Genomic DNA, 70,581 nt, shown 5'->3' with positions numbered 1-70,581 from the left:
GTCGGATGGCGTTGGCTTTGGCTCCCACCTCCACCAACCACACAAGGGCAAGAAGCAGCGGGACAAGCCAGGAACAGTGAGCCCACGCCGTGATGGGCATGGCAAGCGAGCGGAAAGCGAGGCAGAAAGCGGCGGGGAGCTTATGGGGGTAGGTGTCTTCGCACCGCGGAGGATCTGTGCGACTTTCTGGTTTATGTCTTATTTAATCGAATTAGAAATTGGGACCAAAATGCGGTCCTCTGCATGCGACCGGTGTGTGCGCAGCTCATTTATAGTTCCCTAATGGGTCCGCTTCCTCCGCCCCATTCTGAGCCGACAAAGAGTGAAACTGATCCCGCAGTCTGATTCTTACAGACAGCGACACCCGAGACCCTCCGGGGGGAAAAAAACCATATAAAGCTATATACTGTATACATAACAACCACTTAAATAATACGCTTTGGATATGATGGGATGGAGAAAAGCCCTTATAAACGCTATTGTCTTTTATTATTGTTTTGTCTTTTACACTATGCTCGAACTCAGACTGACAGCCAGTGTAATTACAATAGGACAGCAGTTATATTATAGCTGCTATATAGTATATCACTGGCAAAAGTAGACTATAAAAACAACGCTAGACAGCCGGGAGCCGAGCGGCGCGCTGCTCCTTCTAAGCGCGCGATCGCTATACACTGGCACAGGGCCCCCGGTCACCGCTGGCGTGCGGCGTGCAGGCGCTTGCATTACGGCACGAAGATGAACAGTCGATACGGAGGGTAACGTGGTGCTGCACTGTTCCAGGAAACAAGGGACAGAAAGCAGGAGACACCTTGGATGGGGGCGCGCACACACACACACGCACACACACGCATTCAGGGATTTTTTTTACAGTAAATGTTATGTAAATAGTATCGACTCCCAGTGTGACAGGCATCTGCGCATTGCGTCCTCATGGTCCTCAGCCATGTGAATTATAAATAAAGTAAAACTGGAAAAAGCAGCCATGATGTTTGCAGGTTCTGAGAACCTTTGGTTCTCACTTTAACTGCCACTGTGTCTGTAAGCCCTCCTCATACATGCCTGATAAAATAACTTACGGATTTATGAACAATCAGACTTCCTGAGCCAATTGTGGGAAACCCCAAGTACACATGCTATTTGAACAGACATCTGACACATAGATTCTGACTGTGCTGGATTTGACTGTGAAGTAAGATGATTGTGAATGGGCTCACTGTGCTCACAGTGGGGCAGAGGGTGTGTGCCGGCTCTCGCTCACACTTAGATTATTTTAAATTACACTCCAGTTGGCTGCGTACCTCACAAGGCGTGCCTACATCTTGCATAGGCCACTGTGGTGTCATGGGCCAGGCTCACATATAACAGGTCACCTGGCCTTTTAAGAATGAATGTAGCTCCGAAGAACCAAAATGCACTACATTCCAAGATCAAAATAAAACTCATTTCCTCTGCATATGGTGCTTTATCGATCTCGCTCACCACACCCCCTTCTCTGTGATGAGCTACTAAAAGCACAAGCTCATTAATGCTGACTGTGTGAAGCAGAGTCTTTGCAGCCCCTCAATTCACAGGTAAGTCCCGGTGAGCCTCACTGTGGCTACAGCTGTATCCTGTTTGGATCTGAGCACAGGTGTGAGCCGTCAGCGTTCCCGGGAATGCCGTGGTTGAGGGGGAACTCCGGCTCTCCTTGACATGACTGGTAGGTTCTTCAGCTCTGAGGTAACAGAAGGCATACAGCTAGAGAAGCTGAAAGCAGCATAAGGCCTTCGTTTGCTTCGAGTGTTTCTACCTCCTAGGCAAACAAAAAGCGGTCATGCTGCTTTAACCAAAGCCTCGAAAGTTTTTCCAAATTAATTTAATTAATTAATTTATTTATTTAGCCTTCATACTTAGTCACAAAAACGTTTGAATTATAAACAAACAAACAAGACACACAAGAAAACAAGGCAGGCTACACAAGGCTGCATGAGGAGTAGGAGTACTCACCTCACAGGAATGCAAGGCAAGGTACATAAGGCTGCATGAGGAGTAGGAGTACTCACCTCACAGGAATGCAAGGCAGGGTACATAAGGCTGCATGAGGAGTAGGAGTACTCACCTCACAGGAATGCAAGGCAGGCTACACAAGGCTGCATGAGGAGTAGGAGTACTCACCTCACAGGAATGCAAGGCAGGCTACATAAGGCTGTATGAGTAGTAGGAGTACTCACCTCACAGGAATGCAAGGCAGGGTACATAAGGCTGCATGAGGAGTAGGAGTACTCACAACACAGGAATGCAAGGCAGGCTACATAAGGCTGTATGAGTAGTAGGAGTACTCACCTCACAGGAATGCAAGGCAGGCTACATAAGGCTGCATGAGGAGTAGGAGTACTCACCTCACAGGAATGCGAGGCAGGCTACATAAGGCTGTATGAGTAGTAGGAGTACTCACCTCACAGGAATGCAAGGCAGGGTACATAAGGCTGCATGAGGAGTAGGAGTACTCACCTCACAGGAATGCAAGGCAGGGTACATAAGGCTGCATGAGGAGTAGGAGTACTCACCTCACAGGAATGCAAGGCAGGGTACATAAGGCTGCATGAGGAGTAGGAGTACTCACCTCACAGGAATGCAAGGCAGGGTACATAAGGCTGCATGAGGAGTAGGAGTACTCACCTCACAGGAATGCAAGGCAGGCTACATAAGGCTGTATGAGTAGTAGGAGTACTCACAACACAGGAATGCAAGGCAGGCTACATAAGGCTGTATGAGTAGTAGGAGTACTCACCTCACAGGAATGCAAGGCAGGGTACATAAGGCTGCATGAGGAGTAGGAGTACTCACAACACAGGAATGCAAGGCAGGCTACATAAGGCTGTATGAGTAGTAGGAGTACTCACCTCACAGGAATGCAAGGCAGGGTACACAAGGCTGCATGAGGAGTAGGAGTACTCACCTCACAGGAATGCAAGGCAGGCTACATAAGGCTGTATGAGTAGTAGGAGTACTCACCTCACAGGAATGCAAGGCAGGCTACATAAGGCTGCATGAGGAGTAGGAGTACTCACCTCACAGCAATGCAAGGCAGGGTACATAAGGCTGCATGAGGAGTAGGAGTACTCACCTCACAGGAATGCAAGGCAGGGTACATAAGGCTGCATGAGGAGTAGGAGTACTCACCTCACAGGAATGCAAGGCAGGGTACATAAGGCTGCATGAGGAGTAGGAGTACTCACCTCACAGGAATGCAAGGCAGGGTACATAAGGCTGCATGAAGAGTAGGAGTACTCACAACACAGGAATGCAAGGCAGGCTACATAAGGCTGTATGAGTAGTAGGAGTACTCACCTCACAGGAATGCAAGGCAGGGTACATAAGGCTGCATGAGGAGTAGGAGTACTCACAACACAGGAATGCAAGGCAGGCTACATAAGGCTGTATGAGTAGTAGGAGTACTCACCTCACAGGAATGCAAGGCAGGGTACACAAGGCTGCATGAGGAGTAGGAGTACTCACCTCACAGGAATGCAAGGCAGGCTACATAAGGCTGTATGAGTAGTAGGAGTACTCACCTCACAGGAATGCAAGGCAGGCTACATAAGGCTGCATGAGGAGTAGGAGTACTCACCTCACAGGAATGCAAGGCAGGCTACATAAGGCTGTATGAGTAGTAGGAGTACTCACCTCACAGGAATGCAAGGCAGAGAGTTTCGAGAGTTTGGGAAAACCTATTTGTCACTTTAGGTAATATACTGATTTCTTATCTTTGATTGGTCAAGATACTCTTTAAGATCCGTGGTCCTGAAACATTGCCTGCTCCGAAACAGGCTTACCCTGCATCAGTTAATGTGGTGATGTGTCCCGTTAAGAAGAGAACTGGCATTTTGATACCGAGAAGCCAGAAATACTGCTAATTAGCCTCCAAGTTATCCAGCTAAGCAAGGAACCTGCTTTCATAATACTGGCCCCAGCTGTCACACTATAACTTCCAACATAAATTAAACAATGGTGGCTCCTCCCTTGGAAAATAGGATGAATAAAAATGTAGGTGTGACTATTTATGTGCAGCTAAGTGGAACTCTCCATGAAAAGAGGTGGGCCTTTCCCAGGCTTCAGCTGATATACCCAATGCCGCTTCAGCAAAGGGCTGATTTCTCTGTCAGACATTGGCAGAAAGAACATTTGAAGGGTTTGAGTTGCTAATGGTCTTTGTTCTGTTTTGGACAAACATAACTGAAAACGATCCATTTCCTATACAAAAATTATTTTAAATGACTAAAAGAGTAGCAGTCTTCTAGAATCTTCTAGTCAGGCTCATAGCCCCAGTCAACGTTTCTATAGGTCGTATACTTTGTACCCATAATCCTTCTGTAAGTGACCCATGATTGGCTCACTGTCTCCCTCTTATGGCCAAGGCTGGGGCTGCCAGTCTCATACTGTGATTTCTAATGTTTTTCACATGTTTGCTTTGTCAACATTAGCTGCATGTCTGATTCATTTAGGTAAAAACTATATTTAAAAAAGCATTACAAACAACAACAACAAATTTATTTTTGTATAGCGCATTATCACAACATTACATCGTCTCAAAGCGCTTTACAGCATCCGCACCCAAAGCCCCCAGTGAGTAAGCCAAAGGCGACAGTGGCAAGGAAAAACTCCCAAGAAGGAAGAAACCTTGGGAGGGACTCAAAGGGGGAGCCCATCCTCCAGGGGCCGGCAGGGAGAGTCCAATAGGAGAGATGGTTAAGTGCCAAGTCACATTGTCCAAGTCATAAGATTTGTGAAATAACCGGGAGCAGGGAGGTGATGACAAGCCGGTGCCGACTCTCCCTCCAATCGCCAGGGAACCAGACGTAAGGCAGCGGGTCGTACATGGAAGATGACATAGGCTGAACGGTGAGCTGGATGCAGGGACGTCACTGGCAGTGGCTACGTCACATGTAGCAGGGTGTGCTGGACATCTTGATAGATTGAGGTCTCCAGGCAGCACCCCCCAGGAGGAGTAGGGCAAATAAAATGTGCAATTAGTCAAAGTAGGGGAGGCTATAGGCAGAGCTAACAGGTTGGTGAGTGCAATATGAAGTGCAATGTGCAAGCTCCGGCAGATATGGCCATGGCAGCATCAGTAGGAGGGAGAGGCAAGTGGGAATGCAGGCATGGGGAGTCTCTGAAATGTCAGCACTCCAGTTCCACAAGGGATTGTGAAGCTAGAGTGACAGACTGACAGTCCAGTTTATCCAAAGCCAATGGCACCGATCCCCACCCACCTCTACACCTCACACTACAGGTTTGACTGGGAGTGAGGAGTTAGCTAGAGCTAGAACTAGTGTCCCTATACGCTAAACTAAACAGGTGTTTTGTTTAGTCTAGACTTGAATATTGAAAGTGAGCCTGAAACCCGTACATCCAGTGGAAGACCATTCCACAGCTGAGGAGCTCTGTAGGAGAAAGTTCTGCAGCCTGCCGTAGCTCTTTCTACCCTGGGTACTAACAGATATCCTGCGCCTTGAGAACGAAGCAAGCGTGGAGGGTTGTATGTGGTCAGCAGATCACCAGGGTATTCTGGTGCAAGGCCATTCAATGCTTTATAGGTTAATAGCAGTATTTTAGTATTTAGTCAATCCTAGACTTAACTGGTAACCATTAATTGATGATTTTATGCATTCTTGTTTTATCCAGTCTACGGAACAATATAATGACCATTAGGGAAAAAATGCCTTTTAAGTGGCAGGCAAGCAGGTGGAGCAAGCATCTTTGGTGACTCTCTCCATGACACTGCTGCCGATAAATGATGGCTGCAGATGTTTGCTCTGACATGGTGAGTCTGCTCCGTATTCACAACTCAGAGCAACGTAAAGCTTAGCCCATGAAAGGCAGGATGCTGTTTCCGATTTAACACGAAAGAGTGACGAACCGTGGCCAATTAGTACGTGCTTACTAAGACAGTCAGCTATTAGAGCACAAATGATGAATCAGGACATTGCTTTGATGACCAGCATCGACATCATTGTCATCAAACAACAATCATTTGTCTTTTTACTTCATTTGCAGAAAAAAAAACAAATATTATAAATGTTTAGCAGTTAGTTACAGATTAACATTCCAGGTAAAAATATTTAGTTTCTAGTAGACGTGTTAATATTTTTAAAATGTATTATATTATTATTATTTAAGGTCAATGTGATATATGTCCGTTAGCGTGACTAAGTGACTCTGGACTGCAGGAGGAAAACCTGCACAGCATGGAGAGAGCAAACAGACTGCACACACACAGTGTCATGTTCTACGGGTTACGGAGCGGGGACGTAGGCACAGGCGTTGTGAATGTCAGGGGAACGCGGGACTTAATTGTGATAAGCACACTCGGAAACATGAAATGACGTTACTGACAATAATGACTGGACTAAAGAAAAAGACTCTGACACAGACTTAAATGCACTACAGTAATCACAGGACTGGAAACACAGGGATTCCACATGAGCTAAAGAGGGTGGTGTGGAAGAAGGAAGGGTCACGATGATCGAGGTATGACACACAGAGCTGGGGAGGGATTCACAGTCACATAAACGCGGGCAGAACATGCAAACTGCACACACACAGAGCTGGGGAGGGATTCACAGTCACATAAACACGGGCAGAACATGCAAACTACACACACACAGAGCTGGGAAGCATTTTGGCTCATGGTTAAAACGATGCTGATTGTACTTTTCATTTTGATGGCACTGACTAATTCATTGATGGAATTATTTGTTTTTGAGACATGAACTAATTGTTCTGGATAAGTTACAGGCTTTTTCTGCTAAACCATAGCTTTGTACTATATGCATGAACTAATTTGAGAAATGCTCTTATTGTGAAGACTGTGTGCAGGGAGAATGGGCAGGGAACGGGGAATTAGGAGCAAGCAGATGGGAATCCTGGAAACGGGGCTTATTTAAAGAAAGCGACAAGGCAAGGCACACACGGCAGACAACGTCAATGACCGGACTGGGGAAACAGACTGAACATGGATTAAATACACAGGAATATTCAAACTGACAGAAAACAGCTGGTTACAATCGGGGTAGTGACATACACGAGGATCGTATGAGCAGATGACAGAACCCCCCCCCAAAGGTGCGCACTCCGGGCACGCCTCAGTGTGAGGTGACGGACAAGACGAGACCAGGGACCTAGAAAACAAGACCAAGAACATTAACGAGGGACCAGAAACAGGATGGACAAACAAAACAGGCACAAGGGAAGCAACTAAGTCAACACCTAACACAACACGGGAAACGCAGAGAGGCAGACCAGGAAGGGAGACATCTGGGAAATGCCAACGGGAGGAACAAAAGGACTGGGAGTGAACGGAGGAACCACAGGAGGATGAGGAGTCGAGACAGGAGGGACAGAGGGACGAGGAGTAAACACAGGAGGGAAAAAACAGGGAGGCTAAATGGGAAAGGCTGGGGGACAATGGGGAGCCCGAGGAAGCACAGCAGGTGACAGGTGGCAGCCGGAGGGGCCGCAGGCGTCAGGGAGGCAGAACCAGGACGGAACCACGAAGGGGGCGACGAGACAGGCCGAGGGACAGGCGAAGGAGTCGAGGAGGGCGTCGGAGGGGGCACCAGGGGAGGCGATGAGGAAGTCGGAGGGGAGTCCGACGCAGGCAAGGAGGGAGGTGGAGCTGTGGCAGACGACAGCGCAGCTACAGCCGATGAGTTGGAGGAGGAGGACCTGCAGGAGACCGAGGAGTCGAAACCGGGGAACGCACAGGTCACCGATGAGGCGTCAGAGGGGACCCGCAAGCGACTGCCAAGCAGGAGCCAATGGACCCGCAGGGGCCCCCCGAGCACCAGCCAAGGCCAGCGAGGGCGAGCCAGGGGGCAAAGCAGGCAGGACCCGTAGATGTCCCCTCCCCTTTCGGGACACCGACAGGTGGAGACCTGACCTGGACCCGCGACACTTGGGCAAAGATGGAGGGGTCAGTCCCCTAGAGGGGTCCATTGGGACCATCAGGGAGGTTCCCAAGGGGTCCCACTCAAGCTCCTCCGCCTCCAAGGGGAAAGGAGCGATGGACCAAAAGTCTGGGACCTCGGGGACTGGGACTGGTGTCACGGGAGGTAGGACAGGTAAAGCAGGAGGTGGAGGCAGAGGAACCTTGAGTGGAGCAGGGGCAGGAGCATCAGGCACAGGCGGAGCCAGGACCTTAGGCGGAGCAGGAGGTGGAGGTGGCGTTGGGACCTTGGGCGGTGCAGCGGGCAGAGGCGTAGCAAGAATCTCAAGCGGTGCAGCGAGCGGAGGCATAGCAGGAGCGGAGGCGTTGCAGCGGACATGGGTGCAGCCTCACTGAACAGTGCGTCAGCTGGGGCTGGGACCTTCAGGACAGGCAGGGCAGGCTTGGGTAGCACAGGCAGGGCAGGCTTGGGTAGCACAGGCAGGGCAGGCTCGTACAGAACAGACAGGTCAGGCACACAAAGAACAGGTTGGTCAGGCAGCACATGAACAGGCTCCATGGAGGGTGGTACATTAACCGGCGGTGAAACAGGGACATCGGACGGCGGTGTAGAAACTGCCGGCGCATGAACAGCAGGGGGCGCTGCATCTTCCGCCGACAGAGGAACCAGAGGGGCTAGAGCCGGGACTGCTGGCACTGCCCCTTTAACAACCTTAGGGGTCTGCAGGATTGCGTCCAATACAGACCTGGCCCCTTTAAGGGCTAGGTGCGTGTCCCAGAAGAGGTCACAGGCAAACTCTCAGGGGCAGTGGAAGACCCGGGCAACAAAGTGGCGGGCAGCATCTATGATGTGGTGGCGGTGATACATGGGGCAAACAGTACCGGGTTCAGGATTGGGAGGGGTTTCCTCCGATACTCAGCAGGGGAAGAAGCAGCGGAGATGGAGATGGCTCCCAGGAAGATCATAGATTCTTCCCGTTCCGGATTTCTCCATTTTTTCTTCCTCCTCCGGCTAGCTGTTGTAGGCGGAGGCTCTATATTTCGGAGAGGGCAGACGGCTCTGGACTCTGCTTGCTGTTGCACGGTTCAAGCCGGGCCTGACTTCCATTACCCTCTCGAACAGCTGCCAGAGCATTTCACGCACCTCCTTCATGAGGTGAGCGTTCCCGGGCAGAGACAACTGCTGTAACATAGTCCCACTCCAGTTGGCTAGCTTCAAAGCCACGGGGTCCTCCTGCACCTCGGGTTGATTAAGGCAATAAATAACCTCCTGAAGCAAACCGAGGCGCTGATCCTGGGTCTGCAGAAGCACTTCTTCTCTGAGTCTGGTCATTCTGTGATGACCGTGCGCAGGGCGATTGAACAGGGAACGGGGAATCAGTTGCAAGCGGACGGGAATCCAGGAAACGGGGTCTATTTAAAGAAAGCGACAAGGCAAGGCACACACGGGAGACAACGTCAATGACCGGACTGGGGAAACAGACTTGAACGCAGACTAAATACGCAGGACTATTCAAACTGACAGAAAACAGCTGGTTACAATCGGGGTAGAACACGTGGTTAATGAGGAGGCGTGGCACACACGAGGATCGTATGAGCAGGTCATGACACTTATACTCTTAAGACTGTTAAAGATATTTCATGAAATATGCCAAAGCAATCAAGAAAAACCGTAAAGAAGCCGTCTACGCAGCGCACTTTTGCAAAATATTTCCATGAATTGATTCATGATCGTACAAATTTTCACACACCCTGAGTCACCTTGAGATGTGTGGGGGGCAGTTACTTGAGGGAAAGGCAGTTACCAGGGGGCAGTTATCCTGGGGGGGGGGGTACTTTGGGTTAGTTTTCCAGGGTTCCAGTTACATGGGAGGGGGTCAGTTTCCCAGGGGGGCATTTATCTGGAGCAGTTGTCCTGGGAGGGGGTTAGTATGGGTTAGTTTCCCTAGGGGGCAGTTATGTGGGAGGGGGGCAGTTATCCTGGGTCAGTTATCCTGGGAAGGGTTAGTTACCTGGCTGCCAGATAACTGGGAGGGGGCAGTTACTCTGAGAGGGGGGCAGTTACTGGGGTGCCAGTTACCTGGAAAGAGCGACAGTTACTTGGGGGCAGTTATCAAAACAGTGATTTGAATTATTTTTACAAATATTATCGCTACATGCACATGTTATTTGTTTCTGTTGTGCTAAATAGAGAAAATATATACCTAAGAATTAAACATCTGTTGTGTTTTATTGACCTTTTGAGCAATTGTTTCCTTTTAACTTTGAAACATCGGAAATTGTCATTTAAATTGAGGTTTGCAAGGCTTTGCATAAAAGGCCTATATCATATGCTATGTAAAGCGATATTGTCTTAAAGCGCCCAGCTGTAGCATCAACGCAAAAGCGCTGTCACCTGACCTCCCCCCTTCTGGAAGGGTCTCAGGGTCCTGTCCAGCAGCATGTGTTTCCCGTTGCACCCTGTGATCCCTGCTGCCAAAGATCTGAGGAGCAGAGAGTGAGCATATGGACCCCGCAGAGGACTGAAAGCAGAAAGTGTGTGCTGAGAGCAGATCAGAGGCCTCTGCATGTGAGCATCTCAGATGGACAGGGCCATGTTCAGCTCACTCAGGGGGACCGCTCCTTAACATGTTTCACGTGGTTGCTGAACCACAAGCACGTCCGCTGCATCGCTGTGGCTGGATGGTCTTTATATCGTAGCTACTATCGCTGATCTGCTGTGTAGACTTTGAGGTGTAAAAGCAGACAGGCTGTAAACACTCTCCTCTATGTCCACAGCAGGGACAGCATGCTGCAACGATCCCAGAGATCACGTGATGCTCTGCCTTAGAGCTGCTCACACACCGTGGAACCTTCTACAGGAAACCTCAGAGTCTGAGAGTGCCTCAGTTGAGCTTCAGCATAAACATCAGGACAGTTAAGACAGCGTGACCTGTATCACAGAAGGAGTTACTGACACTCTCCCATGAGGAGATACTGACACCCCCCATGAGGAGATACTGACACTCCTCCATGAGGAGATACTGACACTCCTCCATGAGGAGATATTGACACCCCCCATGAAGAGATACTGACACCCCCCATGAGGAGATACTGACACTCCCCATGAGGAGATACTGACACTCCTCCATGAGGAGATACTGACACCCCCCATGAGGAGATACTGACACTCCTCCATGAGGAAATACTGACACCCCCCATGAGGTGATACTGACACCCCCCATGAGGAGATACTGACATTCCCCCATGAGGAGATACTGACACCCCCCATGAGGAGATACTGACACTCTTCCATGAGGAGATACTGACACTCCCCCATGAGGAGATACTGACATTCCCCCATGAGGAGATACTGACACCCCCCATGAGGAGATACTGACACTCTTCCATGAGGAAATACTGACACTCTCTCATCAGGAGTTACTGACACCCCCCATGAGGAAATACTGACACTCCTCCATGAGGAAATACTGACACTCTCTCATCAGGATTACTGATACCCCCCATGAGGAGATACTGCTATCTTTCAAGGCAATGCAAAAATCCCAGAGGAAGTTTCTGAAAGTGTCTTCCTGTAGGCCTCTGAAGGCTTTGTGCTGTTTGTTTACACATGTGGTTTGTGTACTCATACCCAGGGGCTGTACTCTGATCTGTCCTTGGTCATCTTCAAGAATGAAATGCTCACATACTTTGTTTATGTGACTTTCATGGTCTCTGATCTAACAAACGGCAACATGTATTATGTTCCATCTCATTAATTAGAGATGTATCAGTTGTGCTCGAACCCATTTCCAAGTGACTTGGCAGAGCAGGCCCTCCCCTCCAGTGCATGAGCAACCTCACTGACATACCCTTGGCTAATTGTCATTAGCAGACAGCCTGTGTGAAAGGACTTGAATGACGCTTTGTTTTTGGCCCCTGTAGTGCATCTCCAGCCCCCAAGGGGGGGTGTGACGTGTTGAACAGCAAATCAGAGCAGGTTCCTGTTCCCGGGCGATGGTCTTGGGGCTGGGTCCCGGAGCCTGGTGACTCACACTCGTGCTGGAATCCCGTTTACACCGCAGAGCCAGGATCTGTAAATGAACAATCCACCCCATTCACTTCTCAAGTTTTATTTTGTTTTGTTTTCCCCTTTGTTTGGGGACGTTGGGATGAAAGCAGAAGGAAAGAGATCTGGCTTGATTTCATGCCTTTCGTTTACATATCCGGGCTACTTGGTCATTTAAAAGTCACTGCACAATACGAGCTGAACGCAGAATGTGCGCTGAGGCTCAGCACAAAGCAGCCGTTTAATTGGCCTGTTCTGTCTGTTCTCGGCGTTTTATACATAATCTGTTTGCACTTGTACAACAATGTGCCCCTGTGTTCCTTGCACTGTGCTGCTTTCCGGGGAGGGGGGGGGGGATCTTAAGCTGTCCTTGTTTTCAGCCAGATATTCCCATGACTACCACAGCGAAAGATTAACAAGCAATAAGTCTGATCAGGTGACACCAGCATGCATGTGCCACTTAGCAATTGTAAAGCATGAACTCTCAGCTGGCGTAAAGCCCTCCCCCATAAAACTGCCCCCTTCCACCCCCCTACCTTGTTTGGTGTCTTCATGAGTTCACAGACGTCCCCCTCTGTCCTACAAGCTAAAGATCATGTCTTAGTCAACCTCAGCTGCTAAAGTTTCGCTGCATGATCTCCAGGGCCTGCGCAGACACTCACTGGCCGGTTTGTGCATCTCCAGCAGTACAAGTATGAGCAAGCAGACAGACCCTCAGCTGGTAAAACATCGCTGCGTGACCAACAGGGCTTGCGCAGACACTCACTGGCCGGTTTGTGCATGAGCATCTCCAGCAGTAGAGGTGTGAGCAAGCGAACCCTCCACTGCTCAGTCTGACACCAGGCTGTAACCTGCAGAGTGCAGTGTGAATATTCTTACGGTTATTTCTGCCCTCGGAACACTGACTAAGCAGCTACACCATCCATTCCCACGTTATGCTTGTTTGGATCTCTGCTTTCCAAATCTTTCAGCTATGCAGCTGTGAAGAGAAACCCTATAAGTGAAGGGAAACCCAACTGGAGAAACCAGCTCCAGGAAAGGCCTATTCTGCACTACCAGTACTGACCTGGATCTCAAATGTCAGACGGGGATTTGGAGGAACAATAGGTGTGTGAGGAGGTATGAACATTAGCTGGATGGATTCGACCTCTTCCCACAGTGTGCCACCATAAAACATGCCTCACTCAGCTTATGAAAAACCAAGCAGGTCAAACCCCACTAAGATCACACCTAAGGTCAGAAGTCACCTCAGGTCATAACAAGCGGCAAATAGAGCCATTGCCCAGCAACAAGCGCACAGCTTGATGTCAGAGGTCAAAGTCAGTGACTTACAGGACCGGTAAGGACGGCGCGGACAATGCTGACTGATATCTCCTTGTTATCCTGGGCTGTTTCCCCGTCGAGTGATCGCCAAGCCACCCTACCGTCCCACGGAGCTCCCTCAGGCCAGAGATTTGGCTTCCTTCCAGAGACACCTGAGAAACGGCGGCTGTGCTGTACTGACCTCATTCCAAGAGGTGGGCAGGTGAGCTCAGCCAGCATGACCTCATGCACACGCGCACGCTCTGCCCGGCAGGCATGTCTTAGTGATGGTGCTGGAGAGGCGTCACCCCCATCCCCACCATCACTGTCGTTTACAGAGAGCATCCGGACATGCCGCAGAGATCATCCTCAAAGCTGCGCTAGGGGAGCCTGCACCATCGCAGTATATACTGTGCATACTGTCTGCATGTAACGTGTTAAGTGCAAGATGATTCTGCTCACCGGTGGCAGCCCATGCTGCAGGCTAATCAGGCCATGCTAAGACGTCACCACGGAATGGTCCGGTAAGAGGCTAACAGCCTCCTGTCCCGCAGTGGCCAGTAGAGGTGCTTCCCTGGGTCTGTGATCACAAAACTTCACAATGGCCGGTTTTCTACATTCACCTTTCATTACAATTTGTGATTACCGTGTACAGCACTGACATACTGAATACCATATTCAGTGCAGACTTGGTGCCACGAGTAATACTGACAAACTCAATCCTGAGCAGTTTAGACAAACTTGACACTGTATGCAGTACTGACAAACACAATCCCAGCAGCAGTACTTATCGACTCAGAACTGCATGCAAATTTGATGGACTAAGTATTTTGTGCAGTACAGACATATACAGCACCATGTACAACAGTACAGACAATCTCAATTGCAGGAGCAGTACTGACTTGGGCTGTGATCAGCCATGCTAACTCTAATTAGCCTCTGAGTTATGGGCTCTGTGTTCCAGTAAACGCCACACTGTTCTCTCTATCATTTCAAAGTGTGAATCCTGCTGACCAGCCTTTCATATTGAGTAAAAAGACACATGTCTGACACGTGTGATGTTTAGGGTCCTCAGGCCGAAGTGAAAATGATCGGTCGCCATCTTCCCACACTATTATGATTAATAAGCTCCTACTGGTGCTGCATGGGCTGTGCCAGACCAAACACTGCTTTACGTTTCTCCACACTCCAGCTGTAAATTTTATAGTAATTACACTTTTACAGACTTCACACACATCAAATCATTAAAAAGAGCCAGGAAAGGCACTGGCAAAGCTGTGGGCGGCCTTGTGTCCCTGTCCTGTTTTTACAGCTGATGCTTTTCTCCAGAGACACTCCGATGCCACGTGTTTACGGACAGAGCAGCGGCTTGATGTTTCTGACACACCATGATGAAGGTGCAGCATCGCAAATGTGGTTGAGGGAAAGTCGGGCAGTCCAGGTTAGGCCTGCGACAGCTCAACTGCGGTTTGGAGCTGACATCAGAGAGGGCTATTAAAGCGAGCAGAAATTCCGAAAACATAAGCGGAGAAGAAGCCGCATCTGGTCAACGGCAGCAAGTGAAGCTGCTTTTAAGCAGATTTTAATGGGATGATCTACAGCACGGCAGTTACTAATCGTCCCGATGGCTCCTGCCAGGCGTCACTTAGTGCGGCGGTACTCTGTGTCTCCTAGCAGGACGGCGGTCAGTAATCCCAATGGCTCCTCCCAGGCGTCACTTAGTGCGGCGGTACTCTGTGTCTCCTAGCAGGACGGCGGTCAGTAATCCCGATGGCTTCCGCCAAAAGCGTCACTACGTGCGGCGGTACTCTGTGTCTCTTAGCAGGACGGCGGTCAGTAATCCCGATGGCTTCCGCCAAAAGCGTCACTTAGTGCGGCGGTACTCTGTGTCTCTTAGCAGGACGGCGGTCAGTAATCCCGATGGCTCCTCCCAGGCGTCACTTAGTGCGGCGGTACTCTGTGTCTCTTAGCAGGACGGCGGTCAGTAATCCCGATGGCTCCCGCCAAAAGCGTCACTTAGTGCGGCGGTACTCTGTGTCTCTTAGCAGGACGGCGGTCAGTAATCCCGATGGTTCCTGCCAAAAGCATCACTTAGTGCGGCGGTACTCTGTCTCTTAGCAGGACGGTGGTCAGTAATCCCGATGGCTCCCGCCAAAAGCGTCACTTAGTGCGGCGGTACTCTGTGTCTCTTAGCAGGATGGCGGTCAGTAATCCCGATGGCTCCCGCCAAAAACGTCACTTAGTGCGGCGGTACTCTGTGTCTCTTAGCAGGACGGCGGTCAGTAATCCCGATGGCTCCTCCCAGGCGTCACTTAGTGCGGCGGTACTCTGTGTCTCCTAGCAGGACGGTGGTCAGTAATCCCGATGGTTCCCGCTAAAAGCGTCACTTAGTGCGGCGGTACTCTGTGTCTCTTAGCAGGACGGCGGTCAGTAATCCCGATGGTTCCCGCCAAAAGCGTCACTTAGTGCGGCGGTACTCTGTGTCTCTTAGCAGGATGGCGGTCAGTAATCCCGATGGCTCCCGCCAAAAACGTCACTTAGTGCGGCGGTACTCTGTGTCTCTTAGCAGGACGGCGGTCAGTAATCCCGATGGCTCTCGCCAAAAACGTCACTTAGTGCGGCGGTACTCTGTGTCTCTTAGCAGGACGGCGGTCAGTGATCCCGATGGTTCCCACCAAAAGCGTCACTTAGTGCGGCGGTACTCTGTGTCTCCTAGCAGGACGGTGGTCAGTAATCCCGATGGTTCCCACCAAAAGCGTCACTTAGTGCGGCGGTACCCTGTGTCTCTTAGCAGGACGGCGGTCAGTAATCCCAATGGCTCCCGCCAAAAACGTCACTTAGTGCGGCGGTACTCTGTGTCTCTTAGCAGGACGGCAGTCAGTAATCCCGATGGCTCCCGCCAAAAAACGTCACTTAGTGCGGCGGTACTCTGTGTCTCTTAGCAGGACGGCAGTCAGTAATCCCGATGGGTCCTGCCAAAAGCGTCACTTAGTGCGGCGGTACTCTGTGTCTCTTAGCAGGACGGCGGTCAGTAATCCCGATGGCTCCCGCCAAAAACGTCACTTAGTGCGGCGGTACTCTGTGTCTCTTAGCAGGACGGCGGTCAGTAATCCTGATGGCTCCCGCCAAAAGCGTCACTTAGTGCGGCGGTACTCTGTGTCTCTTAGCAGGACGGCGGTCAGTAATCCCGATGGCTCCCGCCAAAAACGTCACTTAGTGCGGCGGTACTCTGTGTCTCTTAGCAGGACGGCGGTCAGTAATCCCGATGGCTCCCGCCAAAAACGTCACTTAGTGCGGCGGTACTCTGTGTCTCTTAGCAGGACGGCGGTCAGTAATCCTGATGGTTTCCACCAAAAGCGTCACTTAGTGCGGTGGTACTCTGTGTCTCTTAGCAGGACGGCGGTCAGTAATCCCGATGGCTCCCGCCAAAAGCGTCACTTAGTGCGGCAGTACTCTGTGTCTCTTAGCAGGACAGCGGTCAGTAATCCCGATGGCTCCCGCCAAAAGCGTCACTTAGTGCGGCGGTACTCTGTGTCTCTTAGCAGGACAGCGGTCAGTAATCCCGATAGTTCACAACAGTCATTGGTTAAGACCTTTCATGCACTTGTGACTCGTGACCAAACTCTTGACCATGTGACTAGAAGAAAAAGATTCATGTTGGATTTCAAATCCTTTTGATTTTGGGAATGTCTGAGGCCTGTAAACTCTGGCATAGTCTCAGCCTCATGAATGAGTGGAGAACCACCCTGGGAACAGCAATGAGCACAGCACACATTAAATCACCCACCCTGCCATGGCAGCTTGTTCAGGCGTCTACGGAAAACAACACATTTCAGAAGGATTTTCTTCTCTCTTCTTCATTCAGATCAGACTAATGTTCAGGCTAAACGGTGTGGATCAAGTTAAGCCTTTACAGTATGGACTTGATTTAAATCAAGTGAGGAGATCAGGGTCCCTTCAGTCAGCATGTTGTAGGGCCTCTTCTTTGATTTCCTTTTTCTCGTCTTGGTATGTGCCGTGGTATTTTGTTTTGAGTAAGAAGTCTCTTTTTATCATAACTCGCTTTGAATGCAATTTGAACCAGATGCAGGGAAACTGGAGTGCATGTTGGCACTGGGGTGACGTCAAGCTACCCGGTGGGCGAGGGGTGGCGACCAGCGAACCCTGCACCCACATGTCAGTCCCACCTCATCCCTGGTCTACGCTCTGGTCCATGCTCTCTTCTGCATGGTCATCCGTGCCCTGGTCCACGCTCTCATCCCTATGTTCGTCCATGTCTTCATCCACAGCCACATCCTTGCATTTGTCCCTGTGCTTGAGCCCAAGCTCATCTCTGTGTTTGTCCCCATGCTTGTTCCCACCTTTGTCCCCATGCTTGTTCCCACCTTCGTCCCCACCCTAGTCCCCATGTTCATCCTGGCAATCACTAAATCCAGGCTCATCTGAAAATTCTTATCCACCCTTGTCCCTGTGTTTTTCCCCATACTGATCCCAGTGCCATGCTAGACCGCGTTCATCCCTGTGCTCAATCCCACCCTTATCCATGGAGTCATCTCCATGCTCGTCACCATGCCAGTCCCCACCATTGTCCCCATGCTCATCCCAGTGCTCAATTCTACCCTTGTCCACGGGCCTGTCCCTGCACTTGTCCACACCTTTGTCCTGGTGCTCGTCCCTGCCCTCACCCCTATGCCCATCCCCACCTTCATTCCCACACTCATGCTCTCATCCCCATGCTCACTACAGTGCCTGTAGCACTCAGATGGCACCAGGCTCCCATGACAGGGCCACTGGGGGGGTGAGGGGATCTGCACGCCTCCTTTCACAGTGCACTCAAAAAGACGAGTGAAAACATACACGTCCCAAAGCATTCCTGCACATGTAGCAGAGCTTTTGAAGTGGTATCAAGGTCCACAACGAAATTATGATTTGATATTCTGCAAGTCCTGGCAGCAATACTGTCGCTGCTGGCTGATTTCTCAATTACACTGACAGGGCTATTTAAAAGGCTAAGGGATAGGCTGAGATATCCAGGGCCAGTAGGGCAGTGGCAGCTGTGATTAACCCTGCCTGTTCCGCGTGTGCATGTGGCTCTCAGCTGGTCCTGTTTAGCACCCTCCGAAGGAGTGACACCACCTCACATGTTGACAGATGGGCTGCTTAGCCAGGAGACCAGCTGAGCTCTGGTCGTTCATGGAGATGGAAATTTGTGGGAATGTTGTATGAAGGCAGCGTTTCTCTGGCGATGTGACTCTACATACGCCCCCCCCCCCTCTACAAGACCCTGTATTACAGTGAAATTGGGAGGGGGGTTGCTCTCTAAAGCTGTTTAACCTAATGTCTGTTAAGAACAATAATTATGACTCTCTAACTGTAATATTGGTACATAGGACAAAACATATGATCTCTATAGCATAGACAGACAGTGTACAATGAAAGGTAGCTTTTATGCTGTGAACTTAATAAAGACGCTAAAGGGTTAAACAGAAAATGTTAGTATGCAGGGGTTGTGAGTAACCCCTAAACTGAAAGTCTATATATACTACCCCTAAGCCTAATTGCTAAACCTAAGCCTAACCCCTAAGCCTGAGCCTAACCCCAAAAGTCTGAGCATATTCTCTAAACCTAAACCTAACCCCTACACCTGAGGGTACTCCCTAGGCCTAACCACTAAGCTTGAGCCTAACCCCTAAACCTAAACCTACTCCCTTAGCCTCATCCTAACCCCTAAACCTGAGCCTAACCCCTAAGACAAAACCTAATCCCTAAGGCTGAGCCTAACCCCCAAGCCTGAGCCTAACCCCTAAGCCTGAGTATGCTCCCTGTCAGCTGCTACATCCAGGCATAAACCCAATGAAGGGCTCAAGCTTGGGACTAACAGCAGTTCATGCTGTCACTATAGAGAATTTGGGTTTTTACTTTTGGTCAAGAGCTTCATCCATTCCGCGATCTGATGGTGGGGTCCTTAGTTTTGCCCATAATTCTCTAAACCCGGGGTCTCAGACTGCAGTAAACTGGGAGGCATGGGCTAGGAGATCTCAGCTAAACTGGATTGGGGGGGGGGGGGGCTAATGGTAAAATTGATGGGTTTGGTGCAAGCAAACTACCACTGCTGATTAGGAGAATGACGTTGAAGCATTTTGTATTTTCTGGGGAAAACAATCGATCAGCTTGCAGACCCGATTTAATAATGATTAATTTTCAAGCATCTGAAGTATTCTAAAGTCCTTGCAGGCCAGGGTGACCACAAGAGTGCAATTATGCACCTTTCTGACAGGTTTTGGCAGTTTTGGTGCAGGTAGTGGCATGAATATATGTATATTAACATATTGCCAAGACACAAATATACAACACAAACAGAAACAATTAAAGTAGAGTTATAGAAATAATAAAATGCATTATAAGCAAAGTATTAAACTGGGGAGAAAACAACAATGAAGAAAGACAAATGGAATGAAGTAGAGCAAGATGTGACTCCGGCCCTGCATGATGCCACCTAGTGGGGGCTGAAGGAAGGGCAGCTTCCCACAGCCTCCTACCTACAATCATGCTGCCTAATAGTACGTTTTTCTACGGCACATTTGTCCAACAGAAACCAATCAGGCTCCAATGAATTCCAAACGACTTCTAAGAAATGATTAAAGGACAGCAGACTTCAAACCATCTCTTCACGGACACGGGCCTGTGAGGCTGCGGATGGCAGAACCACAGGCAGAATCGAAGAACTCCATCAATCAGCTCGGAACGTTTTAAAGCTTTTTCTAATAACTCATAAAAGTGATAAGTACATCATGGAGTCTGATGTTCAGTCTGTTTTTCCTTGGGAAACTGCAGGATCACAAATCATGTCCCTGGCCCAGACCTGCTCGCACACTTTCAGTCCTCCCTCTAAGACACCAGATTATTCTACAGTCTGTGGCCTCCAGGCACACACAGGAGACCAAGCACCACCACCTTCTGCTCCCTGAGTAATAGAGAGTGTTGGTACTGTATAGTCTGTAGTGGTCACTGGCTCAGCCATTAAGCTTTAAATGAGTCGGGGTCTAGTGATCACAAGACAAGGATCCAGGGATCACATGATGAGGGCCCCGACAAAATTAAACAAAAAGTGTTTTGGCACATGGTACGCCATATACCCAACACCAACCCCAACCCCAACACCAAAGTGCAATGACAGGAAATAAAGTCTCACGGCAGTTTATCTATAAAGCACATTTAAAACAACAAAAGTTCAAGTGCTGTACAGACCATAATGAAACACAATAGATAATAAATATTCATAGATAAAATTAATTAAATAAATACATTTCAATTACAAACACAATTTATACAGTATATATATATATATATATATATATATATATATATATATATATATGCGCGCTCAGGCCAACTCAAAAGGTCAAAATGAAATTAAATATTACAGTACTACAGTGCATTATCTCACCCCAAGCTTTTGTCGAGGCGAGCGCATTTTACATTTACAAGAATATGTAACCTATAAGATCTCTGCCTCAGCTGCGAATTATTAAAGCAAAGAGGAAACAGGTCACAAAGTGGGAGAGACGCTGCCGTTACTGTGGTCTGCCAGACGAAAGCCAAGAAAAGGAGTCACTCCTTTGTCTCTGACACTAAACATTCCTGACCGGTGATACGGTGAATAGACCTGAATCAAGGCCATTGGGACAGTACAGGCCTCTCCGCAGGCCCACCGCCTGAGTGACCATCGTTATCACAGCGCCCTCTGCTGGTCACACCGTATGGCTTTAAATTCAGTCGTACCAGAGTGATCCGCGGTCTCTGTAACATGTGCAGCCCTCTGATGCTTTGTAGCATCATGTATTTGCTTTGGAAAACATGTCCAGCTGTTTATTTGTTGCCTTTTCTTTTTCCCAGAACTGCACATGTGCTTGATCTGCACTGAGTCATGACTGATTGAGTCAAAGTAATTACATTTTTCTAAACAGTTAGACAACGCACAGATGTACATAACTTGGAAATTTACGAAATATAATGGCAGCGCAGAGTCTAAATGCTTGAATGTGGTGGTAATTACTAATGTAATTACATTTGGAAGTTTGAAAACAAATTGCTGGGCTCTTGTGCCAACAACAGCAGTGACTCGTGCTGTTTTTGGCTCTGGAATGGAGTCCAGTGTGAGGTACAGATGTTGTATTTTCCCCTGAATCTCTAGGGCAGATTGCAGAAGGATCGATAGAGGAATGGCCTGGTCACAAGGACTCCGTCAGGTTCGCCTTTGTCCTTCTTTTCTGTGAGAAAAGTGAATGAAATAGAAATGAAGAGAAAAAACGGGCCATGAGTTAATGATGAAAGAAGGCCGCTTTGTGAGGCAGACTTTGAGGCGACTCTGAGGCGACTCTGAGGAGACTCTGAGGCGACTAAGGCTGGTTCAGAGGTTACATAGAGCCTGACTCTGAGGCTGAATACTAACTTTGGGCTCTTTGGGGTTTTTTCTCGCTTCTCCTTCCTTTTGACCATAAGCTGTATAACGGTTCACAGCAGCTGATTAACAATAACACAGCTGATAAGGGCTGATGTGGATTCCACTGCGGGTCCAGTGGCGTCTGCCTGCGCACTGTAGTGCTTTTAATAATGCATGAAGCACAGTTGGGAGCCGCTTTATTCACATGCTTTCACCATGATCACCACACATTTGTACCACAGACATTATTTGTACGTTTCCAGCTGAAAACACACTTATCAGTAGAACTGCATCCTTCCGCCAATGATTAAACATTTTGCTTGGATGTGACCCAAGCCACATTATTTGGAAATCACAGGCAGTGCCCGGGTTAAGAATGTCCGACTTTCAGACAACTCGCACGTATGAAGGGACTGCCACAAAGCCTGTGGTATTAAAAACTCAGCTTAAATACAGTGGTTCGTGATAACAGACACATGTGCTGCTCTCTGACACCCGAACACATAGTGCAGCTTCAGCTGAGTTGGCTTTTATAATTACTGTTTAATTATTATTATCAGTATTAATTACTGTGCTATTATCATTTCGACTTAAAGACAGACTTATAAAACGGATCTTGTTTCATAGTCAGATACCACACACTGATCCAGTGTGTCAGAATGCAAATACCACACACTGATCCAGTGCGTCAGAATACAGATACCACACACTGATCCAGTGTGTCAGAATGAAAATACAACACACTGATCCAGTGTGTCAGAATGCAAATACAACACACTGATCCAGTGTGTCAGAATGCAAATACCACACACTGATCCAGTGTGTCAGAATGCAAATACAACACACTGATCCAGTGTTTCAGAATACAGATACCACACACTGTGTCAGTGTCAGAACACAGATACCACACACTGATCCAGTGTGTCAGAATGTAAATACCACACACTGATCCAGTGTGACAGAATACAGATACCACACACTGTGCCAGTGTGTCAGAATACAGGACCCATGTGATTAGCCAGGAGAGATGCAGTATTTCTGGCCCGTTTTGTGGGGACCACTCCCCTCGTCTGGTCTGGGAACCTTGGTAGCTGGGTTATACCCCTGGGCGAGAAGAGCTGCTTGAAGTGTCCCCCTCTCCAGGTCTCTGTGTGGTCCGAGAAGGGGGCGGGTCAGACAGCCGGGTGCTGCTCTGCCTATTAATGACCAGACACTGGAGAAACTGTACCATTAAAGCTCTATCGTTTGATTGTTTAGTTATTTATTCATTTATTCTACATTAAGGAATATTCTGGAAACAGCACGGAGCTTCTCCGAGGGGGGGGGGGTCTTTGACAGGGACCAAATACCCCCCCCCCCCTTTTTACTAGCGGCCTGAGGAGCAGACTTCAAAGGCTATGTCTCACTGCAAAATCACACTCTGATGGATGAAGATCATATCCAAATGTGACGGGTGAAGATCCAAAATAAACCCTACAGAGCTAAAGCTTTTCACAGAGGGTGACAGACAAAGCACAAGCACAGCTTCCATCGGTGAGCACACTAACTGTACAGCTCTGTACAGTATGACTGCTCTGTGCCTCCCTCATCCTGAACCACACTGCAAGAGAGCATCCGATACAGAACCAGCTTTGTTGAGATTATGGAATGAAACATCCAAAAGTGTCTCTCTCAAAGTCTCTTCATTTTCAGGGGGCATTGTTGCAGTGGTCCTGAACCACCACTGGGTGTCAGTGGTCACTGGATCGTTCCCCAGATTCAGACCAAATGAAAAAGCTGTAAGGCCAAATTTAAAAAGGAGTGAGAAGCCATTCAGGTCCACAGAACTCTAAAGCATCACAAACATTTACAGTGTAAATAATACCCCAGATGGGGGGGCTGCTAAAAGCAGAGAAAGAATGACATATTAATGCAATAAATGCTAGTGGACAGGTGTCCTTAAATTGCTCAGCTGTGGGTGTTCATGAGCTTCCTCTGCTGTAGACTCATGAAACACAAACTGAACAGCCTGATGAGCTCATGCAAATCGCTCCAGTTTCAGCGACAGGATGGAGTCCTGGAGGGAGTCACACACAGGCCACCCCACACACACACAGGCCACCCCACACACACACAGGCCACCCCACACACACACACGCACACACACACACACACAGGCCACCCCACACACACACACGCACGCACACACACACACACACACACACACATACACGCTCTTCAGAACAACCCGTTCTTTCAGGAGTGTTTGTAAACCTGACCACATGGCTTGGTGCTTGATTTTATACACCTGTGGTGCTGGGTCTGAATGAAGCACCGAATTCAGTGATTAAGAGCTGTGTCCGGATACTTTTATCCAGATCGTGTACATAATGGCTAAATACCCCCATCCAGTGGCTGAGGTAAGAACTACATCAATGACTGTCTATCTGCACCCTACCCACAAGCTTGTTTTCCTTGGCACTGAGAACACTCACAAATGGGCAGTAAAGTGCAGATATAATGATAAATACATTTCCTACCACCCTCCACCCCAGCTGAAGGCTTCACAATGGCAACAGATGCGCTGTGGTACCGGGTGGCTTTGGGGTCAGAGCACCCCGCTCTCTGCTTCATATTGCTGCTCTTATTAGCTGCTTATACTGCAGGAAAGCTAACGTTAGCATAGTCAAAAACAAAAAACCATTCATCCAGGATATTGTCATGGGGCGCCAGGACCCTAGGAGCCTACACTATTCCATCCATCCATCCATCCAATCATCAATCCATCCATCCATCCATCCATGACGGCGTAACGTGTGTATGAATGTAACCATGATGGCGTAACGTGTGTATGAATGTAACCATGACAGCATAACCTGTGTATGAATGTAAATGTCACACAAAGCCCTGAGGAATGCGGAGGTACCTGTCCCTGCTCTGAGGTCATTTCCTGTTTCCACCTCATAGAAATCAGGGTTATCTGTGCTCACGCAATGAGAAAAAGATGGGGTAACACTTTCCATGAGGGTGTCATTTATCATGCATTATAGATAGCTACAGAATGACAGATAGGCAACGAGTGGGGTGTGGCACACAGGAGGCAGCGAGTGGGGTGTGGCACACAGGAGGCAGCGAGTGGGGTGTGGCACACAGGAGGCAGCGAGTGGGGTGTGGCACACAGGGGAGGCAGCAAATGGGGTGTGGCACACAGGAGGCAGCGAGTAGGGTGTGGCACACAGGAGGTAGCGAGTGGGGTGTGGCACACAGGAGGCAGCGAGTGGGGTGTGGCACACAGGAGGTAGCGAATGGGGATGTGGCACACAGGAGGTAGCGAGTGGGGTGTGGCACACAGGAGGCAGCGAGTGGGGTGTGGCACACAGGAGGCAGCGAGTGGGGTGTGGCACACAGGAGGTAGCGAGTGGGGTGTGGCACACAGGGGAGGCAGCGAGTGGGGTGTGGCACACAGGGGAGGCAGCGAGTGGGGTGTGGCACACAGGAGGTAGCGAGTGGGGTGTGGCACACAGGAGGTAGCGAGTGGGGTGTGGCACACAGGGGAGGCAGCGAGTGGGGTGTGGCACACAGGAGGCAGCGAGTGGGGTGTGGCACACAGGGGAGGCAGCGAGTGGGGTGTGGCACACAGGAGGTAGCGAGTGGGGTGTGGCACACAGGGGAGGCAGCGAGTGGGGTGTGGCACACAGGAGGCAGCGAGTGGGGTGTGGCACACAGGGGAGGCAGCGAGTGGGGTGTGGCACACAGGAGGCAGCGAGTGGGGTGTGGCACACAGGAGGTAGCGAGTGGGGTGTGGCACACAGGAGGCAGCGAGTGGGGTGTGGCACACAGGGGAGGCAGCGAGTGGGGTGTGGCACACAGGAGGCAGCGAGTGGGGTGTGGCACACAGGGGAGGCAGCGAGTGGGGTGTGGCACACAGGAGGTAGCGAGTGGGGTGTGGCACACAGGAGGTAGCGAGTGGGGTGTGGCACACAGGAGGCAGCGAGTGGGGTGTGGCACACAGGAGGCAGCGAGTGGGGTGTGGCACACAGGGGAGGCAGCGAGTGGGGTGTGGCACACAGGAGGCAGCGAGTGGGGTGTGGCACACAGGAGGTAGCGAGTGGGGTGTGGCACACAGGAGGTAGCGAGTGGGGTGTGGCACACAGGAGGTAGCGAGTGGGGTGTGGCACACAGGAGGCAGCGAGTGGGGTGTGGCACACAGGAGGCAGCGAGTGGGGTGTGGCACACAGGGGAGGCAGCGAGTGGGGTGTGGCACACAGGAGGCAGCGAGTGGGGTGTGGCACACAGGGGAGGCAGCGAGTGGGGTGTGGCACACAGGAGGCAGCGAGTGGGGTGTGGCACACAGGGGAGGCAGCGAGTGGGGTGTGGCACACAGGAGGTAGCGAGTGGGGTGTGGCACACAGGAGGTAGCGAATGGGGTGTGGCACACAGGAGGCAGCGAGTGGCGTGTGGCACACAGGAGAGGCAGCGAGTGGGGTGTGGCACACAGGGGAGGCAGCAAGTGGGGTGTGGCACACAGGGGAGGCAGCAAGTGGGGTGTGGCACACAGGGGAGGCAGCGAGTGGGGTGCGGCACACAGGAGGCAGCAAGTGGGGTGTGGCACACAGGGGAGGCAGCGAGTGGGGTGTGGCACACAGGAGGCAGCGAGTGGGGTGTGGCACACAGGAGGTAGCGAGTGGGGTGTGGCACACAGGAGGCAGCGAGTGGGGTGTGGCACACAGGGGAGGCAGCGAGTGGGGTGTGGCACACAGGGGAGGCAGCAAGTGGGGTGTGGCACACAAGGGAGGCAGCGAGTGGGGTGTGGCACACAGGGGAGGCAGCGAGTGGGGTGTGGCACACAGGAGGCAGCAAGTGGGGTGTGGCACACAGGAGGTAGCGAGTGGGGTGTGGCACACAGGAGGCAGCGAGTGGGGTGTGGCACACAGGAGGTAGCGAGTGGGGTGTGGCACACAGGAGGTAGCGAATGGGGTGTGGCACACAGGGGAGGTAGCGAATGGGGTGTGGCACACAGGAGGGAGTGAGTGGGGTGTGGCACACAGGAGGTAGCGAGTGGGGTGTGGCACACAGGGGAGGCAGCAAGTGGGGTGTGGCACACAGGGGAGGCAGCGAGTGGGGTGTGGCACACAGGAGGCAGCAAGTGGGGTGTGGCACACAGGAGGTAGCGAGTGGGGTGTGGCACACAGGAGGCAGCGAGTGGGGTGTGGCACACAGGAGGTAGCGAGTGGGGTGTGGCACACAGGAGGTAGCGAATGGGGTGTGGCACACAGGGGAGGTAGCGAATGGGGTGTGGCACACAGGAGGGAGTGAGTGGGGTGTGGCACACAGGAGGCAGCGAGTGGCGTGTGGCACACAGGGGAGGCAGCGAGTGGGGTGTGGCACACAGGGGAGGCAGCGAGTGGGGTGTGGCACACAGGAGGCAGCGAGTTGGGTGTGGCACACAGGAGGCAGCGAGTTGGGTGTGGCACACAGGAGGTAGCGAATGGGGTGTGGCACACAGGGGAGGTAGCGAGTGGGGTGTGGCACACAGGAGAGGCAGCGAGTGGGGTGTGGCACACAGGAGGCAGCGAGTTGGGTGTGGCACACAGGAGGTAGCGAATGGGGTGTGGCACACAGGGGAGGTAGCGAGTGGGGTGTGGCACACAGGAGGTAGCGAGTGGGGTGTGGCACACAGGAGGGAGCGAGTGGGGTGTGGCACACAGGAGGCAGCGAGTGGCGTGTGGCACACAGGAGGGAGTGAGTGGGGTGTGGCACACAGGAGGCAGCGAGTGGCGTGTGGCACACAGGAGAGGCAGCGAGTGGGGTGTGGCACACAGGAGGCAGCGAGTGGGGTGTGGCACACAGGAGGTAGCGAATGGGGTGTGGCACACAGGGGAGGTAGCGAGTGGGGTGTGGCACACAGGAGGTAGCGAGTGGGGTGTGGCACACAGGAAGGAGTGAGTGGGGTGTGGCACACAGGAGGTAGCGAATGGGGTGTGGCACACAGGAGAGGCAGCGAGTGGGGTGTGGCACACAGGAGGCAGCGAGTGGGGTGTGGCACACAGGAGGTAGCGAATGGGGTGTGGCACACAGGGGAGGTAGCGAGTGGGGTGTGGCACACAGGAGGCAGCGAGTGGGGTGTGGCACACAGGGGAGGCAGCGAGTGGGGTGTGGCACACAGGAGGCAGCGAGTGGGGGGGGGGGGGGGGGGGGGGGGGCATCCTTCAAGGGGCAGCAGAGGAAGCCCTAATCCTAACCAGACCCAAATTCAAACTGTCCAAATTTTAAGATTTGAAGCAGGGAAAAGCCAGGTGAAGGCAGACAGGTGCTGATGCTGCTTCAGTGGTACAACAGCAGGGCATTCTTATCATTAAGGAAAATCTCTATTCATTTCTATGAATATAACCCAAATTCCATGTATGAAGACCCAGCCCTATACTTACCCATAAGTAAGTAAACTAAATACAATAATTTCCGAATTTTTAGTTGTTTTTTTATTATTACATTCACATTCAAATCTGGTCCCTACAAAATAATATGTGCCACACACACGCGACGCTATGAGGGGGTGGGGGATGCCAAAAGGTAAGATTTGCCGACCAGAGGTGTAATGTTCTCCGAGTGGAGGGCGAGAATTGGCATGTCCGTGCCCTCAGACACGCCTGTAGCTTTAGGAAGGGCTGCTGTGGCTGGTCAGGTGGCCGTTCATTTAAATGTTCATACTATGTTATACCCTGAAATGCAACTTTTGGAGATTTTGTCTACATGGGGCCCCTGGCTCTTCGGGGGCCCCAGGCGGTTGCTTACCTACCTTACGGTAAGTCCGCCCCTGAGGATGGGCGGAGGCTCCGAGGCTCCGAGGCGGAGCGGCCAGCCGGAGCGAGAGTTCTTTCCGCCGTGGCTTCGCAGCAATCTCAGCCACTTCTGGGTCCACGAAAGCCCAGAAGAACCTCCCGGCAATTTCTGGAAGTAAGGCGCTGCCGTCCCGTTGCTTCTTATACTGTGTTTTATGGGCTGACTGGTCTTTTTGCTCTAACTAAGGATGCGAATCCGGCGGCACGCGGACCGGACCCGACATCACATGGGTCTGTCCCGCTCCCCATGCGGACTGTAAAGGCTCGATAGCTTGTCCGGAGCGACCGGGCAGTCGGTACCGACCCAGATGCCGTTTCTATTTCCCTACTCTCTATTTAAAAGACAGTCGGTTTTGGTTTCGTTTAATCCGGCGCTGTCGTTTGGTGCCGTCTCTGGCATTAACTAGGCTACTTATTACTTCTTCGAAATACGATTTAGATCAGAAACATGTTTAGATCAGAAACGGTTTAGAACAGATTCGGTTTCTGCAAGTATCTGTGGTCCTCTGTTGTGTATTAATTATGCTTAATTGTGCATCATTTCTCCGCGAAGGTATAAAGCAAGTTCAAAGATTAGTATCGTAACCGATCATACTGAAGTTTCCTTGCTGGGGATGCTATGCGCATGATAACCTGATGGAGCCCGTAAGTCATATTATGGGCTAAACGCGGTGCCCTTCATTCACCGTGTGTGACTGTGTGTAGACCGCGCTTTGCGCTCGCAGAAACGCCCACCTGACTCACCACGGCAGACCATCCTAAAGGTACAGGGGCGTCTGAGGGCGCGGACATGCCGATTATCAAACTCCGCTCGGGGAACATTGTACCTCTGCTCGGCAAATCCTACCTTTGGGAATTCCTCCCCCCCAGCGTCGGTAAACCGTTCCGAAGGGGGAGATCCATATTTCTTCATGTCGAAAGTGGCAGCTCCAGCAGGGGACCAAGGTGACGTTTTGTCAAGGGGGCCACAATTTCTGGTGAGTTCTAGGATTCCCAGATAACCCCTCCTTGCTGTACCGCAACGTGTCAACAGCCACCGCTCTCTTTAGGAATGTACCATATATTAAGGCACAGTACTACAGTTGGTATTTCTGATAGAGAAACCTGCTTAGATATTACAGTTCATGTATGAGCTGTGTAGGTGCATATTAATGCATTTTATGCTGAGTCTGTTTTCACCCTGAATGTCTGACTTTCTGTATCTGCTTTGAATCTCTTGAGTTTTACCCTGAAAGTATCCATGTCCACTGTCAGGCTCCTGGGGACGCGTCCTGACTGCTGACATTCTCCTGTCCGAAGCGGCCCACTCTGGGTGGGACCTGCCTGGGGCAGGGCGGCCTTCCTGCCCTGCACCGCCACTGCCCCGCCACCATGTGGCGTAATGTCTCACTGCCCAGTTTTCACTGCAAATCGCATTAGATAAATGGCTGCGGTGCTGATGGGAGACATGAGATGAGTTCCAGCTGAGACACCTGAGTGCTGCAGGATGCATTAGCATTTGCTAAAGAGAGCTGAATGCAGGAACAAGCCTTTGATTTTCCATATATTATTACAGAAAATGAAGATTACAGTGAATCACTGGCCCACAGAATGTGCCCTTGTCATCTGAGACATGGGGAAGTGTTGGGGGTCTAGGCTCGCTTTGATGAAGCGAAATGTTTCCGGTTAATAGCTGCACTCTGGACCCGTTTTGGGTGCCGTGTTTTCCTGCAGACCTGTAAATCCGTGGTGAAGTTTTATAGGGAAGTTTGCAGCCTCTGTGACTGTAAATGAGGAGATAACAGGAGAGGAAAAGGCAGCGTGGAGAAAAACACCGACTCCACATGGGGCTCAAAGCCTCCCCATTGTTAAATAAGGCTTTTGTGATGGACACGCTGTCCCCAATGCGAGAGAGCGTCCCACCTGAGGCCATGTGTGCAATGTGAGTCTGAGTATCCTCTGTGTGAGACCGTGTGTCCTGTCTAGGTCTGAGTATCCTCTGTGTGAGACCGTGTGTCCTGTCTAGGTCTGAGTATCCTCTGTGTGAGACCGTGTGTCCTGTCTAGGTCTGAGTATCCTCTGTGTGAGACCGTGTGTCCTGTCTAGGTCTGAGTATCCTCTGTGTGAGACCGTGTGTCCTGTCTAGGTCTGAGTATCCTCTGTGTGAGACCGTGTGTCCTGTCTAGGTCTGAGTATCCTCTGTGTGAGACCGTGTGTCCTGTCTAGGTCTGAGTATCCTCTGTGTGAGACCGTGTGTCCTGTCTAGGTCTGAGTATCCTCTTTGTGAGACCGTGTGTCCTGTCTAGGTCTGAGTATCCTCTGTGTGAGACCGTGTGTCCTGTCTAGGTCTGAGTATCCTCTGTGTGAGACCGTGTGTCCTGTCTAGGTCTGAGTATCCTCTGTGTGAGACCGTGTGTCCTGTCTAGGTCTGAGTATCCTCTGTGTGAGACCGTGTGTGCAGTGTGACACTGACCATCCTGTATGAGACTGAGTGTCATTCAGCAATGGCATCAATGCTGGTCTCTCCATTTGATTGGCTGCCCCTCAGATAAAGTGTCTCCATAATCCCACAAGAACACGGCAGGAGTTTCCAGTGCAGACGAGCGGCTTGAGTGCCACCATGCTGATCATGCAGTGATGTCATCGGCTGGATCTCAGGCTGGAAACACTGTGAACAGAACCCTCTCAGGCTTTCGACCGCATTCCTGATTGTCTGTTTGCTTGGAAGGGAAAGTCCCCCAGAGAGATAGAGAGTAAGCTGACAGCCTGCAGATTGAGCCTTTTAAGAAAAAGGCGGATGTGTTTTAGGAACCACGCAATAGTAAATGGTCTTTGAAGGAATCTTTGATGACAATAGATTGGCACTGAGCTCAAGCGAAGCTGAAAAACCTGTATAACGTGTCATTGCCTGGAATGGCCCGGAATGCTGGAGCATAGAAGCACAGCAGCACAGTCCTCCACTGATCTGCGGCTGCTGGGCAGGAAACGAACTCGTGTGGTTCTGTGCTGTAGATTTTATCAGAAAATGTGAGCTGATTTAGTTAGAGCTGCCTTGTCAATGAATATCCCTGTGGGTGCGGCCTGACCCCTGTCCCTGTCACAGGTGGGTTGCGGCTGTGTTTGTGACCTCTGTGGGTGCTGCAGAGACAGGACTGTGCGGCCTGACCGCTGTCCCTGTCACAGGTGGGTTGCGGCTGTGTTTGTGACCTCTGTGGGTGCTGCAGAGACAGGACTGTGCGGCCTGACCCCTGTCCCTGTCACAGGTGGGTTGCGGCTGTGTTTGTGACCTCTGTGGGTGCTGCAGAGACAGGACTGTGCGGCCTGTCCGCTGTCCCTGTCACAGGTGGGTTGCGGCTGTGTTTGTGACCTCTGTGGGTGCTGCAGAGACAGGACTGTGCGGCCTGACCCCTGTCCCTGTCACAGGTGGGTTGCGGCTGTGTTTGTGACCTCTGTGGGTGCTGCAGAGACAGGACTGTGCGGCCTGACCCCTGTCCCTGTCACAGGTGGGTTGCGGCTGTGTTTGTGACCTCTGTGGGTGTTGCAGAGACAGGACTGTGCGGCCTGACCCCTGTCCCTGTCACAGGTGGGTTGCGGCTGTGTTTGTGACCTCTGTGGGTGTTGCAGAGACAGGACTGTGCGGCCTGACCGCTGTCCCTGTCACAGGTGGGTTGCGGCTGTGTTTGTGACCTCTGTGGGTGCTGCAGAGACAGGACTGTGCGGCCTGACCCCTGTCCCTGTCACAGGTGGGTTGCGGCTGTGTTTGTGACCTCTGTGGGTGCTGCAGAGACAGGACTGTGCTGTGCCTCCACTGTGTATTTTCGGTCACCAGGCTGTATGTAGTTAGTGGGTGTGCCAGATGGTTGAATGAATTCCAGTTCCTTAATAGTGAAGCGTAAAGCTGCCTTTGTTCAGCTCGGCTCTGCATCGCTGCCAAGCATGTAGGTCACCTGATCTAGTGCCTCTGGGTCACTTGACCACATCGGTCGCTGTCTTGAGTAATTGCACCACTCGTAGTGTGGAAGTCTCAGAGTGAGGTGAATGCATGCAGTACACTGCTGATATTCCTGGCTATGTGTGCCTGCTTGGCTAAGAGCCTACATAGTCATGTGTCTGTGTAGCCATGTGCTTAGCGTAGTCGTTTGCTTGGCCGTATGCGTAGCCGTGTGTGTAGCCATGTGCCTGCGTAGCTATATGCGTAGCTGTGTGCAGTACACTGCTGATATTTCCGGCCTGCTTGGCCAAGAGCCTACATAGTCGTGTGTCTGTGTAATCGTGTGCGTAGCCGTGTGCGTAGCCGTATGCGTAGCCGTGTGCGTAGCCGTGTAGGTGCACATGCGGCTGTGAGGCTGTGTGCGTAGCTGCATAGCCGTGCACCTGTATGACTGCACATCTGCATCACTGTGTGAAAGCTTGCCTATGTGGTTATATGCCTGCGTGGCTGTGTCTGCGCCTGCGTGGCTGTGTCTGTGCCTGCGTGGCTGTGTCTGTGCCTGCATGGCTGTGTCTGCGCCTGCGTGGCTGTGTCTGTGCCTGCGTGGCTGTGTCTGTGCCTGCATGGCTGTGTCTGCGCCTGCGTGCCCCTGTTGGCTTGGAAGCCGCCTGCGGAGGTGACACCTCACACCCACCCTGGGTTCCCAGAGAGAGGGTGTGTACCTGCTGTGTACACAAGCCTCCACAGATCAGCTTGGCCTCCCAGCCTCACACACCCCAGCTTGGCCGTTTGTCTCCCACTTATCCTGCCGAGTGCCTAGGGCTCTCCCACACGTTTACATTTTCTCTGAGGATATGGTCACCAAACCAGGCCGAAGTGACCTAAAATCTGATTCCTTGCCTTAATGTGACATAGATTTGATGTTTTCAGGGCTGTGTGGACACAAATCAGACCTTTTCACATCAGATCCGAGTCATTTTCATATGTGGTTCTAGATCAGATACGTGGTCATTCGACATGACAATAAGATCATAATTCATGTCTTTCTTTTTGCCTGTACGCATGTGCTGAGTGTTTTTGGTTGCTGGTGAGCTCATGCAAAGCGTATCACTGTGCGCATGTGTGCCATTTCGGAGGGCAGATGCATTCAAGTTACACTTAGATACAGGTAACCTGTAATTACAAATGTGAACCGCAGAGATCCGAGCAAAGACTCGGAATTGAGACAGTGAGGCTTGTAATGTGAACCTAGCCAAAGAGCAGGCACCCCTCTTTGCTTAAAATAGTTTCCTCCCTTTTAGTTTTCCTGGTGGGCCGGGTGTCCCCCCACCCTGTGCCCCATACCCATCCACCCCCACGACCCTGACCAGCATCAGCAGTTAGAAGATCGATGTGTCTGTAGTTTTATTGGATTTGTGGGGGTTAAAAGCACTTTTGTGCCAGTTGACTTGCGCTCCTGGCTATATTGTCTTGCTCATTTCCTTGTCACTGTGAATTGGTTACAAGACACTGGAGGACAATCGACGTTTCTGCTTTGGTTTCAGGGTGGAGTGGGGAGGGGGGTTGGTGACGTTTTCAGGAGGAATCTGAATCCTTATCAGAAAAGCAGCACAGAGCTGAAAACCTGTTTGAGCGCGAGGATGGGCTCAGGCTGTGGGGCAGGGCGCTGCTGTGTCAGTCCTGCTTCGGAATCCTTTTAAACAGAAATCATTACGTCAGCCGTGAATAGCTCTGCCTCTCTTCTGCTGTTTTGGCCGCAGGAGAAATGTCGCGAAAATAGCTGGTCAATAGTGTGTATAAATAGGTCTCTTATCATGGGTAATGGGCAGAGTTTTCTAACATTACTCAGCGCAAGCCTGCTGTTTGTAAATTTGGAGAGTGATTCATCTATCCCCAGCACAACGCTGAACGGCGCTATAGAATAATATAGTCATGTTTCAGATGACTAACTGTAATACCCCGTCTGCCTGCATAAGGACATACTGGCTTAACGCTGCAGAGGTTATGGGTTCGAATCCCTGGGAGCACACACAGATTGTGAACAGGTTAATTGGATTTCACTATCACTCCTTGCTGCCATTCTTTCCCTGACTCAGAGGAATTCAGCATTTTCTCTTTTTTTCGTATTTTCTCCGTCAGGGTGGCAGTCCCCTTGCTCCTCAGGACAAACCCCTGCCCCCCCGTCATCCCAAAGGCTTGGCCCTCCGCAGCAGCCCCATGGCGAGATCTCAGCTCCCGGTAACGACAGCACCCCCTAATGGCCATGTTGACATCCACACTGAAGATGGTATTAGCCAGCTGCCCAACGGTGTGTCGGGGGAAATCCCGTCCACGGACGGGGACAACGGGACCCCTGAGCGGGCCCCTCAGATCTGCCCCTGCCGGGGCCTCTGCCACGGCTTCTGCCAGGCTATCAGGAAGCACAGGGACTATATCACCATATCACTGTCGGACCCGCAGAGTGAGCAGCTGCCCTTGGAGTGGTGGAAGACTGCCGTGGCCTTCATCTACGCCCTCTTCAACCTGCTGCTCACCACCGTCATGATCACCGTGGTCCATGAGAGGGTTCCGGCCAAGGAGACCTGCGCCCCTTTGCCTGATAAATTCTTTGATTATTTTGACCGCGTCAGTTGGGCCTTTTCTGTGACCGAGATCAATGGGATGATCCTGGTTAGCCTATGGTTCGGGCATTGGCTCCTTCTCAGATACAAGTAAGTGGTCTCCTCCTCCACCTCCTCCTGCTGTCCTCCTGACCTTTTATTCAATAAACTGTGCGGTGCGTGCGTACCGCGCTCACGGAGAACATCAGCGTTACGGTGCATTTCCAGAGAGCCTCTGCCTTCTGGCAGCGAGCTGGCTCACATTTGCTGGAAAGTGAGTAGAAACCGCGTTTCAGGTTAGCCCGGTTAACAGGGCTCGTGTGTCACTTATAAAATGGAAAAGCGTCTCGCCTGGGATCGCTTACCAAAAACGCAAAAAGCTCCACTCGTTGCTGCCTCTCCACTTGCCAGGGGATGATTCTGGCTGCCAGACCCCTGAAGGGTAGGCTGTCGGTTTGGGGGGGGCCCATGCTGCTCTGCTTCGCTCTCTCATTTCCGCCAGCTACACTCTATCAGTTTGCAGACAGCGTCCCCCTGTTGCCGCATGTTTTCATACATAGCCACTGCTGGTTTGAACCCCTGTCTGGGTTCGGGTCCTCATTAGAATTAGCTCATGCGTGGCAGGCCCGCTCTCTCCTGTGTCCAGGGGACCGCAGAGCAGATGCCTCGTCTCACCATGTGCCTCCATCCCGCCAGGGCCATAGTGGGCAGACGGTTCTTCTTCCTCATGGGGACCTTGTACTTGTACCGCTGCATCACCATGTACATCACTACGCTGCCCGCACCCAGCATGTTCATGAGCTGTGCGCCCAAGGTGAGTCAACCAGCCTGCCTGTGGCCCCCAGCCAGGCCTCCCACACCGCATGGGCCCCTGTGGCCCCCAGCCAGGCCTCCCATACTGCATGCGCCCCTGTGACCCCCAGCTAGGCCTCCCACACCGCATGGGCCCCTGTGACCCCCAGCCAGGCCTCCCACACCGCATGGGCCCCTGCGGCCCCCAGCCAGGCCTCCCACACCGCATGGGCCCCTGTCGTCCCTAGCTAGGCTCTCCCCTGTCGCACAAACCTGTCCGACTCTGATGGCCCCTAGCCAGGCCCCGCACACCACCTGGGCCCCTGAGGCCCCCAGCCGGGCCCCCCACTCTGCAGGTGTAACCTGTAACCTCTTCCATGGATCATGTTTGCAAAGGCAGGGTTGTGACTAATGTGTCTCTTTGAGGATAGAGAGGCAGGGAGCCCTTGGTGTAGGTAGTGTCACGTGCGCGGTCCTCATGTTGTATGCTGGGACCTTCACCTGGGACCCATTTCCACACCACAGCCCGCCATGTTTCCTCCTTTCCGCAGACAGCAGTGTAAATTATGACAGTAACTGGCTGCAGTCAGTCGGCTGGCTGATGTTTCATGGCCCTGCGGAGCTGCTTCCCCTCATTACGCTGCAGTGATGCGCCGTAGCTGATGGACCGGCTCAGGTTAACGTGACGCGCTGCATTTGCGTCCCGCAGCACCTTCACCCCCCATCACCTCTGCTGCCCTCTGCCCCCTCAGCTGTACGGCGACTCTCAGGCCAAGGTGCATCGCATCCTGCAGCTGGTCTCGGGGGCGGGACTGTCTATCACCGGCTCGCACATCATGTGCGGTGACTTCCTGTACAGTGGCCACACCGTCATCCTGACCCTCACCTACCTGTTCATCAAGGAGTGTAGGTACACCCTGCTACCACTGGGGGCACCTTTCCCCATGTCCCGTATGTCTGTTGGCAGCGTGAGGGTGACTGTGCCGCTGCCTCCGCAGACTCCCCGCGTTCTCTCTGCTGGGTGTGGTACCGGCGCCTCTGCCTGCTGCTGAGTGTCAGTGGTATCCTTGGCATCCTCCTGGGTCATGAGCACTACAGCGTGGACGTGGTGGTGGCCTACTTCGTCACGTCGCGCCTCTTCTGGTGGTACCACGCCATGGCCAAAGACCAGGTGGGCTTCAAACACGTGGGGGGGCGTCCCAAGGGCCAGTCAGCTGCCAGCAATCAGAGGGCCCACCGCCTCATTCTCACGCTTCGAGTTTGTCTGCGGATTATCTGGGGAGAGGCGCTACTTTCATTGCCATTAGATCTGGGCATGTCCGCCTTCATGAAAACCACCTGCTGGCTCAGATCACTGCTCATTCAAGGACTTATTTGTCTCTGCAGTAAAAATACATCGTGGAGCAGCCCGCACCCATGTGCCCATAAGGCGTGCTCCCCGTAATGTCGGCACGTGGGAAAAACGAGTCATTTTGTGCATTTTTTACACATTTACTTTTCATATTGGGCCATTTTAAAGAGGTACACAGAAGAAGAGTTCTGATAAGCAGAGCAGATCTTTGAGAAGAGTCTTGTCCAGTAACTGTACAGAAGTTCCAGAATGTGCTAAATGCTGTATTGACGTCTCATGGGAGACGAGAGAGACGCGTCCTCAAGGGTCTGATTTCCTGCTTTTGTTACACCCTTCAGTCAGTGATTGTTTTATGGAAATCGCCCCACCTTTTGGCTACAAATGACTCATTCTATATATATATATGATACATAGAATCTTTGTTCCACCACGACTTTGGCAGGCAGATTTCTCTTTGTCACTTACGGTCCCATATTCCAGTAGTTTACTGCCCCCTGCTGGTCCTTACTGGTCCTGCTGTTTATGAACACATGACCCGTCCAGTGCCATGTGATGTAGTGCATTCATGATCACTTCACACTTTAAATATGTTTTATATTTGCACTGTAAAAAAACCATTATGGCTCTTTTCTGATATTGGTTTCCTTGCATGCACTTCAGACCCACGCTGTCACGGACTTGTGCTGATTTTCCTGCCTGTACACTAATTTTTGCTGTATTCATCTGGCTTTCACTCTTAGACACAGAACCTGTCAAACCGCTACCTCAGGAACACCTGGTGGGACCCCGTTTTCAGCTTCCTGGAGAAGAATGTGGGGGCCTCGGTCCCATGCACCTTCTGCTTGCCCATCAGCTGGCCGCCCTCCTGCCTGAAAAACTCCTGCAAACGATACTCCATGGTGCAGAGCACACGCGACGAGTGACGGCCGCAGTCTGGGACCCCTGTTCTGGTGGCGCCCAGGCTCACCTGTGACTGGATGTTACAGCACAGGCCAGCAAGCTGTCACAAAGAAGGAGAAGTTGGGCGTGAGGCGTAATCCCAGCTGATGCAGGATTAATGGGTAATTTACCTGCACCAACTCTGTAAGGGGGTGTAATACATGGAAGATCTGAAAGGGAATCTAGTAGAGATTGTTCCAGGTTAAAAAAGGTATATATGTCCTGCACACCATTAATAGAGTATATTTATGAATAAAAATAATTCATGCATTGTGAGAAATGTAAGATCAGGACTGAAGGGATTAAGTTGGATGTGTCCTTGTATTCTCAGGGCCACCCAAAAGATAAATATATCAAACTGAAAGGCAAAGCAGCTTTAAGGCATGTCTGTGAGACTCCATGAGACCTAAATGCATTAGATACCCCGCGTCTAGACAGGCATCCAGCAGCGACTGCGTACTGTACTGAGCTGCGCTCCCAGTTCTGCTTTATTGTTTACATGAATGCTGCTGCTAAATGTGTCCAGACCCGTCCAGAAAGCTCAGCCTCAGGCACAGACCGTACAGGCACAGACCATACAGGCACAGCCAGCTACAGGTCACTCTGTGGCATTGTTGTATTTTTTCTTCAGTCGAACAAGTCAGGTTCTCTGTTTGATGTTTTTAACACATAGATATATCTAGCAAAATATGTCTCAATGTGACATTGTACTGCAGTTCTTTCATGTATACATTTTATATTTAAAATTTATTTTCCAGAATGTGTATTTTCTGCTTTATATATTTTTATGACTGTGCAAATTAAAAAAAGGCAGTTATATGTTTATTAAATTGTTTTCAGTTTGGACCAGTAGCCTACTTTCACACATCTCACAGTGTCTGTGCTGGGATGGGGGGGGGGGGGGAATGTGTCACTCTCGAAGTGAAGGGGTTAGGGTCGGGAATAATCTGTTTTTTTGGTTCGTGTTACATAATGCCTCTCAAACACATGGCCACGTTAATGGAGATGCAGAGTAGCCCCGCTTGGACCTGCTCTTTTCCACGGCTATTCCAATCGATAGTGAACCATCTCCGCTGGACAGCAATACTGTGCAGTTTTCCCGAAAAACACCTGATGAATGTTGTTTAATGCAGAAATACAGTATTTTAAGACTTGGGATGAACTACAAAAAGTCATAATTTAAAATGCTATAAGTGTCTGGGACTGAAATTTACAAACAATTGAATAGGCTATAGTAAATGTACTGTCAACATGTAACAAACGTTACAACTAAGCTGGGATACGTCACACGCAGCACACTCGAGGCAGATCGGCATTATGGTTTTAAATCCGGAGTTCATCGTGAGAGTCATTTTTTAAACTGAATGAATGCTAACAGAATCTTGCACCAACCCAGATCACCCTGGATGCTTCATGCTGATTCTCCTAAAAGTGTTAAACACTGTGCAGTTTTATCTGTTTGTAAAAGGCGGGTGACTGTTAAATAAAACGTGAACTGTGTACTAACAGTTGGCTGATGCTGACTGGCTTATTGACGCCAAGCATGCCATTAAAGGGGAACAGAAAGAGCTCTGACAACCATAGCGCCAGGCAGTGTAATACGTTCTGGTGTGCGGTGCGATGTTCAAATCTTAAGACTGCACTATTGTAATTCAAAGCAATTATTTGTATATAGCGCCTTTCCGATCAGGGTCACCCGAAGGCACCCGACAAGGTTGTGTTGAAATCCGTCACTACATCATTTATACAGATGGAAAGAAAGCCATAAGACAACGGAGAGGAACCGGAAATTCCCAAAGCTGACTGTGGCTGCCCAACTTTTTCGGGCGCTGTAGATAACTAAGTAGTAATGTCCGATGACTAGATAGTAATTCTATTTTAAATCTTATTTGAACAAGGTTTGGGTTTCAGTGCACCGGGCAAATACATTCAGTGTTTACCCGCGTTGTCACCTGACTTTGTTTTCGTCGCGTACTGCACTTCCGTCACCGATGTTTTGAGAGCTCCTATTGGCGTATGCGCTACAACTCGCCCCGCCCCTTCCTCGTCGGGTCCGTGCGAGCCAATCAGGCACTGCTGTCCGTCTGACAGTGGCTACTTTGTGACCAATCCCTTCACGCGCGCAGGCTTCGCCCCCGTAGGTGTTCATGAGGTGGGCGGATGACCGATCGGCTTCAGACTCTGGCGATAACTGTGGCATTTCTCCCGGATATCTGTTCGCCATGCAGGGTGATCCGTGGTGGGAGCAGTCCGGCGTCTGCACGGCGATTGTGGTCTCGCTGACTTTCTTTGGCGTCTTTTATGCAATGCAGAGACGGAAGAGGATGCGGGAACTTTGCAACATCCCGCCCGGCCCTGCACCCCTGCCCATCATTGGCAACTGTGGCTATTTATTGGTGCCCAAATTTATCTTAAAGTGGATAAGAAGGTATAAGTATGGAGATGACGTTTCAAAGAGACGCATGCAGTCTCCGCAGGTGCTGCTGACGGAGTTGTCCGAGGTTTACGGCGCAGTGTATAGCGTGTTTATCGGCAGCCAGTTGGTCGTCATATTAACGGGATATGACGTCGTCCGGGACGCCCTCACTAACCGTGCCGAGGTGTTTTCCGACCGGCCAGATGTGCCTGTCATCTCCATGCTGACAAAGCGGAGAGGTGAGTGCCCTGCAGGGGAGTGTTCACAGCGCGCGCTCATGACGTGGCCGCGCGTTCATTGCCCTCTCTCTGTGCCCTCTCTCTGTGCCTTCCGTTGCAGGCATTGTATTCGCCCCCTACGGGCAGGTGTGGAGGCAGCAGCGGAAGTTCTGCCATGCTGCCTTGCGTAGCTTTGGCCTGGGCAAGCTGAGCCTCGAGCCATGCATCCAGGAGGAGGTGCTGTTGGTGAAGCGGGAGCTACTGCAGCTAAGTGCCGAGGCGGGGTGGGGCCCCATCGACCCTGCCCCCCTCATCAATGGCGCCGTATCCAACGTGATCTGCTCCCTCAGCTTCGGCCGTCGTTTCCAACCCCTTGATAACGAGTTCCGAGCCATGCTGGACCTCATGTCCCGGGGCCTGGAGATAGTATTGAACAGTGCAGCCATATTGATTAACGTGTTCCCCTGGCTGTATTACCTGCCCTTTGGCGTGTTCAAAGAAGTGAGGACGGTGGAGTCACGTATCACCCGGTTCCTGAAGGCTATGATCGCCGAGCACAGGAGCAGCCTGGACCCCAGTGCCCCCCGGGACCTAATTGACATGTATCTGATAGAGATGGCTCAGCGGCAGGAGAGAGGGCCTACAGACAGCAGCTTCTCTGAGGACTACCTCTTCTACATCATTGGGGACCTCTTCATCGCTGGCACAGACACCACCACTAACACCATCCTCTGGATCCTGCTCTACATGAGTCTGTACCCAGATGTACAAGGTATCTCTGTGCTTGAGGTCCGTGCAGGAGGTGCTGAGTCAGTACCCAGATGTGCAGGGTATCTCTGCAGGACTGAGACTGGCTGAACATGGTGCATTTCTGTGTTATCTTTCTGTGTTTCCTCAGAGAAGGTCCACCAGGAGATTGACTCAGTGGTGCCGGTGAGCAGGGCACCCTCCTTGACCGACAAGGCCCGCCTCCCATACACAGAAGCCAGCATCCTGGAAGTACAGAGGATGACCACTGTCGTCCCTTTGGCTATCCCACATATGGCCTCACAGACCACAGGTGAAGGGTCAGCATGCATACTGCTTTGGGACGCCATCTTTAGCGTCAGTGCTCAAACGCTCGCTCTCTGATTGTCATACCTGTGGCTGCACCTTATTTAACCAATGACTTAACAAAGTTCACCTCTGCTCTTTTCACAAATTCACTTCCAGAGTTTCGTGGATACACAATCCCCAGGGGGACAGTGATTTTCCCAAACCTGTGGTCTGTCCATCGAGATCCAACCGTGTGGGAAAAGCCAGATGTCTTCAATCCCAGCAGATTCCTGGACAGCAGTGGAGTGGTCCAGAGGAGAGAGCACTTCCTCCCCTTTGGCATCGGTGACTGAGACTAACCCTTTCTTACTCTTAACACTGTTACTTTATGGAAAAGAGTCTCAAACCCTGATCCCTCCATTATCAGACGCAAGGGCTGTATCATGTTTTTATTTCACAAGTGAGCCTCTCGTCCAGCTGTAACTGTATGTGCTGGGAAGAGGCTCCTCCTGCCAGTGACAGACCTGAAATGTGCCATACTGTCCAGTGCCTCTTAACTGACTACTGCTGATTACACGTTACTGTTAACACATTAATGTACACTCATCAATGCACCTTCAATCTTCCATCTATGATGTGTAAATTTTTTGTGTATTCTTTTGGCATCCTGCCAGTTTCAATGGCCATTTGTGGCTGTGGATGAGGACAGGCTCATTCTTGTGTGTGTCCCCCCCAGTGGGCTGGCTGCTAATTCGCTAATCACACTAATGAATCTGTGTGCTGTGCTGAGTAACCTGGTGGTTCAGCAGTGTGTGCGTGTGTGTGATGCAGTGACACACTCAGCGTATGCGATTTGCCTCTCTCCTCCTTGCAGGCCGCCGTGTCTGCATGGGCGAGCAGCTGGCCAAAATGGAGCTCTTCCTCATGTTCACCGGCTTGATGCAGGCCTTCACGTTCCGGCTTGCCGAAGGGGCCCCGCTCCCAGCGATGGATGGCCGCTTCGGTCTCACTCTGGCCCCCTTCCCGTACTCACTGCGCGTCACGCCTCGCCGCAGTCCCCCGACATGAGTTCCCGGCCCATTCCTGCGAGTCGCAACATGAACCAATATAGGAGTGAAGCACCGTGGAGGATGTTTGTTTCCTCAGGTTTTTCTGTAACATGATTGGAAGCCGACTGCTTACTTACCCGTACAGGCCACAGCTAACTGTGATTTAATGTTTTAAAATCAGGCTCTTCTACGGGAGTGAAAGCTGAAAAATTATTATAGGAGCATTTCTAAAAATGTAAGTACAAAGTGGGCGCTTTCCTTAATGCTCTGGCATCCTCATCCTGCTCAGATTTACCTGTCCTCAGGTAAATGTGAAAATATTTTTGATTCTGAAACTTTCAGGGCTGGTTTTTGAAGAATTTTGAGATTTTGAATTTTTAAAGTCAATGCAAATTTGCGACATATATATTTCTTGGTAATATGCGCATTTTATAGATATATGCGGTGTCATCTGATCGGCCTTCAGACTCTTGGCGGCTGCAGAGGCTGCTGGGATTGCTGCACTGTGGGGGAGTGGCGTAGACGCCGGGCCCGTTTGTGCTGTGCTGTGCTATGCGCGTGTTGAAGCGCTTGATTGGAATTATTTGGAAGTATATTTGAGTGTTTGTGTACGGTCACGGCCAGTACGATCACGTGCTTGGTTGTTGTTACATATATATAATTTTTCTTTCGGTCGGCGTGAGAGTTTGTCTGCCTTTGCTAATAAACAGCGCGCGTGTTACCGATAGCTGCGGGTGTCACGCGAACTGCGTTTCTGTCCGCGTGCCTCGAATCAAACACCGCGCGCGGGGTATAATATGTAACATCGGTAACGTTACTCGCAAAAGGACAGTTGCTCCGCAGCTTTGCTCGGTAGCCAGCCGGGGCCGGGGGGACAGTTTCCTGCTTTGAGAGGGTTTTTTGTGTTTTTTTGGCCTCCCAAGAGCAATTTCACTTTATTTTACTTAATTTAATTTAAACGTGGTTCAGTAGGAAGTTATTTTCAGGTAAGTAATTGTTAATTTGGTTATTTTAAAAGTTTTAAGGTGGTCATCTCTGACTCTATCGGATACGTTAAAATTCCGTTTTAAACGCATGTCTTAATTTAGTGTTTTATTGTACTCGGCATTTTATTATATTAACTATATGTTAATTAAATCAAGTAAAAGTTAAATACGCTATATTAATATACTGGGCTGGGAGTAACGGACGGGGTCATAGTGAGCTAGGTAATTTTGGGGCCAGCTGAGTGTTGTGTTTGTAAGAAGTTTGTTCTTCTGGATGAGGCTGAAACTCGAAACTGTAAACTGGATGGAGTTAAACAGCAACACTGTTGAAGAGGCCTGGGGCTTTTTTAAAAGCACATTATTACAAGTGCATGAGGACTTCATACGTGTTTCCAGCTAAACTAAATCTAGGAAACTACAATCAAGGTGGTTTACTATGGAAATTAGGAATAAAGTCAGGAGGAAAAGGACTCTTCCGTAAATGGAACTTAACGATTTCAAAATAAAGCAGGAGTATCTAAGTCTACAGGTTGAGTTAAAATACAATATTGGACTCTCTAAGAGGAATGTCGAAAGAAAAATAGCGTTGGATGCTAAGTATGACAATAAAAGTTTCTTCCAATATTTTAACTCCAAAAGAGCTGTAAAAGCTGAAATCACTAATTTGTAGGATAGTAAGGGCCTTATAATTGAAAATGAAATTGATATAGTAAATGAGTTTGATTATTTTACACGGGTGTTCACAGTAGAGAACATGAGTGACTTACCACCATTTAGTATGATATCAGCATCGTCTTTGACCAATATATGTATAACTGAGGCTGATGTGGTACTAATCCTAGCTAAGCTTAAAATAAATAATTTGCAGGGTCCTGATGGCATCTTACCTATAGTTTTAAAAGAGATGAGCGATATTCTTAGCCAACCTTTAGCTTTAATTTTCCAGAAATCGTTAGGGTGTGGTACCTTCAGATTGGAAGCTTGCTAATATAACGCCCATATTCAACAAAGGGGATAGAAGTAACCCAGAAAACTATAGGCCAATCAGTTTAACTAGCATTACTGGAAAAATAATGGAAGCTCTAATCCAAGTGAAAATGGTAGATTACCTGGATGCAAATAAGATTCTGAGGGATAGCCAACATGGATTTAGGAGAGGTAGATCCTGTTTAACGAATTTACTTGAGTTCTTTGAGGAAACTACAAGAGAAATTGATCACAAAAAGGCCTACGATGTGATCTACTTAGATTTCCAGAAGGCCTTTGATGTTGTCCCCCACAAACGGCCCTTGCTTACGTTCAAAGCTGCAGGGATTTTAGGAACTGTAGCAGATTGGGTCAAAAACTGGTTAACTGACAGGAAGCAGTGGGTAGTTATTAGAGGCACAATGTCACAGTGGGCCTGTTTTCATAGTGGGGTACCGCAGGGCTCAATTTTAGGACCACTGTTGTTCCAAATTTACATTAATGATATTGACACCAATACATACAGTAAACTGGTTAAATGTGCAGACAACACCAAGATGGGTGGTGTAGCAGATACTGATCTAGCAGCGGAGAAGCTACAATGGGATCTGGATTTAATTAGCGACTGGGCTGATACCTGGCAGATGAAATTTAACATAGATAAATGTAAGGTAATCCATGCAGGGAGCAGAAATATAAAGTACAGATATTTTATGGGTTCCACTGAAATAAAGGTAGCTGATTACGAGAAAGATCTCGGTGTGTATATTGATGCTTCCATGTCCCACTCCCGCCAGTGTGGGGAAGCAATTAAGAAGGCCAATAGGATGTTGGGTTACATCTCTAGGTGTGTGGAGTTTAAGTCAAGGGAAGTGATGCTATGATTACATAATTTCTTGGTAAAACCCCACCTAGAATATTGTGTGCAGGTTTGGTCACCATACCTTAAGAAGGACATTGCTGCCTTGGAAAGGGTGCAACATAGAGCTACGAGAATGATTCCTGGTCTTAGAGGAATGTCTTATGAGGAGAGGTTAGCTGAGCTGAATCTGTTTAGTCTCCAGCAGAGGAGACTAAGGGGGGACATGATCCAGGTATATAAGATTCTAACAGGTCTGGATGCTGTTCAGCCAAATGGCTACTTCAATATTAGTTTAAATACTAGATCTCATGGCCATAGGTGGAAATTAGCGGGAGAACATTTTAAACTGAATTTGAGAAAACACTTCTTTACACAGCGTGTAAGTGGAGTATGGAATAGTCTTCCTGTTCAAGCAGTGCAGGCTAAAACCTTGGGTTCCTTTAAATCAGCTAGATAAGATTTTAACAACTCTGAGCTATTAGTTAAGTTCTCCCCAAACGAGCTTGATGGGCCAAAAGGCCTCCTCTCTTTTGTAAATTTATTTTGTTATATCTATATATTTATCTATATATATTATCAAATGTAAAATACGCTTTATTAAGAGACAGGTATTCATGATACCTGCATGTTGTGTGAATGAAGCATTCCACTCATTGGCTCATCCTCCGTGCTGACTGCTGTGTCATTTCCCTGTTCTCACACAAGGTGGCAGTAAAATATAGCGTCACCAATAACTATCTGGCCACTTTTCATTTTCCAGGAAATTTCATTACTGTACTACTTCTTATTCAATGAATCAACATTTTAGAATGAACCCATCACTTCTGCCAAATGGAAACATCAGGAGGCGGTGTGTGGCTCAGGCCTCTACACCTGGCACCGAATGGTCACTGGTTCAAGCCCTAGCCTCTGCAGAATAATCACATTTTCTTTGGACCATTGAACAAACCATTAACACCACCCCCCCCCCCCCCACCACCCCAAAAAAAAAAAAATCTGCATGGACAGCCGGTCCTGTGCTTGGAGCCCTTTACCTGTATATAGGTGTGTGTCTCAAAGAGTGCCTAACTGTAATGGCGCCCCCCACTGGACCGGGAGCCAGCAACCTTCAGGTGCAAGATGCACACACACCTGCCCGTCCTCATCACTTGCTTCCTGTTTTCTGGCCCTTTGCTGATTAAACCCCATCGCTCGTCAATCCCCCGTACCGCAAAGCTGGTTTGTCGCCCCGAGTAGAGATCAGGTATCGACTAATACTTCCTCTGATATGTTCTTCTGCCCCCTGCTGGCTGTGAGATGTGGGAGCGCTGCCCCCAGCTACTGCATTTAGCTGATGCACTCAGTGATTTTACAGCAGTTTCGTTTTCAAGCCATTTATTTTCCAACTCGCATTACCTAGTGTTTCGTTGCTGATCTCTTTAAAAAAAAAAAGCACAAAAAAACACATTTAACCTGCAATTTTGATTCAAGGTGACAGTGATTAAAAAGTTGAAAGAATATTTTAACCTTCTTTAAAATTTTACTCCTTAATTTAACTCCTGTGTGGAATCAAAATGGCATAAGTCCAGACTATAGGCTGCAATGAATATGAAGCAGTGAACAAAGGCTGGCTGATGGCATGAATATATTTACGAATTAATACATTTGTCCATTTAGAACAAGCGAGCAGAGGCATCTTCAGCACCAGGTCTAACAGGTTTGTCCAAATCTTGCTTGTAAAAGTATAAAAAGATCATCACATCCTGAAGGTCGTGGGCGTCACTTCATAGCTGACAGATACTGAGAGGTGACTGTCTGTTACACAGTTATCAAAAGGGGCCTCGAACCCCTGTGCTCATATAGAAAAATAAAAGGAACAACCATAAAATATACATCCGAAAATCAAACATATAAAATTCAAAATATATCTGAATAATAAAGTAGCTTCTTGGCACCATTGTGTGCTTTCCCTGACGAGACCAGCCCGGCAGGCCCTGGGGGCTGCAAGGGACACCCCCCCCCCCCCCACACAGAATATGCATTCGAATGGGGGGGTGAGGGGGGGCTGTTGGGCAAAGTTCTGGGCGGGGGTACAAGGCAACCTCAACAAAAAGAGTAATACACACAGTCCAGCATTTGTGGGGTCAGTGGCACCAGCAGACTGAGGGGGCGCCACGCAGAACGGTGGCAGGCGGCTGTGACTCTGGTTCAGTGTCTCTGGTGTGGGGGTCTCAGTGAAGGGCCACGGCTGAGGAGCCACAACTGACGGACCTCGTTATGTTCTGAGGCCCCCAGCAGAGTTCAGTGTGGGATGGCCCTTGATTTAACAGGCCTCAATCTTCACAACGGGGCCCACAGCCGGGGCTCTCGCTTTGAATGCAGACAGAGAGTCGGCGTGTTTCTCCCCTGGAAAGGAAAATGGACGTCAGGCTGAACAAAGCCACAGAGAGAGGCCGGAGGGGTGATGTGTCACTAGACAGAGGATGCTAGAGGGCCAGAGAATGAGAGTGCAGGGAGGGTATGGATCTGGGTACGGGAGGGCAGGGGGGCGCGGACCAGGGGACGGGAGGGCAGGGGGGCGCGGACCAGGGGACGGGAGGGCAGGGGGGCGCGGACCAGGGTACGGGAGGGCAGGGGGGCGCGGACCAGGGTACGGGAGGGCAGGGGGGCGCGGACCAGGGTACGGGAGGGCAGGGGGGCGCGGACCAGGGTACGGGAGGGCAGTGGGATGCGGACCAGGGTACGGGAGGGCAGGGGGGCGCGGACCAGGGTATGGGAGGGCAGGGGGGCGCGGACCAGGGTACAGGAGGGCAGGGGGGCGCGGACCAGGGGACGGGAGGGCAGGGGGGCGCGGACCAGGGTACAGGAGGGCAGTGGGATGCGGACCAGGGTACGGGAGGGCAGGGGGGCGCGGACTAGGGGACGATAGGGTAGGAGGGCGCAGACCTGGGGACAGGTGAGAAGGAGGGTACGGAGCAAGGGACATGAAGGCAGGAGAGTGTGGGTCGGAGAACGGGAGTGCAGGACATGGGCTGGCATGTGCAGTATTTTGCCATATTTTCTGGTAAGCTGACCTAAACCTGCCCGACTCACGGGTTATGGGTCGACCACCCGAATCACTAGATGGAGCAAAGCAGGCTGGATATGTAGCTGCTCTGTTTCACTCTAATGTTTCAGAAAAGGTTATTTTCACAATAAATTTGGTCCAAGAAAGAAAATATCAGGACCTATGAATAGTATAATCCTTTTTTCAAAATGTGTAAATGTCATAAATAGGATTGAGCACATCATACATTTTCAGGGTACAGACTAAAATGCAACGTGGCAGCTTGGAAAGAAGCGGCCAAATAAATTCCTTGCTGGTTTTCTGCATCCCGATTTAAGCTCCTCCCTCCAGGCCACAGAATCTGCATAGATTCAATGCCTCTGAAAGGCTTGGAGTTCTGGGCTTTATGCTGATTAGCTGAAGGTTGTCACAGGGCATTACAGCCACTGAGGTTTTCATTTATTTAGTATTTATTTCAAAGACCACACAGAAAAAGGGTCACATCTGAATTTGGCAGTTGTCCCTATTCATTGAGCTGCGCCGAAAACAAATAATAATGCAGATCTGCATCTTCAGGATAAAGGAGACATCCAGTGGCTAAACACAACCACTGTGAGCTATACATCCCCCACACACACTCATATGGCACACCCCCTCGCACAACCCTCACGAACACCCTTCACAACAACCCTCTCTCACACACACTACTCTGGAAGCTTGTCAACCACAACACGGATGTCCAGGACAGCAAGAGCAGCTCCAGACTCTGACATGGACCCCTGGGCTCCGGGAAATGCAGAAAAACACACACATACACACACAGGCCAACCAGCCTGACAATGTCTGAGTGGCTCGGCGCTCACCACAGGGGGATTTAGACCTGGAGGATTAAGAAGCACATCAAGAGGAGAGAATAATCAGGGATTTCAGGAGACGTATGTGTGAGAGACAGTGAGTAAAAGACAGAGATGGGAGTGAGGGAGGGAGAGAAAGAGCAAAGCAGAGAGGAAGAACTGCCTGCCAGTGAGCTCAAGAGGCTCTTTATCCAGGTGCAGAGTGCAGCACATGTCTCTTATCTGAGATATACGAGGTTGTCACTCTTTGGCCTGAAATGTGGGAGAGATTTAATGTTTGCCTTCTGACACAGATGTGGACAGTCCTCAGCGAGTTCACATGTAAGCAACAAGCGTATGGCTTGTAATGAGCAATTTGGGGGGGGGGGGTGACAATGCAGGAGCACCAGCTGAAGCTCAGATGGATGTGTAGGATGGGTGGGGTGTGGCATTAAGGGGGGGGCAGTGCTCGATACTGAGGCTGTACTGAGGGGGAAACCACGCAGCCTTCCTGTCACAGCCAAACGTCAGAACACAGTATAGCTCTGGTGTGTGGATTGGATCCCCCACCCCGCCCAGGATATTCTTAGGAACCTCAGTAACAGTCACAGGAGGAGGACCCAGAGGGATACAGCGAGACACCGAGGGACAGAGCAGGAATCTCGGGGACAGAGTGGGATCATGAGTGACTCAGAGCCTCTAAGGGACAGCAGTTGTTACCTGCTGAGACCTCCTGGATCTTCTCCCTCTTCCGCTTCTTCTTCTTCCCCTAAGAAACACCCAGGAAATGACTCTAAGAATGAATCCACACCAAAGCACTCTACAACCCAACCTTTACGTTGGACACACAATCATATGACACTGTCCCTTTACGGTAGACACAATCACATGATGTTGTCCCTTTACGGTAGACACAGTCACATGACACTGTCCCTTTAAGGTAGACACAGTCACATGACACTGTCCCGTTAAGGTAGACACAGTCACATGACACTGTCCCGTTAAGGTAGACACACAATAACATGATGCTGTCTCCTTACAGTGGACAGACAGTCCTATGATACTGTCCATTTGCGATTTACGATGAACACGCTGGTACTTACGTAATTGTCCCTAGCAGACCAGCCAGGGTAGAGCTGCATGTGAAGCTGTCGCTCCTTGCGCGCCAGCTCGTAGTACTTAGCTTGCTCCTCGCGGGATAAAGCATGCCACTGTTTTGGGGGAAGATTAAACGTGCCAGTTACAGGCTGACCCAGAAAGAAAGCAGAGTGCGCAGAAAGAGCCTAAGTGAACAGGCAGAAAAAGAGCCAGACAAATACATTAATGTGCGGATGCTGCTCGTAATGTCACGGTGCTTTAACAGCGATTACCCTCCACACCTGTGGGGGGAGCTGTGGATTTCAGAGGTCAGGCCCATACAATTAAACAACACTAATTCAATATGTCATTCCTGTATTATTTATTATTACAAATGTCGGGAAATGAGCACTGAAGCTGATGATTTATCCTCCCATCCATTTTCTGAAACCACTAGTCTTATGCAGGTTTGTTGGGTGTCTGAAGCCTATCCTGAAGGCTCCGGGCACAAGACAGGGAACAACCCAGGATGGGACACCAACCCATTGACCTAAGGACAACTTTGTAACTCCAATTAGCTTCAGGATGCTGTTGTATTGTAGGGGGAAATCAGAGAACCCGGAGGAAACCCCACAATGACACGGGAAACCGCACACACATGGACCCTGCTCCCAGATGTGAGGTGACAGTGCCAACTCCCTGCAGTACCCTGCCCCCCCGCAGTGCCCCAACCCCCAGGCGACACCCAGTAGCAGCACCCCACCTACTCTACAGCATCCCACCCACCCTGTGCCAGTGCCCCGCCTACCCTATAGCACCCCTCCCCCTTGTAGCAGCTCCCCACCCACATGCTGTGCCCAGCCCACCCTGTAGCAGCGCCCCACCCACCCTGTGGCAGTGCCCCACCCACCCTACAGCTCCGTGCCCACCCTGAGGCAGGTCCTCTCCCACCCTGTGCCAGCGCCCCACCCACCCTGTGGCAGTTCCCCTCCCACCCTGCAGGTCCCTACCCACCCTACAATACCCCACCCACCCTGTGGCAGTGACCCAACCACCCTACAGCTCCCCGCCCACCCTGCAGTGCCCCGCCCACCCTACAGTACCCCGGCCACCCTGTAGCTGCATCCCACCCACCCTACAGCTCCCCACCCACCCTGCAGATCCCCACCCACCCGCCGGCCGAGGATCTGGTTGATGGCAGCGCTCTCCTTCAGCGTACACTCGGCTACCACGTTGGCCCGCATCTCCTTCATGTAGAGCATGAAGGCGTTCAGTGGCTTCTTGATGTGCGGCTTCTTGGCTTCCTGTTCCTTCCTCTGCTCATGATGCAGCTTCCTGTGGGGTGGGGGGGGGAATATGGCTGTGACAGCAGGCAAGAGAGGGGTGCATGCGACCTTTCAGTAGCTACAGTTTTCAGGTTTATCAGCATGGACCTTAGATTAATGCATCATTAGAGAAAGTGACATGTAAAGGAGAGGAGCCTCCCAGAACTCATCTAAAACACGGAGGCGCAGGAACCTCACATGTGCAGGAGGCCGCCATCCTGCTGCGACTCGTGCTTGATCTGTGGATGCACGATGGCCGGGTGGGGAATGGAGGTTGCCGGGGGGGCGGGGAGGTGTGGGGGGGCCGACAACATGTGCGGGGAGAACCTGCATTGGACAAAAAGCAAATTCACAGATGGGCTCTTTAGAAAAGGAACCCCTTTCAGAGCGTCCAGGAGGGGGACACCCCCCCCCAACATGGCACAACAGCAGAGGAAGAGAGAAAGCCCCTCCCCCACCATACGACATGACAGCAGCATGTGCAGGACTCCCCTGCCCGGTGATCATTTTGTGTGCAAGGTGCATGTCCCCTGTCCGTATTTCATTCTGTGTGTAGGATGTCCCCTGTCCGCATATCATTCTGTGTGTAGGATGTCCCCTGTCCGTATTTCATTCTGTGTGTAGGATGTCCCCTGTCCGTATATCATTCTGTGTGTAGGATGTCCCCTGTCCGTATTTCATTCTGTGTGTAGGATGTCCCCTGTCCGTATTTCATTCTGTGTGTAGGATGTCCCCTGTCCATATATCCTTCTGTGTGTAGGATGTCCCCTGTCCGTATTTCATTCTGTGTGTAGGATGTCCCCTGTCCGTATTTCATTCTGTGTGTAGAATGTCCCCTGTCCGTATATCATTCTGTGTGTAGGATGTCCCCTGTCCGTATTTCATTCTGTGTGTAGGATGTCCCCTGTCCGTATTTCATTCTGTGTGTAGGATGTCCCCTGTCCATATATCATTCTGTGTGTAGGATGTCCCCTGTCCGTATTTCATTCTGTGTGTAGGATGTCCCCTGTCTGTATTTCATTCTGTGTGTAGGATGTCCCCTGTCCGTATTTCATTCTGTGTGTAGGATGTCCCCTGTCTATATATCATTCTGTGTACAGGATGTGCCCTGTCCATAAATCATTCTGTGTACAGGATGTGCCCTGTCCAGATATCATTCTGTGTTCAGCATGTCCCATGTCTGGATATCATTCAATGTGCAGGATGTCTCCTATATTCCAGATCTCTCCACAGAAAGACAAATTTACGACATAAAAGAGAAAACTTACCATCCCAGCGGGGGGGCCATCTGAGTCACTCCTCCTGGAGAGAGTGGGTAGAAGCCGGGAAGGTCGGGTACCAAGTGATGCCTTGGCATGTCTGAAGGAACACAGGAAACATAGTGAAATCAATGGCCTTTGATGCCGTAAGCATGCAAATGAGGCATACCTTAATTAAAACAGAATTACAGAATTGCACTGCGGAGTTCTTAAATCTCACAGGTGTTGAATACGTTTCTGTAAACGCACATACCAATCACACTGCCGGTTTCAATGCCGATCAAACTGCCAATCTCATGGCCAATCATACTGTCAGTCTGACTGGCAGTCACACTACCAGTTTTGCTGCCAGTCTCACTACCAGTCACACTGCCGATCTTACCGCGTCTCACTGCTGGTCTCACTGCCGCTCATACTGTCAGCCTCATTGCTGATCTCACTGCTGATCACACTGTTGATCTCACTGCTGATCATGCTACCTGTCTCCACTGCCAATCCCACCGTCGGTATCACTGCTGATCACACTCCTGGTCTCACTGATGATTACACTTCGTGGTCTCTTTCCTGATCCTTTCCTGATTTCCTGAGTCCCACTGCCAATCGCACTGTTGATCACGCTACCGGTCTCACTGCTGATGACACTGCCAATTATACTGCTCATCTCATTGCATCTCATTGCTGGTTTCACTACTGATCACATTCAGGATCACACTGATGGTATCATTCCTAATCTCAATGCCGATGACACTACTGATCTCACTGCTGACAAACTTACCATATTCCTATATGTTGTTCAGAGACTGGCCTCATTTACCTGACTTTGAATCGACGTCAGGTGGGTGCTGCCCTGTGTGGGGGCCAGGAGCAAAGTGCTCATCGCTGTATGTGATGAGGGGGGTGAGCGGGTGCACCGCATGTGATGGCTGCAACATCGGGACCCGGTTCAGCTGGAAAAAGAAACGGGAGGGACTGTCAAATCAAGCTCTGTTTACTTATGTTACTGTAGACCTCTTTAAACCTCAGGAGGGCAGATGCTCCCTTTAAAGACCAGGCTCCTGTTTGGTAAAGCAGAAGATGATGTCATGTTAGTCACATGACACCATCCAGTCCCACATTCAAAATAAACCTTGGCACATTTGAATGTAGGGAAACACAAAGGCTTCGCCTGAAAAGTGCAAGCTGCCAAATGCCAGAAGTGGAACAGAGCTCCCAGCTAACTCTGCCGCTGACAGATAAATGGGGTTTATCTCGTAAAAGGGCAGCTGTGTGTCCTAGGGGCTAGCCTGGCAATAATTAGGGACATGTAGGTGCCCTGATGCAGCTGCCACTTAGGGTTTATTCACCTAGGGGCACCGAATTTCTGGCTCTGCTCCACCTTGCCTGCGGCCTTTCAGATGCCTGATTCACTGCATCATTCTGCAGCCTGCAAAGGTGTCTGATTCATCATGTCATCCTGCGGCCTGCGCAGATGCCTGATTCACTGCATCACTCTGCAACCTGCAAAGGTGTCTGATTCATCATGTCATCCTGCGGCCTGCGCAGATGCCTGATTCACTGCATCACTCTGCAGCCTGCAAAGGTGTCTGATTCATCATGTCATCCTGCGGCCTGCGCAGATGCCTGATTCACTGCATCATTCTGCAGCCTGCAAAGGTGTCTGATTCATCATGTTATCCTGCGGCCTGCGCAGATACCTGATTCACTGCATCATCCTGTGGCCTGCGCAAATGCCTGATTCACTGCATCATTCAGCAGCCTGCAAAGGTGTCTGATTCATCATGTCATCCTGCGGCCTCCGCAGATGCCTGATTCACTGCATCATTCAGCAGCCTGCAAAGGTGTCTGATTCATCATGTTATCCTGTGGCCTGCGCAAATGCCTGATTCACTGCATCTGACTGTGAATAACAAAACAAACTGACGAACCCAAATCCAAGGAAAGATCAAAGAGAGAGCAAATAACAACAGTAAAAGCTCCACTATATGGCCGAATCCAGCGCAGCTGTAAGGCACTATGCAGCAGGACCCCGAAGAGAGGCCAGATATGACAGATACATCAGTTTAAAAGACATAAATGATACTTCACCAAAAACAAAACATTCTCTCATTTAACAAGATCTATCTAAAGTAACTAAAGCCAAGGTTTAAAAACCAACTTGGAAGACCTTGTTCACCTGTAAGCTAAATCAGAGTAGCAAGGCAAAGCTGAAGAAGTTAGTGGAAATGCCTAAGTATGGGCAGGGTTAAGGGATAGGGTTAGGGTTAGGGGTTAGGTTTAGGGTTAGGTTTGAGGGGGGTTTGAGTTTGAGTTTGAATGGCTTCCTAATGAAAATGAGATCTAACAGCAAAAAGAATCATTAACATTAAACTTTCGGAATTTTGCCTGAAAGTAGGTCATTGAGGGGTGTTGTGATCAGTATGCCAGAGAAGAATGGGCTGTAATTACCCCACTCTGCCATGTCCAACGGGACGGCAAAGTGGAGCAGACCGGGACTGTGGCGTGTCGCTAGTTAGCTAAACGACATCATCGTCAGTCCACTTTCAATTTAACGCCTTTCAGCTCACATTAGCCTTCCTGGGGGAGGGAGATAAGAAGGCGGGGGATTTTAATTCAAGCTACCGTCTTGCCTTTGAGTGAGGAAAGAAAGAGGGGGAGAGAGGAAGGGGGAGAGAGAGGCAGAGATAGAGGGAGGGGGGGAGAGAGGGACAGAAAGAGGGAGAGAAATAGGGAGAGAGGGGAGAGATAGGGGGAGGTGGACGAGAGAAGGAGAGAGAGGGTGAGACGAGGCAGGGAGTGGGGGAGAAAGAGGGGTGAGAGGGAGAGGATGAGAGAAGGAAAGAGAGAGAAAGAGGGGGAAAGAAAAGGGGGAGAGAGGAGAAGAATAGAGAGAGAGGGGGAGAGGGAGGGGGGGACAGAGGGAGAGGGAGGAAGAGGGAGGGGGACAGATGAGAACATCATTAATGGGTATCACTGATGATCACGGAGTGACATGATGAGCACAGCTAAACGGTTCACATGTGGTCTTCAGAGAAATCTTTCATGCAGGGCCGGCCTAGTTAGCGTTCCTGGAGAAGACAGCACCACCCACAGGCTGTATCAGGTACACATGGATTTACTTTGGAAGAACATGTAGGTTAGTATAAGGCCCACTGAGTCTGTGCTCACTGAGGGCATCTGGTTACGGATCAGAACTGGTGATCCCTGAAATGGCTCGTGGCTTAGGAGGAAACCAAGTTAAGAAGCATCCAAATTCCCAGCCTAATTTTCTCCTGTCCATTTGTGCTTCTTGCTGGCCCAGAACTTACCCCACATTCCCAACACTCTTCAGAGCAGAAAATGGAAAGCGACACTGGGATTTGGAGAGTGACATATCATGTCTTCCCGATTTGTATGACTAGAGTAGGAAGCCATGCAGACGAAGCAGGTTATGCACTGGATGCCATGGAAACAAGATTGCTGGGATTAGCAGATTCAAGAAGATGGCAGGATGTTTGAGACCCGCTCAGCCCGGAATGTCATGGTCAGACAGGCACAGCAAGGAGACGGTTATTCTGCAAACAGGACCACAAAATACCAAAATGAGACCCATTCTGTCCTGAACATCATGACCGAACAAGCATATCAAGAAGACAGCTATTCTGCAATCAGGACCCCAAAATACCAACATGTATTTTGGATGCCAGTACATATAAAAAGTGAAGTAAATGTCACTTTCTTGATCTTTAGAGGATGTTAATTGAATTTATTATGAGCAAGGATACATGTGGAAATAAACGTACAGTGAACAGGCAAGATGGAGCTCAGCTTAAAATGATCTCAGATGAATGTGATAGACATGGTTGCAGAAACACAGAACTGCACCGCTCCTGTTCTGGGTATATGATGGGTGTGAGTGTGTTACTGGGATGGCAGCAGGGGGCATGTGTTAAGTATGGGGGGGAGCAGAGAGCTGGAAAACCTGGGGTACCCGGGTCTAGTAATCCCTCCTGAGCCCTTCAGCCTGCGTCAGCAACAGGGGTGCTGTCAAAGACACAAGAGAGATATGACCTTCCACTGAGGTGACCCTCAGCTCCTCACAGCCCTGCCATCTTCCTTAACCAGGGGAGTCGGGACGCAGCTGGTTCTTGGTGAGCAGGCGCAAGACCCTTAAACTATGTCATCACCCCATGCATCTTTCAAAAGCATAGTCCCTCAGCTGGGGTTAATCTGTCCTATGGGATGGGTATCCATACTATATCAAGCATCCATATGGGATCGGGCATCCATATGGGTTCAGGGATCCATATGAGATTTGGTACCCATGCAGGCTCGGGATCCATATAGGACCACATATGCACACAGAATTGAGTATCTGTATGGGTTCAGGTATCCATATGGGATCAAGAATCCATATTAGATTACGTATCCATACAGGCTCGGGTATTCATATGTATACATTTATCCACACAGGATTGGGCATCCATACAGGATCTTGCACCTATACGAGAAGGGGATCCATATAAGCTTCAGTATCTGTATGGGATCTGGTATCCATATGTGCTTGGGTATCCATATGGGATCAAGCATCTACACAGGAACAGGTATGGGAACGGGTTTGTGTATCCGTATGGGATTCAATATCCATATGGGATCAAGCATCCAATGAAGATCAGGTATCCATAGTGGCTTGGGAATCCATACCGAATTGGGCATCTATAAAGGATCAAGTATTTGTATGGGATGGGGTATCCATACGGGCTCAAGTATATGTAAAGCATCACACTTCCAGAAACATATTAGTCATAAAATGCAGACCAGGGATCCAAGACACATTGTTACAGGGAGCCAGAGTGGATTGGGCATGGAATGGTTGGCAGGTATCTGATATCACAGTGTGGCACCAAACCTCTGAAGCAATTGAAAATGTGTCAATTATTTGATCGCAGAGTGTAAAATCCCACATGAGCCAAGTGCTCTATTCAGCTTTACGACCCTAAACCGTTTGCATTATAGCAGAACACGCCAAGTGAACCTACACCACTTCCTCCTGACTCTCCAGGATAACAGGCACAGCCTTCTGTGAGAGAGCCTGTATTGTTCTGCATGTCAGGCCTTACAAGGAGTACCCTTTCAGCTCACTGGTGATTGAGTTTTTCAAAGGAAGCTTAACAATAGGTCTTGTTAACACGTAAACACCTGTTCTGAGGAAAAGAGAGTGGGGTGTAGCCCTGGGGGATCAACCTTAAATGAAGCTTTGTGTAGAGTTTCAGGCGCTCTCCTAACCCTGACCTTAACCCTCACTCCATTCCTCTGTCTCAGTATGAGGGTCAGCAGCCAGAACCCCTTCATCGTGTCCTACCAAGAGGAACACAGCAACATATTTTATAGTGAGGAATTTTTCCTGCACAGCACTGTGGCACTGAGATCTCCAAACAGATCAAGCGAGCCACATATGAAATCAAGTGGTGACCACCGCCCTCTCTATTAACCGGAGACCAGCAGCTGGGACACACAGAGCCACAAAGCCGCTCAAAAAAGAGTCACTTCCACTCGTGCTAATTCCCATGAGATGCGAAGACCTCCAATCAGAACCAGATCATATCATGCCCCCATTGCATCTCTCTCCTTTTTGGACACTGGATGGAATGGATGTTGTAACTCAAAGACTGAATCTGCTGACTCAGTCCTCACTGGATGCGCACCCCCATCAGGCCCACTGTGCCACTTCAAACAGGGGACAGGTGTGAAGTATGGGGCGTGGTCTAAAGACAGGGGAGGGTCAGTGTGAAGGATGGAGCGTGGACTAAAGACAGGGGAGGGCCGTGTGAAGGATGGGGCGTGGTCTAAAGACAGGGGAGGGTCAGTGAGAAGGATGGGGCGTGGTCTAAGGACAGGGGAGGGTCAGTGTGAAGGATGGAGCGTGGACTAAAGACAGGGGAGGGCCGTGTGAAGGATGGGGCTTAGGCTAAAGACAGGAGAGGGTTGTGTGAAGGATGGGGTGTGGGTTAAAGACAGGGGAGGGTTGTGTGAAGGATGGGGCGTGGGCTAAAGACAGGGGAGGGTTGTGTGAAGGATGGGGTGTGGGTTAAAGACAGGGGAGGGTTGTGTGAAGGATGGGGCGTGGGATAAAGACAGGGGAGGGTCAGTGTGAAGGATGGGGCGTGGGCTAAAGACAGGGGAGGGTCGTGTGAAGGATGGGGCTTAGGCTAAAGACAGGAGAGGGTTGTGTGAAGGATGGGGTGTGGGTTAAAGACAGGGGAGGGTTGTGTGAAGGATGGGGCGTGGGCTAAAGACAGGGGAGGGTCGTGTGAAGGATGGGGCTTGGGCTAAAGACAGGAGAGGGTCTTGTGAAGGATGGGGCATGGGCTAAAGACAGGGGAGGGTCGGTGTGAAGGATGGGGCGTGGTCTAAGGACAGGGGAGGGTCAGTGAGAAGGATGGGGCGTGGTCTAAAGACAGGGGAGGGTCAGTGAGAAGGATGGGGCGTGGTCTAAAGACAGGGGAGGGTCGTGTGAAGGATGGAGCATGAGATAAAGACAGGGGAGAGTCGGTGTGAAGGATGGAGCGTGGGCTAAAGACAGGGGAGGGTCAGTGTGAAGGATGGGGCGTGGTCTAAAGACAGGGGAGGGTCGTGTGAAGGATGGAGCATGAGATAAAGACAGGGGAGAGTCGGTGTGAAGGATGGAGCGTGGGCTAAAGACAGGGGAGGGTCAGTGTGAAGGATGGGGCGTGGTCTAAAGACAGGGGAGGGTCGTGTGAAGGATGGGGTGTGGGTTAAAGACAGGGGAGGGTCGTGTGAAGGATGGGGCTTAGGCTAAAGACAGGAGAGGGTTGTGTGAAGGATGGGGTGTGGGTTAAAGACAGGGGAGGGTCGTGTGAAGGATGGGGCATGGTCTAAAGACAGGGTAGGGCCGTGTGAAGGATGGGGCGTGGTCTAAAGACAGGGGAGGGTTGTGTGAAGGATGGGGTGTGGGTTAAAGACAGGGGAGGGTTGTGTGAAGGATGGGGCGTGGGATAAAGACAGGGGAGGGTCGTGTGAAGGATGGGGTGTGGGTTAAAGACAGGGGAGGGTCTTGTGAAGGATGGGGCATGGGCTAAAGACAGGGGAGGGTCGGTGTGAAGGATGGGGCGTGGTCTAAAGACACGGGAGGGTCAGTGAGAAGGATGGGGCGTGGTCTAAGGACAGGGGAGGGTCAGTGAGAAGGATGGGGCGTGGTCTAAAGACAGGGGAGGGTCAGTGAGAAGGATGGGGCGTGGTCTAAAGACAGGGGAGGGTCGTGTGAAGGATGGAGCATGAGATAAAGACAGGGGAGAGTCGGTGTGAAGGATGGAGCGTGGGCTAAAGACAGGGGAGGGTCAGTGTGAAGGATGGGGCGTGGTCTAAAGACAGGGGAGGGTCGTGTGAAGGATGGAGCATGAGATAAAGACAGGGGAGAGTCGGTGTGAAGGATGGAGCGTGGGCTAAAGACAGGGGAGGGTCAGTGTGAAGGATGGGGCGTGGTCTAAAGACAGGGGAGGGTCGTGTGAAGGATGGGGCGTGGTCTAAAGACAGGGGAGGGTCGTGTGAAGGATGGGGTGTGGGTTAAAGACAGGGGAGGGTCGTGTGAAGGATGGGGCGTGGGATAAAGACAGGGGAGGGTCGATGTGAAGGATGGGGCGTGGACTAAAAACAGGGGAGGGTCAGTGAGAAGGATGGGGCGTGGTCTAAAGACAGGGGAGGGTCAGTGAGAAGGATGGGGCGTGGTCTAAAGACAGGGGAGAGTCGGTGTGAAGGATGGGGCGTGGTCTAAAGACAGGGGAGGGTCAGTGAGAAGGATGGGGCGTGGGCTAAAGACAGGGGAGGGTTGTTATAAAGGATGGTTCATGGGCTAAAGACAGTTAGCTTCATTCTGGTACATTGACACATAATGTAACGTATCTTCGTCTTCACCCAGCAGGGTAAAATGGGTAAATATATGGGTGATCATCACGGTGATTTTCTCCTTATGTACCCACTGTTATCTCCCAGGTAACTACCCCCCTTCCACAACTAGTCTAGTTGAATTACACATAATTGCTTCTGCACTGTGATTGATTTCAGGCTGGAAATGATGGGGGGGCCAGCTTCACTCCTTCCCTCCCCCCACCCCTACCCCCCGGCCCCAGCTCCAGTGAACAGCAGCCAAGGCTCTCCCTCTAGGAGCAGGCAGGAGGCTTTGAAGAGATCAAAGCCAAGGCCGCGAGCGCATGCACGCCCTGGGAATATGGGGGGGGGGGGTCGCTCCACCAAGCCCTGTCCTGCAGCATCACGTCGGATTGCAGCTGGATTGCATTTCCTGCGTTTCTTTAATGCTCTGGGTACCGAGTCTGACATCAGCAGGCTTCTGCTTTGTCAAAAACGACAGTCAAAAAACAAAGAAAGTGAGAAGGCAAGGGAGGGAGTGAAGGAGTGAGAGGGAGAGAGAGCAGGAGACCCACAGAAAGCAGCAGGGGCTGGGTTTTATTTTCACAGCTCTGTAATTGTGCAGTTCAGAGGAAGTGGGAAAATGGCCCATTTGTTTTCAATCCCGAGGCCCATATGAAAGGAACGGGTGACTTTTAAGAGTTTTCTGAGAATGAGAACCAGCCGCACAAAGCGGCTTCTTTTCACTCTCCAGACCACATGAGTTACTGTTATGTCCATCTCTGCGACCCCCTGCCCATTAACACGAATAAAAGTGTCGGCTGGACCTTCAGAATAATCCCTTCTAGACAATTAATGGCCCTTCCCCTTGATATGAAAAGCCTTAAGCTTTCAGAAGCGCGAAAACAATCATCCACTGTCAGAACATGGAGGACCTGAGCACGACTCACGTTTCTGCATTTTCACTTTGTAACAAGGCGTCAACTGACAGGAATGTCACTTACCACAACTGTCGCTATTTCATGGCCTCAGAGTCCAGTTCTGCGTTCAAGTCGAGTTTGAGTTCCAGTTTGGGTTTGGGTTAGGGTTAGGGTTATCCGTTAGGGTTACAGTGAAAGCAGATACAGTCCTGCAGAGCCCTGTGCATTTTTGAAGCCCCCTCTCATGTAGGTGACCCGGATAGAAATGGTTAAGATCATCTTATCAAGCATTTGCTGTGATTTCGTCAGGGCTGGAGCCCCGGCTGTGATCAGCTACCCCCTCTAAGAACTTGTACCTGTCTGAGTGACAGCTGAGCAAAGGCCTCCTGCCCTCTAAGACGACCCCACGGGGCTTGTAGAAAGCATCATCCACGGCTGCATGCAGATCAGCCGTTGACATCTGATGTTTACTAACCGTTGCATATGTTTTTGTGCATTTCATTTTATAGCTACAAGTAATATACAACCCATAATAAAATAAAAGCCCTCACAGAGAAAAGGTCTCACTTATGAGATGGATGATCATCTCTGTTCTCCCCAAACATTTCCAGGGTTGACATCAGTTATTCATGCTGAAGAAGGAGCATCTAGAGAAGAGTCACTCCTGCTCTCTATCATCAAACATTCACATTCATCTTCAGACTAAGTGCCACCTCCGGAGGCCTTAGTCAGGCCACCGATGGCACGTTCCATGGCCCTGGCTGTGAGTCTGGATTTCAAACTATGACCTCCGTGGATTTGCAGAGCTATTTTCACTGACTGTATGGTTGAAGCTCAGTAGGGCCCCAGACATTTGGGGTTAACCTGTGCTTTGGCTCTGTATGTGGTCCTAAACACTGGAGGCCAAAGCCACAGCATTCTGGGGGGGGGGGGGGACAGTGGCATCACAGAGATGAGGATGAAGGTCATTAATAACAGGCACCTGGCTGAAGTATGACCCTCAAACCCACCACACCAAGGAGGGCTCACGGTCACTGTTTGGATAAGACAGCAATATCCATTTAAATATTTGAGGTTACCCCCATCGGCCAGCAATGGTGCACAGTCTCTCAGAAGCAGAATCCCAAGTGATGCTCGGATGCAACACAACAAAACAAGAAGAAGCTCACACTACTGATCACTGAAGCTGTTAGCACAGCTAAACCCACACAAACTGTGGCAGCCCCCCCCCCCCCCCCCAGCATGACATGGGCACTGTGCTGGGCATCTAGGGAATGTGCAGGGTCCCCTCCATCCATCAGAGCCACTGAGCAAATGCTGAGCCCTGGAAATCCAGGCTGTCTGCAGGCCCAGTCAAGAGCAGATTCCATGAGATCCACATCAAAGGCCAGATGAGGCCACCTAACCCAGCCTCCCATGAGCTGTGGAGGCCCAACACGTCTGCACACGGGCCGGGGGAATCCCCAGACAGGCACAGTGTGGCCACAGCAAATCATAAAAAGTAGAGCTCAACCTTTCAATGGCATGAGCTGAGCATTTCAAATTTGAATTCAGTTTCACCTTTAGTGTTGCAGAGAATGAAGTTTAGTAAAAAAAAAAAAGCATGTTACACATATACATCTTCTCAGTTTGCTTTGTAACAGACCAGAAAGCAGTTCCCTGACTTCCTGGAATTCACAGATATTGTCATTTACATATCCCGGACATATCTGGGGACATATCCCCGGGGCAGACCTATCCCCTGGGAAGAAAAGAACGAAAATGAACTGGAAAACAGGACAAACTCCAGGGAGAAAAGGGACCAGAATTCAGGAGCAGATCCAGGGAGAAAAGGGAATGGAAAGAGGGAGAAGATCCAGGGAAAATGAGACCAGAAAGTGGGAGAAGATCCAGGGAAAATGAGACCAGAAAGTGGGAGAAGATCCAGGGAAAATGAGACCAGAAAGTGGGAGAAGATCCAGGAAGAAAATGGAATGGAAAGAGGGAGAAGATCCAGGGAAAATGAGACCAGAAAGTGGGAGAAGATCCAGGAAGAAAAGGGAATGGAAAGTGGGAGAAGATTCAGGGAAAATGAGACCAGAAAGTGGGAGAAGATCTAGGGCAGAGAAAGGGACCAGAAAGCAGGAGAATATCCAGGGAGAAAATGTACCGGAAAAGGGTCTGGAACGCAGGAGCTCTGGGGGGAAAAGGTTTGTCGAGTGTCTGCTGACTGACCAGACGCCATTGAGCATAGGAGATCAGATCCTTATAGAAGACAGAGTGACGCAGCCTATGAAAGGAGCAGGAGAAGCATCTCCTGACAGAGTGAGGACAGAGCGCAGCCCGTGTCTCTCTGCACCAAAGCTATGCAAATCCGGGGTGTCTCCCCAGCACAAAGGGAACAAAGCGGGATTATGGCAGCCAGCTGCCAGGGCCCTGAACGTGCATCAGCCTTCATCTGCTGGGATCACGTCCAGAAAGTGAAACCATACAGGAGGAAGCAGTCATTCCAATAGAGTAAGGGCCCTGACTTCAGAGACACCAGCCCCTTGCACTGTCACTGATCCCAGAGCTGCCAGCCAGCCACAAACCTGCTGCATTATCTTAAAATAACATCATAGGCTTGAGCATAGAGAACGACCCACAGATCATATCCATTTCAGGGCCACTAACACTGCGCTGGCCATGAACCCGGGATACTCACAGGACTCTGCATGGGCGAGGAAAGGGAGCCGCTGTTCAGGTAGGAGTCCATCATGGAGAGGCCAGGGTAGCCCGGGTACGAGTGTCCCTTGTACACATCACAATACTTTCCTGCAAGTAGCAAACATGTGTCACATCCCCGTAAGACCACTGTACCGCACACAGCCTCTACCCACACGTAGCCTGTACCCGTGGAATCAGAGGACATTTAAAAAAAATAATAAATAAAAACATTATGAAGAGATATGTTAACAGATCATATTAGCAGATATATGTCAAATGCCCTGGTTTACCAGGGTCTAGCACCTGAACGCTCTCACTTTCATGAGGACTGAAAATACACCACAGCTACATGTGAACACAGGCATGCTGCAAGGACGAGGACAAAGGGGTGGCTGCTAGCGGCCTCATCGTGAGGACGATCATCTCAGCTGGCACTCAGAGCTCCAGGGCTCCTCAAGGAAGAACAATAGCCTGACAGCAGCCATCCTGGTCCTCTGTCCTGCTCCAGGATAGACGCGCATTAAGGACGCCAGTCACTCCCCAGGGAGACGGACCACTGAGCCTTCGTGAGTTATTCTGTACTTTGGAAGGTGCTTCAGGTAATCTTGATACCCTGCTTGAAGCGCTTCAGTGGTAAAGAAACCACAATCACACCAGTGGCAACCTACCGACGATGCTCTCGTTAAAGTTAACCGAAAGATTGCCCAACAGCAGGAATAACCAATGTGATCAATCAATGTGATCGTCAAAATAACGAACCCACATTTTTTGAAAAGTGGCACATTTCATTTATGAATCAGATGCTTGGTAATACTGGCCTCAGTAATACTGGCCTCAGTAATACTCCCCTCAGTAATACTGCTCTTAGTAATACTGGCCTCAGTAATACTGCCCTCAGTAATACTGCCCTTAGTAATACTATCCTTGCTATTACTGGAGTGGAAATGCTGCTGCGACAATGGAGTCTGGAATGTTCCTTTATTACTTAATGGCCAAACCTGGTGTTCTAGCACCCAGGCAGACTGACGCTCCATTCTTTGCACCCACCTTCATCACCACGCGCTCTGGGGTCCTCATGGAAAGGGTCTTGGGTTCTAGCTGCCTGATGGGAAACATTGACAGCAGTCAGTTTTTGGTGGGAGGCAGGAAAACTACACAGAAAGAATGACTGCATGTGCAGACAATAAACCTGCACATAAATAGCCCCCCCCCCCAAAAAAAAAAAAAAAACACTCACACAACCAAAGTCTTCATTATTAACTAGCTATGCCTATGTGAATGCAAGAACAAATAATCCCAGAACATAAGGGAGATTTTTATGTTAAACCCAATAATGTAAACCCCACATTCCACCAAAGCAATGGGAGTGATGCTTCTCCTGTAAATATCTGCTACAGTTAAATTTAAAAAGAAAATTAAAAGACTTTTATTAGTAATAATGAAAATACGAAAATAAAGTAAATGATAGAGATTTAGATAATTACATAATGGAAAAATATCAGCACATACAAACAATTTTAAGGTTTTTCCATATAAATAATGCAATTATTTAATACTAATACACAAAATACATAGAATACGTGTACGACCTGAATTTCGGTCACCACAAAAATAAAGTAAAACATAAAATGATGGGTTGTTAGTTGTTGTTTTTTACTTTTATCTTACGTGTGTGTGTGTGTGTGTGTGTCTCAGTGTGTGTGATTCTGTGTGTGCATGTGTCTGTATGTATGTGCATGTTTCTGTGTGTGTGTGTGTGTGTGTGTGTGTGTGTGTGTGTGTGTGTGTGAGTGTGTGAGTGAGCGATAAAAACCTGTTATTTTGACCTTGTGGGGACCATTTTGTTAAGTAATTCATCACACAAAATATTTGAAGCTGCCTCAGTGCCAGTAATTTATTCCGTTTAGCCTGTGAAAACAGTCCACCCATAAACATGAATAAGAAAGTTACATTTAAATGAACAAACTAATAATTTCCAGATACTGGAATGAGAAAACAGCTTTGTTTTATTTTTTCGGTGTATATAAAATATCAGTTCAATTAGTAGACCAAGTTATGTATACATGAGATATACAATTAAAAGGTCGAGATAGAGCCACGTGGTTTTGCGCTGGAATAGCTGTCTGATCTGCGTGACATTTTCCCTTTAGTCAGTGAAGATTCTCAGTCATCCAGGTCAAATTGTCTAGTGTTTGAGTCATGGCAGCTGGACTTCTATCTGAAAGGTAGAAATGTTTCACTGCTCATCCAAGCAGCTCTTTCAGTTTGAGGTTGTAGGTGTCCACATATTTATCCTCCCTGGTAGTTTTGGGTAGTTGCCATAACTTAACCACCAGACATTTTCCCTTTAGGTTGATAAGAAAATGTAGAATGATCTCCATGGTTAATTAACACATTATTTTACTGTAATGGGTCAGATGTTTTGGCCTATTTGCATATAAACCATAAATAACGGGATAGACTCACGTCGTGGCTGTCGGGGTTTGTCTCCGACTCGTTTACTAACGATGACTTAATGTCGGCCAGATCGCCTTCTTCCTCCGGGTTATCGCTCTCCGAGAAGATCTGCACTTTCTGCGGGTCGCCCTCGTCTTTGAAGGGGATCATCTCATCGTTAGCACAGAGCTCAGGGTCCCCGGCGCCTCCACCCGCTAACTGCGGCATTTCGGGCTGCTTTGCAGGCGAGCCCCACAATCAGGGGTTATGGAGCTAAAACGGTTCTAATCCCAAATGTCACCCGAAGAAGATCCGAAAAAAATCGGGGAAGCCGCGAACCGCAGCCGCACTTTAAACTTGTGGATGCTGGCAAATATGCTCAGGACGGGCTGAAGATCCTAAGGACAGACTGGGTGCTTCCACCGTTCGATTTCCGCTTCATTTCCAGTATGCCGTTACTTTATAGACACCGCATTTCATCATGAAACTCGCTCACCATGAGTTTTAAAAAAATTCATTTGAAAAAAGGCACAAACAAACTGAAATGAATCTTTCTGAGCTTCCCGCGGTGCTCGTGGATGGACCTCTCCATGCGGACCGCGGGTTCCAATGAAGCGGGTCACCGCACAAGTCGCTCCCACCAGGCGCCAGATCGGGTATTTATCTGCTTTGACTGAACGTCTCCAGCATGAGAAAAACGCGAAACAATTTCACTAAACACAAAGAATAGAACTTCTCCGAAATGGAGCCCGGCTCCTGTAGTAATAACGGGACGTAGTGTTTGGGGCTCCGTGAAGTAACTCCCCGCCCCTCCTCTCCACACCCCCACCCCTCCCCTCTTACCTATCCATGACTGCCGGGTGAGGATGCATCATCGGCCGCCCCTCTGATTGACGGAGGTAGATATAGCGGCATGTGCAAGCTGAGGAGACCCCAGCCACTTTATACTGTAATAAAAACCAGGCCAATTGTCTAAGCTATAAACCGCAGAAAAGTACCGAACTAAATTACAAAGTAATTGTGAAGCCTTGGGTACGTTATAAATGTGCATGTTAATATCTCGCGTCTGTTGTCATTGTCAAACCAAATGGAATTTTAACTTAATTAGCAAGACATTGATCTTATAATCTGGAATTTGTAAATGCTCATTTTTTATTCTCGCGCAAGAAAATAAAACTCTTTTTTTCCAAGCTTTGTCAAAACAAACAAAACAAATAAACCGCCAATACCTGCGATCAGAGAACTGCGGGTGCAGAACAGCCTATTCCGCGGACTTCGATTATTTATCTTTTTGGTATCGCTTTTCTCAGTATTATTATTTCTTCAAAATACACCTGCGATCATACGTTATAACAACAACATATTCTCAGGAACGTGGAGCAAAGTTTTCATTTTTATGAAAAAATTCTTAGCGCGACAGAAGAAAAAAAAAGAAAAAGATGTCACTGGATAATATAGCAAACGACCACAATAAATATACGGCGTTGCTACGTGAGAGAATCGGTTTAATTAATTATCTATTTATTTTTGCAATTATTTTATAGCATATAAAAAGTATCGTCTATATAATGTTTCATTTTAATATGATGCTCAATGAAATGTGGCAAAAAAAGTTAACAAAACCGATTTCAGGTAATGACGAGGAATGTCACCAAAAGTAGGGGTGTGCAGAAATTAAGCAAAAATTTATTCAGTAAAAATGTGTGTATCATTGTGAGTTGAATTCGTGGTCACGAAGCTACTGTATGGATTTGAAAATCCCTTAATTAAAAAGAGGATTATTGTAGTATGACTGCTGTGTTTCTACTTACGTGACGCTTCAAAAGTTTTGCTAATTTTAACTGAGTACGTAATAATTAATTGAATAATTCCGTGCATAATATTTTTGATCTTGTCTCGAGGAAATCGAAAGGTAAGTCAACTAGGGGAAATTACAGTTATTGTTACTAATTTCAGTTATTTCACCGAACTTCAGCTTTTGGGTTTCATTAAATTACTGGCGTTTTAATTCCGTTTATTGCCGACCTCTTACTAACGTTTTTATAATAACGTTTGATAAATAATCTTGCCTCGCTATTATCTTATTTATTATCTCAATGGACTCGCGTTCCGTTTATAGGTTCCTTCGTGACTATAGACTGCTTTAAAATAAGGATACAAATAAAACCATTCGCTTAACGGTCCTTAACATCCATTTTTGCAAAAATTCTGGAATATTTACCCCGAAGACGAAAAAGAAACTTGTAGAGGCAGATGAAAATCCAGGAACAGAATTTAATTATACAGAAATGTCCCTTTTAATTCCTCCGTCATGTCTGTCCTTCATGTGGGCTGCAGCGTTCCCCAAGCCGCTTTTATATTGTTATTAATGGCAGCAGCCGTAAAATCCCGCAGTGTCAACATGAGCGCACTTTCTGTAAATGACAAAATGTGCATGTTGCGAAAATAAAAAGGCCGTTTCGATTTTCCTACTCTATATACAGTAATTTATTAAATAAAAAATAAGATACAGACATATTCCCGAATAATTAGGGACGGAAATTTACCAGTTCTACAAGATTCATGCATTTCCGATATATTCATAACAAAATACTGCAGATAATAAGCATTGTTCACAGCACAGAGCTTTAGATATATGTATGACAGAGATGACGAGTGACGCACTTTTGCTGTAACATGCATAGGAGCGAAAGAAAGAAACCAAGAATGAAGATAAAAGAAAGCAGGTCTGTGGCGGAGAAATAGCGAGAGCGTGACTGGATGGAGGGGGGGGGGTGATGTCTCAGAAACACGGGGTGGGGGTCGCGGGCGGAGCCGCAGCTCCTCTCATCGTCTCGCCGTTTCATTCCTCCCCTTTGGTGTAACTGCATATGGTAAGGAGCCTCCTTTACCCGTGTGTGATCAGGGTGAGGAGGCCGTAGCTGGACCCTGAGGTGCCCAGTGTGAGAGCCAGAGCTGAAAGGCTGATTATTATTATTATTATTGTTATTGTTATTGTTGTTGTTGTTGTCGTTGTCATTGATGCTGTTATGGTTTCAGATTATGTTCAGGGACACCGCTTTGTTTATATGCGCGTTTGATGTGAATTAGTATAGCAGAAATATTCAATGTCACTTTAACGCCAGGTGTTTTGTCTTTTTATGAGTGCTGAGGAGGTCAAATGTACACTATTAGTGCGCCATGACTCGCGTTAGATGAACAATGTCAGTGTAGCGCTGTGTGGATCCGGGACGTACCCACACGTCCGGCTTCACGAATCTATCACGCGGTTCGTTTTAACCGGGACCCCTGGTTTGATTGACTGCCGATATGAAAATGAATATTAAGATTAACTTTATTGCCCCCATTATGCAAATTTGATTTACTTTATTTAGTTTTATCCTTCCCTTCCCTCTGATTAGACTGTATTTCTGAATTAAAATGATAAATTATGTTCCAGTAGTACCGAAGAGTTGTAAAGAAATATGACATCATACGCTTCCATTCATAGACACAT

General features: G+C 49.7%; 4 protein-coding genes across 5 annotated transcripts in view; 2 read left to right on the top strand and 2 right to left on the bottom strand.

Moving 5' to 3' along the window:
* The window catches only part of LOC125705279 (dickkopf-related protein 2-like), a 7,614-nt gene extending 6,222 nt beyond the window's left edge, over nt 1–1,392 (bottom strand). Inside the window, exon 1 of the mRNA XM_048971750.1 lies at nt 1–1,392. This exon is cut by the window's left edge and continues 92 nt beyond it. Within this exon, the coding sequence (XP_048827707.1) occupies nt 1–100 (100 nt within the window). The 5' untranslated portion in view covers nt 101–1,392.
* Nucleotides 1,393–28,534: 27,142 nt separating this feature from the next.
* LOC125705154 (phosphatidylcholine:ceramide cholinephosphotransferase 2-like) lies at nt 28,535–38,977 on the top strand. 2 transcript variants are annotated; one of them, XM_048971553.1, is made up of 7 exons: nt 28,675–30,786; nt 30,827–31,623; nt 34,591–35,162; nt 35,748–35,865; nt 36,596–36,749; nt 36,842–37,014; nt 37,935–38,977. In XM_048971553.1, exons 3-7 carry the CDS (start codon nt 34,669–34,671, stop codon nt 38,115–38,117), a joined length of 1,122 nt encoding a protein of 373 aa, XP_048827510.1. In that variant the 5' UTR covers nt 28,675–30,786; nt 30,827–31,623; nt 34,591–34,668; the 3' UTR covers nt 38,118–38,977. The 2 variants fall into 2 exon arrangements, with proteins under 2 accessions (XP_048827509.1, XP_048827510.1); XM_048971552.1 differs by lacking the exons at nt 28,675–30,786; nt 30,827–31,623 and adding an exon at nt 28,535–28,656 and having other exon boundaries at nt 35,676–35,865.
* A 1,280-nt stretch (nt 38,978–40,257) lies between these two features.
* Nucleotides 40,258–45,794, top strand: LOC125705051 (cytochrome P450 2U1). The gene is made up of 5 exons (XM_048971376.1): nt 40,258–40,788; nt 40,889–41,539; nt 41,666–41,827; nt 41,980–42,147; nt 42,677–45,794. Exons 1-5 carry the CDS (start codon nt 40,281–40,283, stop codon nt 42,868–42,870), a joined length of 1,683 nt encoding a protein of 560 aa, XP_048827333.1. The 5' UTR covers nt 40,258–40,280; the 3' UTR covers nt 42,871–45,794.
* A 1,360-nt stretch (nt 45,795–47,154) lies between these two features.
* LOC125705052 (lymphoid enhancer-binding factor 1-like) lies at nt 47,155–67,831 on the bottom strand. The gene is made up of 10 exons (XM_048971377.1): nt 67,116–67,831; nt 65,697–65,751; nt 64,648–64,757; nt 53,999–54,131; nt 53,194–53,284; nt 52,124–52,252; nt 51,773–51,935; nt 50,627–50,734; nt 50,244–50,292; nt 47,155–48,050 (listed from the first exon to the last, which is right to left on the bottom strand). The coding sequence occupies exons 1-10, from the start codon at nt 67,311–67,313 to the stop codon at nt 47,968–47,970; spliced, it is 1,119 nt and encodes a 372-aa protein (XP_048827334.1). The 5' UTR covers nt 67,314–67,831; the 3' UTR covers nt 47,155–47,967.
* Nucleotides 67,832–70,581: the final 2,750 nt, after the last annotated feature.

The sequence above is a fragment of the Brienomyrus brachyistius genome, chromosome 12 (genome assembly GCF_023856365.1).
Source record: "Brienomyrus brachyistius isolate T26 chromosome 12, BBRACH_0.4, whole genome shotgun sequence".
NCBI classification, from domain to species: Eukaryota; Metazoa; Chordata; class Actinopteri; order Osteoglossiformes; family Mormyridae; genus Brienomyrus; species Brienomyrus brachyistius.
The sequence above is the reverse complement of the archived record's forward strand: the minus strand, read 5'-3'. Positions and strand labels throughout refer to the sequence as shown.

Excerpts from the sequence above, each read along its gene's own strand:
- LOC125705154 (XM_048971552.1), top strand. The coding sequence starts at position 34,669 with ATGGCGAGATCTCAGCTCCCGGTAACGACAGCACCCCCTAATGGCCAT. Across the intron at positions 36,750-36,841 it reads CTACCTGTTCATCAAGGAGT|ACTCCCCGCGTTCTCTCTGC; the intron begins GTAGGTACACCC and ends CTGCCTCCGCAG. Across the intron at positions 37,015-37,934 it reads ACGCCATGGCCAAAGACCAG|ACACAGAACCTGTCAAACCG; the intron begins GTGGGCTTCAAA and ends TTTCACTCTTAG.
- LOC125705051 (XM_048971376.1), top strand. The coding sequence starts at position 40,281 with ATGAGGTGGGCGGATGACCGATCGGCTTCAGACTCTGGCGATAACTGT. Across the intron at positions 41,540-41,665 it reads TCTGTACCCAGATGTACAAG|AGAAGGTCCACCAGGAGATT; the intron begins GTATCTCTGTGC and ends GTGTTTCCTCAG. Across the intron at positions 42,148-42,676 it reads CTTCCTCCCCTTTGGCATCG|GCCGCCGTGTCTGCATGGGC; the intron begins GTGACTGAGACT and ends TCCTCCTTGCAG.
- LOC125705052 (XM_048971377.1), bottom strand. The coding sequence starts at position 67,313 with ATGCCGCAGTTAGCGGGTGGAGGCGCCGGGGACCCTGAGCTCTGTGCT. Across the intron at positions 64,758-65,696 it reads CAGAGCGCGTGGTGATGAAG|GAAAGTATTGTGATGTGTAC; the intron begins GTGGGTGCAAAG and ends TGCTACTTGCAG. Across the intron at positions 50,293-50,626 it reads GGTCTGCTAGGGACAATTAC|GGGAAGAAGAAGAAGCGGAA; the intron begins GTAAGTACCAGC and ends GGTGTTTCTTAG.